Here is a 72,089-nt window from a genome sequence, read left to right as displayed (position 1 = left end):
TTTTGTTTTTATAAACTTTCGATAAAGTGGAAATAAGTGTGTTCAAACAATACTTAAACTTACCTTTCCAAATCAACATTCTCGAAATTTATCAACAAATCAGTTTGTTTATAAATATACAGTTACATGATGCAAGACTGATAAGTTGAATTAAATAGAATTACATAATTCTAAAGTCCATATTAAAACAAAATAACAACCAACAACATAAAAGAAACAAGCAAAACATTTAAGGATACTTTAATATACATATTTCATGCAAAATGTCGTCAATCTTGAAACAATTCGGCATAATATATGTGTACTCGTTCTGCGCATGCCTACCGGAATGCGAAACTCGGAACAATGTTATTGTCGTTACTTCGACTTTCGCGTTTCGGGGCGAAATCACGACAACACGAAAATCTGCCGAAATTTATGTTATTTCGACCTTCGCGTTTCAAGGCGAAGTCACGAAAAGGGCGCGGACACGAAAAATTTCGCTCAGCCGACACGAAAGCTTAAACAATGAAATTTTTGTCCCTTCGCGTGTTAAAGTTTGGTTATTTCGCCTAGAATGTTTCATGTTTTCCTGTCTTCGCCGTGAAAGTCGAAATAACGACAAATAGGTATGTTTTTGTGTTTTTTCGCCTTTTGCATTTCGGGGCGAAGACACGAAAACACGAAATGGCAGAAATCAGCCACCATATTTCACGGAAGGACTAGGTGCGTGTTTTGGGTGACATTCGCACATGCGTTTAACGTGACGTCGTTACGGTGTTTGGTCGATTTAACTGGAATTTTCTTAGAAACACATTTAATTTTGTTAAAAAGTTTTATCCGTTTTTTATTGAAGTTTTGTAAACACGTAAAACTCTATGTTTATTAATAAAATGCAAAGAGAACTTGAAATTCTTGAAAAATATGACAGCACTTTTCAGCGTATTAATTGAACACCCACAAATATCACACCAAGTCAAAAAACATAAATGCGAGAACTTCAATTTTTCTATGACAACGACCGTTCACACAAATCAGCCGTCGGTTATTTGAAAGCTAATGGACTTCATACTTTGCAGCATACACAATTCATTTATACATTTGGCACAATGTGAATGATAAATAGTTTAAGGTCATATGGTCAATTCCCAGAACGAGCGAAGGGCCCAACATAATTTCAGTACAACTTAAAGCCCTACCCATTCGTATGAACATCAACACTTTTGTTAGGATATAAGACGATGTTCATTTGTTTGTATTTACAAATCATGTATAATTGTAAGTCCTTTCATGGAAATAGCTAATGAAAATCATGAAAGACTAGATTTATTGTTAGAAAATGCTGTTTTCTTCAGATATTTTCATAACATTTTTGTGCATACTTTTATCAAATTTATCTTTTAATTCTTTTAAGATTTCTTCCATGCGTGTTGAAGTGTGGCGTACGACTGCAATGATAGGAAGAGAATATTGTTCTTCTTCTTTAGCAGCGTAAAAATCTTTGCATTCAAAGTCTTGAAGAGTCTGTATAAGGGCTGTGATAAAACTCTCCGTTGTTTTTCCTCCGCCTTCAGCATTATATATAAGAACCTACAGAAATACAAAAAAGAAACAGTTGGCAATTAATGATAACATTAAGTTATATAATATACATGTATAATTATATGTATTAAGTTACTAATAATACGTTCAATAGAGTTCTCTACGATTTTGTATTTTCTACGATTGCTAAATGTCGCCACACTGACGCTAGGTTAGTCAAAACGTTTTCCTTCTTACCTTTATTTAAACCATAATTGAAACCATCCGACTTTTCTATCAGTTGTTTATTGATGTTGATTTTGATGTTGTTATTTTTAATTAAGTATCGTTTGCACCTATTCTTTGGTAAACTAGATGTTTTTATTTAAAAATACATAATTTGATATTAAAAATTTTAATTCAATCGGATTAAAATCAATTCATTTCAGTTTAAATCAGTAAAATCAATATAAAACAAGACAAAACTATGGGCACAATATTTTGCTGTATTGACAGTGTATTCACTTCGGTCATTAGATTTATAGCTTAGTACTATCATTGACCTTATGCTTATGTGTGAGTGTATACTGTCATCAAGAGAGGATTGCCCAGGATCCAGGTAAAGGATATTTTCTGTTTATTTTGTATAAGATTTCTCCAGACATTTTGACTACGGTTAACCCATGGTTGGACTGAAAAATATATATTTCCATATATAAATAAAAATACTAACTAACTAAATATTTTGCTGCAATTCTCAGATTTCGGGAATGGTTAATCAAAACGTGAAAATACCGTAAACATGTTCACAAAATTTCGGTTCTAGATTGTTTGGTGTTTTGAGCCTGCTTTTTGCACACCCTAAACAATGGTGGCTGATTTGTGCCATTCGTATTTTCGCCCCGCTACCCGGTCAAACGAAAAGTGATAATTAACAAGTTAAAATGGCTGGGACGCGGAGCGAAAAGTCGCTTATTAGCAAGGGGCGAAGTTTTATTTATGAAACTTTGGCCCGCAGGGGCGCGGAGCGAGATTTAAAAAATAAAACGTCGGGGTCGCGGGACGAAAACACGCTTATTAGTGGGGACGCGGGGCGAAGTTTAATAAATAAACTTCGTCGCGCGCCCCCGCTAATTTTCCTGTTTTCGTTCCGCGACCCCGACAAGCAAAGAGTCGAGAATTAATAAGTTAAAACGGCGGGGGCGCGGAGCGAAAAGTCGCGCGGGGAAAGGTTTAAGAAATAAAACTTCGCCCCGCGGGGGGCGCAGAGCGAGATAAGATTTAAGAAATTAGAAGGCGGGGTCGCGAGACGAAATCACGCTAATAAGCGGTGCGAGGGGCGAAGTTTAAGAAATAAAACTTCGTCGCGCGCCCCCGCTAATAAGCGTGTTTTCGCTCCGCGCCCGCGCCATTTTAATTTGTTAATTCTCGACTTTTCGCTTGGCGGGATCGCAGGGCGAAATCACGAATGGCGTGGCATGACATGAGTGGAATATCAATGAAATATTGAAAAGCCAAATAGACTTTCTATTTTCAAGTTCTTTTGTTGGAAAATATAACTAGAAAACGAAACTTCCACTGTTCATTGCGCTCCATATATTAATAGTAAATTTCTATGAATGTACATGTTTAGTACACTGATTATATATTTAGATGCCAATTCGTCTGCATTTTTATTGTAAAATAATTGGTTTTAATACGAAAACACTAATAATCTGTTTATAGTTTCGTATGCTAATTTAATGCTCATATTTTTAAAATATTTTTTTTATATGATAGAAATTGAAGGTCTTGCCTTTATTGTACTTGAGATGCACTTTTAGTCTTTCTACAAACCAGTTTACATAAGCACACGAAACCATGAAAATCTATCAAAAATATATAGCTTTAATTGTTATCCTACAATCTATGTTTGAAATACATTGATGTGTGGCTTTAGGAAGATTTGTATGTATGGATTTTGTAATGGGTAAGCTTGTGTTAGATGATTTGCTAAGTTTTTGGGATCCTTTGAGTATTTCTCTCACAATGAATGAATGGGTTGGTCTGTATCCTGACAATTGTTGGAGCTAAATAAAAAATGAGATCATTTTGACCAAAATGTTTCACTTCGGGAATTACATCTTCAATAGATTCAAAGTGGACTAAGGAGTAACTAGCAGTTAAAAGTCTCCCCATGCATTTAATCTAAGATGTTAAAAAATGGATCCTTGAAGATCGTTGAGCTCGACATTATTGTTGTAAGTGTTTGTTTTTTGGTTCTTACCAATTAATCGGCGGGCACCAGTATTCCTTACTTGAATACTGTTGAATCACCTTTAAAGTAGATAAAATAATGATATCACCTAAATTCTAAACTTTAACCTAACAAACTTAATTATTGTAGTATGTTTACCATACATGATACTGTTATCTTAGAACAGACTATAGGTAGTCTATACATGTAACCTGACTGGAATTATCCGTCAGGCGATGACCAGCTACACTTGTTGTAAGATCGCTTGATCGCTTATATTACTAGTCTTGTTAATAAATTGTATATATATGTCTATCGGACTTTTAAATTCGCGCCAAACTTGGCAGAAGTTACATCCCCTCTCTGTAGCCTCATGAAAAAGGGTGTTGAGTTCACGTGGGAAAATTCCCATACTCAAGCATTTAAGAAGGTCAAAAATATCATTACGAATGCCCTAGTTGTTGGTTACTTCGTCCCAGACAAACAACTTGTCCTTAAATGCGATTCCTGTCAAAATGGGACTGTTTCTTGACTCATGCAAAAAGGTAGACCAATTACATAAGCATCAAGTAGTTTCACTAACACTGAAACAAGAGCCCGGTTTGAGCCGGGTGATGCTCCCTGAATAGGTTTTGGACGCAGGAAAGTACACCTCTTGTAGTTTTAGAGTTATGTCCCTGGAATATGTTAAAAGTGCAATAATTCCCAAATAAGGCAAGGCAGAGTAACAGTTCTTTACACTGCACTTCTAATCAATGCAATCTTTCAACCTACAAAGTTTCTTGTTGATAACTCTTATGGTTTCCGAGTGATGTCCCGGACAAAGTACGAAATGTAAAAATGAACAAAGCGCAAAAACGGAATAAGGGAAGATAATTCAAAAATTGGGCAATACAGAGTTAAGGTTTTTTTGTACTGCACTTTTACTCAATGAGATCTATCGACCAACAAAGTTTCATGTTGATATCTCTCATAATTTTAGAGTAATATCCCAGACAAAGTTCAATAAAGTTTCCTTTTAAAAGGATAGGCTTGCTCAGTTGTACCTTCATCACAACCCTTTAAATTGTTTTTTTTATTATCACAACGGTATTTGTATATATTATAATGGGTTTATTTAGTTTTTTTTTTTTTTTGTAAAATCGAATATTTTTTGTCAAAACGATTTGAAATCTATTTTCTATTGTATAAAACTAATGAAGAAAATAATCAATCGTAAAAATACTAACGTGGAGATCTATCTATCATACTGAAGGGAAACAAGTGTGCACATTTAATTTCCACTTTTTTCGCAGAGAAATCATTCGTTTTGGCAATTGCTAATTTCATTTATATAACAGCTTTATAGACAAGTAAATGCACTAAAATACCTCGTTACGTGGTACCAATTAATAAGCATGTATCAACTATGTTACACGATCACAGATACGATGCGCTATCTGTAGACCAGCACGTGGTAAGGTTAATGATATGCATGGGCTATTTTTAGATTACCTCTCCAAGACATTGAATTGCGTTCAGTAGATCTAAATATAATTCGATCATGCACTAATATTCTGTGTGATTTGGTAATCAGGACAACCCTTTGGAGACTATACTACTACAGTAACCATTCTCTATTGTATAAAACTAATACAGACAAAAACAATTATAAAAGAAACTAACTTTTGCGTCTTGGAAAAGAATTGAAACGGAACAATTTCGTTTATAATTTATTACGGTTTAAACCGATAAATCAAGTAAAAATAGAACTCCTATTTATATAAACAAACTGGGATTACTGAAGTAACTAAAATAGCTTAGATTTCCGTAATATTACTTCGTCTGATTCCGCAGAATTGTCACGATTGCAATCGGAACTACATCGGCTATTATCATTAATCCGAAGAGTGACGGAAAGGGCCGAAAAGTTGCGATTGGCACGATTGCAGCTGGTTTCCTGTTCAATCATGCACTAACAAATGTAAGCAGAAAACCATCTTACCGGAACAACTTTTCTAAAACAGCAAAAAAGTAAAAATTAACAAAGGGAAATAACTCCAAAATTAGGCAAGGCAGAGTTATGATTCTTGTGCACTGCACATCTACCCATAGAGATATATCTACCTACTATTCTTGTAAATAAACTGTATATATATGTATATCGGACTTTGTTATAATACTTGACATTAATATATAGATACAACGATACAACAATTATTTACACACTCTGAATTAAATTATTTATATTTTATTATATCTTATTTATATTTTATTGAATATATTAGGTCAGTGAACTTACCTTTCTTTTTTCAGTTTCTACAAATCTGTCAAACAAGAAAAATGCAAAACATCATTTAATGAAGAGTAAAAACAAACTTAAGCCTTCCAATCTTTTTTTTTTTTTTTTTGTAAACTACAGTAACGATTAAAGATCCTGTATGTTTTGTGATTGATATTGCTACTGTGTGTATACCACACTTGCAAAAATTTATATATGTATATAATTTTGCAAATAAAACAATTTTCAAACATCGAAGAATATGTATAATGTATACTGCAAATATTTGTGCACATTATATTTAATCAATAAATTATATGCATTCATTTCTTATTGGAAAATTTGACTTAGAATTTATAGAAAATAAATTTTTATTACCTCCCTTTATTTACATGAAATGTTAAATCCGGTTATATCTTTATAGATAATGCTTATTGGAACTTACAATATTGACAAATCTTTGTTTTAGCATCATATTTATAAAATAAACCATTAAAAAATGTGTAACAGGATCTTTAAATGAATTCCATGTTAAAGATTTGTGTATTATACTAGCGGTTGACCATTTATATATAATATTGGTTTTATTCTTGATGCGTTTAATTACTAAATTTTCTTAACCAATTAAATATGTTGTTTACATGTATAAAACCTCTTAGCATGTAAATATATATTATATTGTTATAAAATAGATAGTACGGAATGCTTTGTCTGAATTGAAATTCAGCAACACTGGTATAATTACAATTCTTGAATATAACCACTTGATTTTCGTCGAATTTGGAAATTAAATTAATCTTACTTTGTTTCTTTTTATTCAACCGCATATTAAAAGAAAAATGATGGCTCAGTATAGTATCACAAAAGCGACCTTACTACAATAAACTTTATTACACTTACCGTTTTCTTTTGTCAGCCTCGTCGTATTTGTCTTCTGTTATAAGTTCATTTGCATCACCTTCAGTACTCATTTTTACTATGGTGAATATGTTTTTCCCTTAGTCAATCCTATACAAATGTTGTATCGCTGTCTGTAACTAACAAGATGATTTACTAGTAAGAACATCGTTATTTATAACTACCATCAGTACAAATGTTATTTATAAATCATTGGCATTATTGTCCTTAGTAAAAAGGTGTTAACTTGTAATTTCAAGATGTATAGGAAACATTCTATCGCCATGCCTTTTACAATTTTTTTTCAACAAATCAAGATAACTTGTTTAATGATTGTTATTTTCATTGTAAGGTTTGACCCCCATAATTAACATTTACAGGTACTAAGCTATCCACAAGATTGGTCAGTTATATGCCTTAAAACACTTTAAATAGTTTTTGGAAAATTTTCTGAACTAAATATTGAATGTTAAAAGAGCTCTTTTTTAATAATGAGGAAAATCAAAAGAATCAAAACTATCATACATATGGAAAATGTTTTCCCATTGATAATGGTTAAGAGACAAATAATAGCATTCAGCTTATAACTTACACAAGCCCAAGTGTTCAAGATGTTTAAATATGTATAGAATTGAACCCTATCCTACTTCCAAGAACACGTGTTTGGCCATTTTCTTCTTAGACAGCCTTATTCACAATATCATTTAAATGTAACAAATAAGATGTTGCTTTCAACGTCTGTCTAAACTTTCTCAAAAGTAAATAAATCACGTAAAATATCAGATGCTTTTACCGTGCAATTTTGATTTTTTACCACATTTTTTATGAATGTGAGGACTCTTTAGCAAATACCGTACGAATGTTATTTTCTGCGGGCTCCAAATTTTGCGATTTTTCCAAATTTTGGCATGTTTTTATTTCTGCGGACTTTATTACCGCTGCGCATTCTATGACAAAACGTGATTTTAATTCTGCGACTCGTCTTATCAAAGTCTAAGTCATATTACTCTACCTATTTTACTTGCATGTACACTTTAGCATTTGTTTATCGTCGTCTACGCAAAACTGAATAGTGATAACAAACAATTATATTGTTTGCCTGCAAGCAAATATAACGCGCAACAATAGATAAATATGCGTATTTTGATCGTGTGAAAAGCATACCCCGGTAGTATCTTTAATATTCAATTCAAATTTAAGTTAATTGCATAAAGCATGTTTATACATTGCACAATACAATTTAACATTTTATGATATGAAGCACAGAGAGTACATACAAAGTTTGCAGAAGACTTATAGCACATGTGTACATAATAAATTTAAACACAAAATTTAGGAGAGACAATAATATGTGTATCAAAATATTGAATTAAAACACACGTTTTTTCAACAATATTGTCACGTCATATAAGAAAATAATAATTATACACTTAGTTATGCGTTTTTTTCTCATTACTGAGTAACTGAATGTAGATAAATCAGTCAAAATTTGCTGGATGTGGTGAAATAAAAAGTTTCAAATTTCTTAATGTTTGACCAATGACTATGATATGGTTTTAAAAAACTATTTCCTAATTCACGATAATGCGGACATACTAGTAAAAAATGATATTAAGTTTCAAGCTAATTCATGTTACAAAATTTACTACATTAGTCTATCTGTTCTTATTAGATTTGCATATCTTTCTACTTTAATGCCCAATCTACGGGACGAATTCAATTAACAAAAATAATAAAAGTTATATATACGATGAATGTAAAAAAGCCGCTCGTATACGTAAAGCTTCACTTAAAATATTTGAACATCGCCCTACAACAGAAAACCTTGAAAATTACAGAATACTTAGCGCCAAAGCTAGAAGATCAATTAGTCAATCTAAACGCCAATCATGGCAATCATATGTTTCAAATATTTATTCAAATACTCCTACAAAGAAAGTCTGGGATGCATTACGAAAATTAAGTGGTAAGTATGAAAAAAGTTCTACTGTTCACTTAAAACTGGTGATGGCCAATATGCCAAAACAAAAACGGATATTGCAAAAACTTTGGCTAAAACTTTTGAATTTAGAACTCTTCTTCAAAAAAATATTCAAATGAATTTCAACAACATAAATGTAAAGCTGAGAAAGAGCATATTAAACATTTCCCTTCAACAAACGATTAAGACTTTAATTTCCTTTTCTCTATTGATGACTTAATTTATTCGATCAAAACTGCAAAAGACAGTGCTGCAGGCCCGGACGAAATATACCACCAGTTTCTTAAATATTTACTACCTCAATCTTTTGACTTGCTTCTTGAAATTTTAACAAAATAAGGGTATCTGGTAAAGTTCCCAACACTTGAAAAAATGCATTGGTTATTTTTTATCACTAAACCTGGAAAAGATACGACCGACTCTACAAAGTAGTATCGTGGTGATTCGAAAATAAAAGAAATAATCGAGAAAACATTGCGGCCATTTTAATTTATTTTTATTTAGAAAATAGACCACGTGACCAGATTTTATACAGTTTGAAAGTACTGTTACCTATGTAACAGTATAAATGTCTTAGTTACATGGAACGCTTTCATTAACAGTAAGATTAACTCCCAGAGGCCTAAGGGAAATTAACATTACCAAAAAAGTGAGGAGTAATAATATTTACTGTTTGTCTCAAAAGTCAAATTGTTTGTGCATAATTAAAACAAACTATTATCGTATATCATTCCAGTATATGCTATTATATCAGACCCTTTTTTTCTCCATTTGAAGACTATATTGGAAATCTTGGGAGCATATCAAAAATGCATATTCTATGCATATATACACGTACGTATTCATTCCTTATAATGTTTTTTTATTGTATTATCATTTTTACAAAATGTACGACACAGTTACAATAATGTGTTTATTTGCCATAACCTAAGTTTGACGGATTAATCAACGTTACATTAAGAAATGCACTATACAATGAATTTTAATTCAACTATCAAATGCCAGTTTTGTTCAGCTATTATACAGGACAAAGAGCGTTTAATAAAGTATTTGACTACCTTTTTTTTCAATTTGAAGCAAATTACAGGCTCTGAAAGCTAAATATAATGTTAGTTATGTATCATTATCTATTTGACCTGGTGTATTATTTGTTTTTTCTTCTAGAACAACAATTATTTTCCCGATTTTCCATTAAGATTCAGGATGATTTCCTCCAATTTCACTAACAAGTTGCCTCTGCAACACATTCGAGAGAATGATAAATAATTGCTTAGTTTGGTATCTAGAATCTAATGGAATTATTACTTATTTTCAGTCAGGTTTTCGTAAACAACGAAATACAATAGATCATCTTGTACGACTGGAACTTTTATTAGAGAAGCCTTTGTAAACAAACAACACCCTGGTATCAATTTTTTTTACCTTGTAGAAGGCTTACGATACGACCTAGAAATAAGGTATTTCAAAGGATGCTGGACTTAAAGACAGACTTCCTCTTTTCATTTCTGGATTTTTTTAACGAAAGACACTTTAAATTTAAGACTTGTTTAACTTTTTTCTGAGGACCACCAACAAGAATATAATGTGTTCCTCAAGGAAGCTTACTTTTTGTTACACCTTTTGGCCTTAAAATAAACAATATTGCTAGCGCTCTTACACCAGGCATAGGTTGTTCTCTATGTGTAGATGATTTTCTTATCTGCTATCGGTCAAAAAGTATGAGAAAAATTGAAAGGAAACTTCAACAAAATTAAGATAAAATTCAAAAGTGGGCAATAGAAAATGGTTTTAATTTTTTTTTCAAAGTCAACAACTCAATGTGTTCATTTTTGTCGATTACGGAAACATCATAATGACCCTGAACTTTACATATTTGGTTCTAAAATTTCAGTAGTTGATGAAGCTAAGTTTTTAGGAATTTTATTTGATTAAAAACTTTCTTTTATACTACATATTAAACATTTGAAAACTAAATGTCTAAAAGCTTTAAATTTACTTGAGGTTTTATCAAGTACAAATTGGGGATCAAATTCTTCCACATTACTGATACTTTACAGAAGTCTTATCCGATCAAAATAGGATTTGGGTTCTATAGTATATGGGTCTGCAAGAAAATCATATCTTCAAATGAAAGATACCATACATAACCAGGGTTTACGATTAGCTTTGGCAGCCTTTCGTACCTCACCTGTAGAAAGTCTATATGCGGAAGCTGGGGAACCGTCACTTCATCTACGTCGAAAAAAGCTATCACTTCAATATGCAACTAGAATTTCATCTAATAGCAAAAATTAAGCTAATAATATTACTTTCAATCCAAGTTATACTGAAAAATTTGTTAACAAACCAAAGGAAATTGAACCATTAGGCCTTCGTTTTAAAGATGATTTAGATAAACTCAAAATTATTCCAGACAGTATCCTTCAAAACGACGAGTAGGATGTTCCATCTTGGATTAATATTAACCTTTCAAATTTAAAATAGTCATCAAATTCACCTGAACATTTCAAAGAGAAGTTTCTATAAATTAAGGAAGAACATGAAGATATTATACATATTTATACGAACGGTTCAAAAGAAGGTTGCAAAGTATGTGCAGCTGTGTTTGGAAATAATTTTACATCTAGTATGAGGTTACCAGATAATGCATCAATTTTTACCGCAGAAGATTTAGCATTGTCATACATAGCACATCCATGAACAATTTGTGATATTTTCTGACTCGCTTTCTGTTTTAATATGCATTAAAAATAAAACATCTGACAATATCATGATTCAGAAACTTCTTTTACGATTTCATGATGTACTTGAAACAAAATTTGTTAATTTATATTTGATTCCAAATCATGTAGGTATACGAGAAAATGAAAAAGTAGATGATTTAGCTAAAAAATCATTAAATTTTCAACAAACTGACTTATTGTTACTTGCTCCGTACTTCACTTCAGTGTTGTTATATTTTCTGGTCCATCGGGATCATTGATGCCAACACTATAAAGTGTTGAGAATTGAGTACCGCTCAAGTCGGTGCTAGGGGGCGTGAGGGATGTTGCACTTATTTATTATCCCTCATGTACAGACTCAATCAAACCGAGTCTGCAATTTTTATGTTATTTTGTTGTGATTAATGCTTCCGAGGCATCACTTTGTTTCCAGAATTTTCCTTGTGATTTTAGATCGGCTATAAACAAACTCATATTCATCTGAATGAAAAACAAATTGGGACAATACCGTTTTTAATAAACTTAACGATATAAACCCATATCTTGATGTGTCACCATCTCTATCTCTGTCAAACCTCCATTTACAACAGTTCTCCTTCGATGCCGAATTGGACACACTAAAATTACCCACACTTATCTTTTAACGAATGACAATGTCCCTTTCTGTGTAGCTTGTAATGAAAATTTTACTGTCAAACATTTTCTTCTTGAATGTCATGATATTTCACAGGCCTGTAATAGATTTTATCGTGTAGACTCACTCAAAGAACTCTTTAATACAATTCCATCAAAAAGCATCATTGATTATTTGAAAGAGATAAACTTGTACTCTAGGATCTGATTGATTTACTTTTATTGTCATTTACAAAACATTACATAACATTTTAAGCCTATTATAGCATTCGGCACGATATGGCCAGTTATGTGTTGACGTGCCGTAAAAATCCAAACAAACAAACAAACTATGGGACGAAGTTCTAAATCTGCAGAGTACGGAATTCCGTTAGGGCCATCGTGGTTTCGCGCTGTCCCTATAAGACCGAAATCGCGAAAACACGATGCATTGACGCGAAAACAGGATACACGATCGTGAAAACACGATGCGAAAATATCGCGTTTTCGCGCTATTAATATCGTTGTTTCGCGTTTTTGCCCTCGATCTCCCATCGTGTTTTCGTGTTTTCGCCTTCGCGGTTAGTAGGGCGAAAACGCGAAAGCACGATATTAATAGCGTGAAAATGCAATATTTTTCGCATTGTGTTTTGTTTCGTGTTTTCGCATTTTCACCCAACAGATCGGAAAGGCGAAAACATGATATTTTAATATCACACTTTCGCCTTCCGTTTGGACATGGGTAAACACGGAAGACGAATTAGACTCGTGTCTCAGGGCATTAATTTGCCTGTTTTTTGTGTCATTATGAGTTTATTTAACAAAAAAATCAATAAGTTTCCATTCTTATTTAAATTTTACAAAAATGATATATTTTGTCCTCTAAGTTTAGCCAAAACACAAAGAAACCGGCATCATACCAAGTTTTATGTAAATAAAAAAAACAGTTGAATTGAAATTAAGGCCATTTCAAAGTGAACTCCATAACACCCAAAGTACAGAAAAATGGTGTCCGACAAAATATATCGCGATAGATTTTACATCGTTTTTCTCTGAAAATCACTTAAACTATGGTCGTGACGCATTTGGTTTGCAGACTTGTGACTGTTGCAATTGAAAAGAGGCCCACTTAAGCTCAGATGGGCCAAATTTATGTCTTTAGGTCAGAAATGGTTGTTTAAATTGGGGAGATCTGCCAGAAAGTAATAAAATCAGTTACTGACAGACAAAAACATTACATTTACGCCCAGGAATCAGAATGCAAGCACAAATTTGCCTATTTTGTTTCTTAATATGTTTATTCAACCAAAATATTCAACTACATGTATCTCTATTCTTATTTCATTTTTGGGAAAATGTGATATTTTGTCTTATACTGAATTAAAATATTTTGTCTTATTTTTGCAATAGTTAAGTAACATTATCAACACCTATTGCAAAAAGACATCATACAAACTTGCATGCAAATCCAAACAGTGAAATGGAAATTAAGTCCATTTACAGTTGAAACCGCCAACACCAAAAGTACAGAAAAATGGTGTCTGAGAAGGCTTTTGCGATAGAATTTTCATCGTTTTTTCACAGAAAATCACTTTAACAATGGTAATGATGCATTTGATCTATAGAATAATGACAGTTTCACTTAAAAACAGGCTACAATAAGCTGAAATGGACACATTTCATGCCAAGTTGCAAGACATAAATGTTAAATTGGGTGAGAATTCTACTTGAAAGTGACAAAATCAGCTGCTGAGAAACAAAAATGATATTTTACCCCGGCCCAAGAATCAGAATACAAGCATAAATTTGCCTGTTTTGTGTCATTATGTGTTTTTTTAACAAAATATTCAACAAGTTTCTATTCTGATTTAAATTTTACTAAAAAGGGCTTTGTTAACTAATGGCCAAATTTGACCCTGTCTCATATATATGTATGAGAGCACTATGTCTAACATTGTATAACACCATTTATATTTGCAAAAAACATCAGCTAGGCGTTGCTATGGTAACAATTTTCTATCGCGAAATATTCTTCAATTTCAAAGAATTACGTTTAAAATCAGATATAAATATGTTATATTTTTATGTAAGTAATAGATATATATAGACAATTCACAAAATTAACATTTTCAAGTATTTCATAATATTTCTTCTTTGTTGTTTAGCATGAAGGACAAAAGCATCATTGTTCCTGTTGGCAGCACAATAAGATCCTAACATTTAATGTAGCCAGGTGTTAACACAGTAACCAAAGATTTCACAATATACTTTCCTTGTGCAAGCTAAATGATAGCTTTTGAAACGTGAAGTTAGCACTTTTTTTTAATTTAAGGAGGGACGGTCAGAAAATATCCGGATTTTTCATGCCCCATCTCTTTCCACGTGCAGCTATACTGAAACAAAAAAGAAACTTTCTCCAAGTTTGAATGTAGATATGTTAGTACAGTTTTTAATCCCTTTGAAACTCGATTTTACGTTGAATAAACATATCGGGCTTTTATACGGGGATTAGCTGACCGATTTTGCATACAAAACGAGTTTTACAAGCTACTACATGTATATAAGTGTGTACATCTAAGTGGTACCCTTGAACAACTGGCACATACTTTGCGAAAGTTTCTTTTTTGGTTCAGTATACATACACACATTATATATTGGTGAAAAATACATTCATTCGCCAATAATATGTTAAGTTTATTTTCAATGATAGTTGTGTATACACAGTATTTTGCCCTCTGATATATGATAAGTGTTTCGTCTATCATGGACTCTTTGTTAGAGGAACAACGCTCCGCAATAAAATTTCTGGCAAACAGAGTAACCAATGCAAAAGAGCATTTAAGACGTTTTAATCGTGAAAGAGGTAAGTTTTTGAACCGCATTATGACTGGAAATGAGATGTGGGTTCATTATTCCGAACCTGAGACAAAAGCTCAGTCAAAGCAGTGGAAAAAGCTGGTTCCCCACCTCCTTAAAAGTTTAAGCTGTCTCCTTCGGCTGGCAAAGTCATTCTTGTTGCCTTTTGGGATTCACGAGGAATGATACTTACTCATTTCATGCCAAAAGGTCACACTGTCACCGCCAAGAACTATTCTGAAGTAATTCTGAAAAATCTCAGAGAAAAACTGAAGCAAATGCGTCCCAGGTTAGCACAGAACAATGTCCTCCTTCTTCACGATAACGCCCCCTACCATACCGCCGCAGCTACATTGGATGTTATCAACTCTTACAAATGGCAATTGTTGTCTCATCCTCCTTATAGCCCAGACCTCGCCCGCTGTGACTTTTATTTGTTTCAAGAACTGAAAAAATTGCTCGCTGGAAAGAAATATAAGACCAGGGCGGCTTTGATATCTGCTGTTACACAGTACCTAGAACATAAGTCTACGTCATGCTTCACAGCGGGAACAAAAAAGCTCCCACGAAGATGGCAAAAGTGCGTAGACGTACGTGGAGAATATTTTGAAAAGGAGTAAAAATATTTTTTTTAAATGTTGAATGATTTTTGAGAACGAGTCAAAAGTCCGGATATTTTCTGACCGTCCCTCGAACATAAATGCACCTTCCAGAAATAGAATATCTTGATCACCAGACTCAAACATTGATCCGCGCACATGTATAAGTGCATCTTTTCCAGGAATATGGGATAAGCAAAACAAATAAATGAACAATGGCTTTTTTTGTTGCAAACTGCGGTTAATTAATGTTTGACCATACTGCAGTATCTGGAAGAAAAAAAACAATGACAACTACAAAACAAGAATCTTTGTTTGATAAACACATATGCCCCCGCGCTCACTGTTGTCAATAATTTTACTTTAGAGAGTGAAGTAGCTAATTTGTATGTGTCTTCTCACCTGAGCATGTTTTACTTTATCCTTCAGTTTCTTTTCCATCTTAGCCTTTTTATCTTGATTATTTCTCTCAAAAGCATTTAGCTATTAAAATCGGTAAGTAAATGCCTTTATTAATTGTTAACACTTTTTTTAAATGATAAGAAAGAACAATTTTTTACTAAGAGATGCAAGCAAATTATCGCAGTTCATGAAGAAAACCAATCACGTGTAGAAATCTGTAATTGGCACCCTTGACCTTGACCAACTGACCCCTACCTGTATCAAAAGGAAGTATATCATGCAAGTTATTTTCCTACCAAATATGAAATAAATCTGTCAATAAATAAAGGCTGTATGGGCAAAAGTGTAAAAAAAACTATTTTTAGCAGTGGTGACATTGACCCAACTGACCCCTAACTCCATCCAAAGGAAGAATATCATGCAACTTATTTTCCTACCATTAGTTCAGATAGCACATAAGATATTTTCAACTTGCCGGTTTAGGTTAACCATTATTCATTTTCTTAGTGCTGAAAAGGCCATAACTTGGTGCAAATGGAAGTCATAGTTATGTAACTTGCCCAGATCATATAATTTGTATGGATTAGTAAGTGTGTAAATTATGAAGCCATTTGTACAGGTAGAACTTAAGAAAAATCCAACTTGCCGTTCTAGGTTAACCTCGTACGGACAGACGGGCGGACGGACAGACGGACGGACGGACGGTTCAATTACTATATGCCCGGGGGCAAAACAAAATTATCAAAAAAAAATTAAATCCCCTTGGATTCGAACCAAGACCTCCCACCTGTCAGGCTAAAATGTTAACCACTGCTCCACGGCGACTATTATACATGGTGTGTTCTGTACACAGCATAAATGCGCGTGTAAGCTAAAATAGACGGATCAGTTTATTGTCTATGTGTACATTGATTTACAATTATGTTTTTTATATAGATTTTTCATATATATATATAACATTACTACAAATTAAACGCAGATCTATTTTCAATAATAAATTGACCTAAATGTTGGAAATTGGATGATTTAACACTTTAAATAGGTCTACCGACCAACTGGGAATGAAAAGAAAAACTCTTGGGTTGTCAATAATTATGTCACAAATATTAAAATACCTCATACAATAGATCCTTACTGAAAAGAAACAAGTGTATATTAAAATATAATAAGTAAAAATCAAGTTACCTCTAGATGCATGGCATTGTAGGCCTCTGTTTACATTATGTACCGAGGACGACAGCTGCATTCGTACTCAACAAATTTCGTAACATATCGGTTCCTCCGCGTTACACGTTTGTACAAAACGTTAAACAATAATATCATTGCAGTTATTACTTTTAAAACAAAATATGTTGTCGCGAATTGGTTATTGATGTATTTAAAACTGATTATTATGTATATGTACCAGAATTAATGTCTAAATTGTGTTATGTTAGATCGAGTGTATCTGGAAGTACCAAGTATGGATTTGCTTTAACTTAAAATTTAGGCATGAGCCACCACGTGTGCCAATTTCAAATATATATTTTCATGTTCGGTTTTATGTATTGAACACACATGCCAAGTGATAAATTGGCACATGCGATGGCTCATACTTTTTTTGGATAAAATGTGCAAAAAAATCACCAAAATCACAGATTTTCCCCAAACCAGGGTGTCTTAAAATTATTTGTTTGTTGTGGAATGTTCATCTAGAGTTATAATTGCCTACATATTTGCATAGGTTTAGGTTGGGTCTACATAAAAACAAACACATTTGATTTGGTTAAGCTATTTTATTATTTTCAAAATTTTAGGGCTCTTTTATAGGGTTAGTGAACCAAGCCCTTTGTATTTGTCTTTTAATTTGAGCCAAAACATATAGAAACAAGCATATTAAACATGCGATAAAAAACATCGTGTTTTCGCGCTTTCGACTTCGCAGTTGTTATTATTATTATATACCAATCTTCTTAAGCACTCTTTTCATGCACATTGACACGTTCAAAAGTACGGTACAATATAACCAATATTTAATATAACCAATATAAATGATACAATATTTAAAAAAAAAGCAAATTTAAACATTTATATTGCTCAAGTCACACATTCAAATCAAATGTAGTTTAAAAAGTAAGAAAGACCCACATAAATAATAAAATACAGGTATGAACCTAAAAAATAATCAGTCCAAATAAAACCTCTTAAATAAGGGAGTTTTAAGTGCTCTCTTAAACACTGTTAGAATTTTACAGCTTTCAAGTGTTCTAGGTAGGGCATTCCAGTCTAGAGACTGCCGTCATAAAAGCACGATCACCATAAGTCACAGTCCTACTACGCGGTACAACACTTGCTAAGCAATCATTCTGGGACCTAAGTTGTCTGGATGGGATATAAATGTCTAGCATGTTTCGTATATACGTAGGTGCCTGTCCATGAAGCGCCTTAAACACATCTGTAAGGAGTTTGTACTCGACTTTGATGTGCACAGGAAGCCAATGTAGTTCCTTTAAAACTGGGGTTATGTGGCAGTTTCGCGGTGTCCTAGTAATAACACGAGCAGCCGTATTTTGAACATTTTGGAGCTTGTTGAGAACGTACTTTGGAGATCCATATAGCAACAAATTACAGTAATCTAATTTTGATGTCACTAACGAGTTTATCAAGGTTCTGGATGAATCAACAGTCAAGTATTTACAAAACATTACATAACATTTTAAGCCTATTATAGCATTCGGCACGATATGGCCAGTTATGTGTTGACGTGCCGTAAAAATTCAAACAAACAAACAAACTATGGGACGAAGTTCTAACTCTGCAGAGTGCGGAATTCCGTTATGGCCATCGTGGTTTCGCGCTGTCCCTTAAAGGGCTAAATCGCGAAAACACGATGCATTGACGCGAAAACACGATACAAGATCGCGAAAACACGATGCGAAAAATATTGCGTTTTCGCGCTATTAATATCGTGGTTTCGCGTTTTTGTCCTCTGTTTTGTCTGCATTGAGTTATTAATCATCCGTAGTATGATGTCATTTAGGCATGCTTCAATCCGTCGCAAGGACTCATCGCGTGAAATGGCTTCCTTTGGTTTAAATGCCATGTGCAATTGCCAATCGTCAACGTAGAAATGATGTTGAAATTTATGATTCCGATAGATCGTGTCCACAGGTCTGGTGTACATGATGTAATTCTTCGGATCAAGAACTGACCCTTGTGGCACTGAAAATGTCATACGTACAGGTTTTGATAGTTCACCATTGACGCAGACACTTTGATGACGCTCACACAGATATGATTTCATCCATTGTAAAGGTTTGCTTACTATTCCGAAGTGTTGTTCAAGCCGGCAAAGGAGGATACCATGGTCGATCGTATCAAAAGCAGCATATAAGTCCAACATTACTAGAACAGTAGCTTCATTCTGATCAAGAGAAAGGAGAATATCATTTTGTACACATAATAGAGCAGATTCTGTTGAATGAAACCGCCTTTAAGCAGACTGACGCTCTTTATGAAGTTTATGTGCAGATAGGTGTCTTTCAAATTGGGAATCGACAATTTTCTCGAGAGTTTTGGAGACAAACGGTAAATTAGATACAGGCCGGTAGTTTTTCATAACCTCTTGATCAAACCCTTACTTTTTGACTAAAGGTCTGACTCGACAACTTTTAAAAGCGGGTGGTACATAGGTCCTCTCAATTGAAGTGTTTATGATTTTTGTGATCAATGGTGATAGTGCATTTAAACAATCTTTCATCAGCCATGTTGGAATTGATTCAAGTTCACAGGATTTGTTTGGAGAATGAATTGCGAATAATTTTTGAAATTTCCATATCAGAGACTATTGAAAAGTTTGAAAATTGCTTTTCATTGAAAGGTGCTTCATTGACAACATTGTCTGTTTGTTGGTGAGACTTGGTCCTGGCTATATCATTTCGTCTGCCTTCAACCTTAACCACAAAGAAGTCACTGAAGTCGTGTGCTAGAAAGTTTGTAGGTTTACCAGATGGCAGCACAACATCTGTGTTTTCACCCATCAAATGCCGGGTCACTTTGGTAAGGCTTTTCATATTACGACCACATGACTCTACTTTCACAGTGTAGTATTTGACTTTGGACATATCTAGAAGCTTATTTGTAACAGCGCATTGATTTCTATAAATTAAGGGATCAATTTTCAATCCAGTCAAGCGCCTCTTTCGCTGTAACTGACGTATTATATGTTTAGCATCATGAAGTTCTTGGAATACCACGGATTTATTGGTCTTAGAATAATGCTCTTGGACTTAAGGGGAGCGTGTTTCTCAAGAAGAAGAGAAAGGCCATTGTTGTAGGTATCAACTAGTTCATCAACATTGGAGCTTTTTTTAAACCATTTTAAATATCTGATGTCAAAATATCTGCTTTAAACTCATTAACATCTATTGATTTAAATTTTCTTTAAGTCACAGTTTTTCGTTCTAGTGGTGGTTTTGACACACTAGCATTAAATACAACAGCGAAGTGATCAAGTGACGTTGAGAGGGCGAAAACGCGAAAACACGATATGAGATTGCGAGAACACGACGCAAAAAAATATCGCGTTTTTGCGCCGTTGATGTCGCGTTTTATTGTTTTTGCCCTACTGACTGCGAGGGCGAAAACACGATGGGAGATCGAGGGCGAAAACACGAAATAAATAGCGCGATACTGCGATTGTTTTCGCATCGTGTTTTATCGCGATCTCTTATTGTGTTTTTGCTTGATCGCATCGTGTTTTCGCGTCAAGGTATCATGTTTTTGCGATATCGCCCCTAGGACGACAGCACGAAACCGCGCTGGCCCTAACGGAATACCGTAGCAGAGTGCATTTCTATATTTATTTTCTTGAATTACACTTATGTATTTTTTTAATTCAAAATTATGTTTCTTAAAAGTGCATATTTCTGCAGTCTACCATAATCATTTATGTCAGAGCACACACTTGCTTATAAGTATCATATATACGTTGTTTAATAATTGGAATAGAAATATCTCCGAAGCCTGGTTTAGCCATACTTGTCATGATTATCAAGGAGCTACATAATATAATCTGCCCAATTATTATCATTATACATTCTGTTTTACTCAGCATCTTCTTAAAGCATAAAGTACTCCGGTTTAATTCGGGAAGTGCTATCTTGTGCTAAACATTTACCCAAAATTTTAATATAATTATTTTTCTTTGTATTTCTAATGGAAATCTACCTGTTTCCCCGATAAGTGCAGACACATTTGTAGACTTTTTAACACTAAGAACACTCCTTATAAAATATTTGTGTTTTTATTCTATATCTTGAGATTATTATGTTATTAAAATGATACACTTTATTCTTTCAAAAAATGACCCCTATTGGCCCTTTTGAGGTTTAAACTTACGATCCTCAGTTTTAACGCGGTTGACAGTAATGAACACTTTTCAAAAGCGGAGGTAATGCATAATGATGACCATATCTTTTTTAACAATGGCCGGTTGGACTGGTTGATGCTACCCGAATAGGTTTTGGACACAGAAAAGTAAAGCTGTTGTAGTTTCAGAGATATGTCACGGTCAAGGTTCGAACTGCAGTTATTCAAAATTTAAGCAAGGAAGAGTTACTTCTGTTTGCACTGCACTTTTACTTAATAAGATTTATCGATCGACTTTGTTTCTTGTTGATACCACTTGTAGTTTCACAGTAATGTCTCGATCAAAGTAAACGGTGTAAAGTTGAAAATGGGTAATAACTCCAAAAAAAGGCAAGGCAGACTTTCGTTTCTTTTACGTTGCATATCTATCTACATACAAAGTTTCATGTTGATTTTTTTTATAGTTTTAGAATAATGTCCCAGACAAAAGTTCAAAGTGAAAAATGAACAAAAGGCAATAACTTCAAAATTAGGTAAGATAGAGTTATAGTTCGTGTTACGGAATGAGGTACGGATTGTATAGATGTTCACCAAGACGAGTGTTTTCCCTTGCTGGTCTTTGTACGCCATTTGCAAAAAAAAAGAACTTTCGTGAAAGTTAAGTTTTTCAGAGAAATTTGTATAGTTCTCAACGTTTATAAGAAGGTGGCAAGGAGGTTTTAGCACTATATATTGTCATTATTTTTTGCTCCCTTAACATATCGTTCAATTGCTTTTCAAATACTGTAATTTCGGTTAATGTCGTGTTAATCCGTATATTGTCGTCCTCATAATATTTCGTACTTATTTTGTATTTCAGTTTTTTACTCCAATTATTCCGAACGTAGGCAAGACAGTGTTGCGGTTCTTTTGTACAGCACTTATACCCAATGAGATGTATCTACCTGCAAAGTTTCTTGTTAATATATCATAGTTTCAGAGTTATGTCCCGTACAAAGTGTTAAAAATGAACAAAGGGCAATTACTCTAAAATTAGGCATTTGTGTGCACTGAACATCTACCTTGTGAGATTTATCTTCTTCAAAGTTTTCTGTTGATACCTATTAAGGTTTTAAGTTATGTCCCGGATATAGTTTAAAGTGTAAAAATGATCAAAGGGCAGTAACTCCAATATTATTCATGGCAGAGTTAATGTTCTTCTGAACTGCACTTTAATTAAATGAGATCTATCTACATACAAAGATCTCGTTCATAACTTTTATAGTTTCAGGTTATGTCCAAGACAAGTTCAAAGTGTAAAAGTGAACAAAGGGCAATTATTTAAAACGCAGGCAAGGCAGTGTTGTGATTCTTTTGTACAGCAATTCTACATAATGAGATCTTTATACCTACAAAGTTTCGTGTTAATATCTCATAGTTTCAGAGTTATGTCACGGACAAAGTTCAAAGTGTAAAAATGAACAAAGGGCAATTACTTTAAAATTAGGCAAGACGAGTTTTTATGCACTGCACATCTACGTAATGAGATCTAGCTACCTACATAGTTTTATGTTGATACCTCTAATGGTTTCAGGTTATGTCCCGGTAAAAGTGAACAAAGGGCAGTAACTTCAAAATTAGGCAAGACAGAGTTTAAATTCTTTTGTAATTTACTTTTAATGAATGCGGTCTATTTACCTACAAAGCTTCTCTTTCATACCTTTTATAGCTTAAAGTAATGTCCCGGACAAAGTTAAAAGTGTAAAAGTGAACAAACGGAAATTACCCCAAAAGTAGGCAAGGCAGAGTTACGATTCTTTTGCACAGCACTTCTACCTAATGATAACTCTACCCACAATATTCCTACTTGAATAATGTTGAATCACCCTTAGGATATGTTGCCTGCTTTTTAAATTTGTCTTTTGACGTCTTGTCTGTGATACGCAGGCTTCATGACCTCTGATCCCCTTTCAAAATTCCATTTTATTTAGTTCCGCCCATTGTTTTCTCGTTTAGGGCACACGCTTTTTATTACTTTGGGACCATACGCCGCTTTTCATTGAATGGCGTGGAAGTGTCACATTGAAGGTTCCATGATAACCGCCGTATGAACACATCTGCGGATGTTTCTAAATTCAAAATTTTACTATTTCACGTTTAAATGTTGAATTCTGCTTAAGCCGGTGCTAGGGGGCGTGGATGGTAACTTGCACTTTCCAGTACCGTCCATGAACAGGCTCAATCAAACCGAGCCTGCAACATTTTCAATTTTGCCGTGTTGGGCTTTCTTTAGGGACTCTGTATTTATCTATTTCATGTTAATATCTCATAGTTTCAGAGTAATGTCCCGGACAACTTTGAAAGTAAGAAAAAATAACAAAGGGCAATAACTCCAAAATTATGCAAGGCATAGTTGCGGTTTTGTGCGGTGCACATCTACCATTTGGGATCTATGTTCCTTCAAAGTGTTATGTTGATACCACATGGTTTCAGGTTATGTCCGGTATAAAGATTAAAGTGTAAAAGTGAATAAAGGGCAATAACTTCAAAATAAGGCAAGAAGAGTTTTTATGCACTGCACATCTACCTAATGAGATCTATCTACCTACAAAGTTTTATGTTGATACCTCTAATGGTGAACAAAGGGCGGTACTTAAAAATTAGGCAAGGCAGCGTTTAAATTCTTTTGTAATGCACTTTACAGATTAATATCTATCTACCTACAAAGTTTCTCGTTCATACCTTTTATAGTTTTAGATAATGTCCCGGACAAAGTTCAAAGTGAAAAAGTAAACACAAACGAAAATTACACCAAAAGTAGGCAAGGCAGAGTTATGATTCTTTTGCACAGCACTTCTACACAATGAGATCTATATACCCACAAAGTTCCATGTTAATATCTCATAGTTTCAGAGTAATGTCCCGGACACCTTTGAAAGGAAAAAAAATAACAAAGGGCAATAACAAAATTATACAAGGCAGAGTTACGGTTTTTTGTGCGCTGCACATCTACCAAATGGGATCTATCTTCCTACAAAGTGTTATGTTGATACCTCATGGTTTCAGGTTATGTCTCGGATAAATTTAAAAGTGTAAAAGTGAACAAAGGGCAATTACTTCAAAATAAGGCAAGGCAGAATGACGGTTTTTGTTCACTGCACATCTACCCAATGAGATGTATCTACCTGCACAGTTTTATGTTGATACCTCTTGTTGCTTTCAGAGTTATGTCCCAGACAATAAAAGGGGGAACGGGCGGAAGGACGGACGTTTTTTATGAGTTGACATAATGTTTTTTATTTGTTTTGTTTTTTTCTTTAATCTTTTTTTATCATAAGCAACGTATTTGCATCCCATAAGTAACATTTTTCACACAAGTACAAGGTTGTGCGGAATGAACATAGATATTCACCCCATAATGTCACCTAAGTTCGAACAGACAAAGCGGCGCCTTAATGCTCACCCTTCGGTGGGTATAAAATGTAAGTATACCTTATATATATAACTAGTGCTATACACATTTTTAGTTTGAAGGATAATCGTCAATAAATAATGTCTTTATTATAATTACTTCAGACGAAAAGAAACAGTAAACGGCTAATGTTTTAAGTAAGTCATAGATTACATAAAACTCAGAAAATGCTCAAGAATTTGCGTCAATTTTAGAACGTGTCATTTTATTTCATAAAATATCACTGATATGTCGAAATCAACAAATATTAGAACAATTGTACTAGACTTTTTCCTTTCTTATATAATATTGATAAAATTTATATAATGTTTACCTGAAAACTTAATAAGACTCCTAATAACTATAATTTCTTGTCTTTAAAATCCTTCAAATAAACGAGATGTCTATAAACACAATAATTCCAATAACCTATAAATTTACACTATACGGATTTTCGAAAGAAAATGTTATTTTTCACAGAATGTGGTAGGTTTGTATGATACAACTATTATCCAACGCTTCAAAATAACTATTGAATTGGAGTCTTTGATACCTGGTGTAAGCGTTAAATCGTTATTTGTCAATAAACTTGCTGTATTACTACATACGGATAAGTTCGTTTGAACATTCTTATACTTTTGAAAAGTAATTGAATTGTGTTTGTGTGAGAATGGCTTTTAGAGTTCATCTTGGAATTGGTAAAAATATAATTATTTACTATTGTTTTCATTCAATATCGTTTGACATAGTGAATTAACAAGGTAAAAAAAAATCTAAGGAATATTAACCGTAAAAAAGTGAATATATACTTCTTTGGTTCGGGCAAGCATGTGTTAAAATTGTTCAAATAATTGATATTGAGCTTGTTATATGCTTATGTTCGGAAGAAATTAGCGCTTACTATAAAATATGAATAATTTGTCATGAGTGGCAAAACTTAAACAAAGTGATATTTTGATGTCAATGCAAAATTCTTAATCCCTTTAAAATACTACTGGTTTAGCGTTTTGTCAATTTTGAATAAACAATCTGATATTTGATAATAGACATTGAAGCAAGATATATGACCCGGACTGTCCTGGATGGTCATTGCTTAGCGCCTCATGATATCAAATACTTTCAGATTGGACATTTGTGGCTTGTATTTACTACTTATTGTCATATTCTAACTAAGCCACGTCAGTATTTGGCACGTGCTTTATTTAAATAAATTCTGTTTTAAAAATTGTATCTACTTTTCAATAACGCTTTCGTACCAAAGTCAAAATGGAAAAACAGTCGGGTTTTAAGGCATAATTTAACACCTCTCGCAGATAAGAATGATGTGCATTTCATATTGTTTGTTAGCGTTGTAAATTATAATTCTATATTTAGGTCATTTTGTGTTTTATGCGTCCATTCTGGAGAACATTTATACTATGTTCTGACTTCTTGCTACGACTTATCGAGGAATATTTGTATATTTACATTCAAATGGATGATATCGAAAAATCTAATTCCCGTAGTCATTGCTTAATTTAATTTCCTGTTTTATTAACTTTTTTATATGCCCGAAAAATTTCGGGCATATTATGTTATACCCCCTGGCGTTCGTCCGTCCGTCCGTCTGTCCGAGCAAACATTTTGGGTTTAGGGGCTATATAACAGTAAAGAGAACAAAAGGGTTTATGGGCTAGTAGCCCTTAAGAAAACAAAGAAAATAACAAAGAAAATAGCCCCTAAACCCAAAATGTTGGAACGTCCGTCCGTCCATCTGTCCGTCCTTCCGTTAGCAATTTGGTTTCCGGAGAATAACTTAAGTTCCATGTGGCCCGAAATATTCAAACTTCATAGGATGATTGTCAATATTGAGCAGAGGACCCATATTGATTTTGGGGTCACAACGTCAAAGGTCAAGGTCATAATTACTTAAAAACCGAAAGCAGTTTCTGGAGCATAACTTAAGTTCCATTTGGCTCACAGTGTTCAAACTTCATATGATGATTGTCCATATTAGGTTAAAGACCCTTACTGATTTTGGGTTCATAAGGTCAAAGGTCAAGGTCATTATTACTTTAAAACTGAAAACAGTTTCCGGAGCAAAACTTAAGTTCCATTAGGGCCCAATATTCAAACTTCATAGGATGATTGTCAATATTGAGTAGAAGACCCCTATTGATTTTGGGGTCACAAAATCAAAGGTCAAGGTCACAATTACCTTTAAACTGAAAACAGTTTCCGGAACATAACTTAAGTTCCATTTGGCCCAAAGTGTTCAAACTTCATTGGGTGATTGTCAATATTGGGTAGAACACCCCTATTGATTTTGGGATCACAATGTCAAAGTTCAAGGTTAGTATTAGCTTTAAACTTAATAGAGTTTCTGGAGCATAACTTTTGTATCATTTGGCCTACAATATTCAAACTTCATAGGACGATTGCTATTTGAAGGAGGTACTACTTCATTTAATTCTCATGTCTTACAAATTCTTCATCCTTACTTTAAAAAAAACACTTTCTGGCATATAATGCTCCGTCTAGCGGTGCTCTTGTTAAATATTTAATATTTCACAAACATGTAATCGAACGGACAAAGGAATATATGCACCTGTTTTGCCTAAATGTATTTCGTTTGGCAATATATAGCGTCTTTGTTTCTGAACACAAAAGGTTTTTTACTGCTTGTATAATTATATCATTATTTGTAGAAAAAGGAGGGGTTCAACGTGACTAACTTCATACAATTATTTTGTATTCATATTGAGATTGAGAGTTACCTTTTGTAAAAATGTCTTTCAATTACAATAATTGTAGACTATCTTTTGTTAACGCGATCAGATACTTACCTTTTTCATAAAGCTAATAGCCTTTTTCAATATTGACATGAATAGCGTTTTGTTATTTACAGCATTGATGTATAGTTTTATTTCTCAAAGTTTGATTTTTTTGTAGATAAGGGGGTTTAAATTTCGCATCGGGTTGAAAAGGTTTGTCAAACACTATTTTACAACTGACTTGTGCATTATCAAACTAAAGATTGTTTACAGCTCATCAAATGTTAAAATAGCTTCTTGGCTTAAATTGTGATAAATATGCTTTTAAAACACAAGAGAATATTTTACGCCTTTTGAATATACACAAATATGGTAGAGTGGTATAATGAGCTTCTCGTACATTTTTGTACTAATGACAGCAATATTATATTGTCTGTGACATTAGTGTTGACATGATATACTTTTAAAGAATTAAGCTGCGAATGTATTCAAGAGTACTATATAATGGATCCACGTTAAAAGAAGATAAAATGATATATGCCTAAATTAAATAAGAAAAGAAAATAACATGGAAAGCTAAAAATGACATTTCTTTATACTCGTTGCAAGTAAAGGACTTTGAGACGATTGTGAAAGATAACATAAAGGAAAGCTATATAAGATGTCGAAATGTTCAAATGCTTATATTATACACTTAAACATTTTACAGTATGTTTACATTTATTTCAGAAATGTCGTTTTGATGCGAAAATAATTAACCACTCAGGCCTACGGCCTTCTTGGTCTATTCCTACGCATCAAAACTCCAAATAGCCGATATACACCTCTCAGGCCAATGTTATTTCGATTCTAACACGATTAAATAAGGAAGATCACTATTGTTATTTTTTCAAGCGGAAATAACTTCAAGTGCCGATTTTCGTATAACGCTGTTCGATTTTCGCAACCTTCTGTTGCGAAGATATAGAAATTATTAAACAAAAGAAAAAATAAGAAAAAACGTTATTTTATCAAGTTTTCAACAATAAAAACGTACGTCGTATTGTGTTTACATAAGTGCCCCATTTATCATTCTTGTATGTATGAAATAACGTCAGCTTGTTTATGAATAAGTTGTTTACTTAGGATGACGTCATTACGCTGCTTGCGGATTGGCGCCGTTTTGTCAAAATATTTATTAACTGATATGGATCAAATATTTCTCGTTAATGTATGTGAGATATTATCTAGGTATTGTTTGAAAAGAAAACATTATAAGAACTGAAAATATAAATAAAAATGTTTTTTATTGTTGCTTTAAAAGGCTTTGTTAACTATATAATCGAGGGTTAAAACATAACAGCCGCATAACAGCCGCATAAACAAGTAGTCCCTAACCAGTGTTTATTGGCAGTTTAACACCTTTTTGTTTTCCCTTCTTTGTCTATAGTGACAGTATCACGTGATGTCAGTAAAGATATCATCGCGAGGCAAATACTGTTACCTGAGATGTTATATTTTCTTTATTTTATCATCCCGAACAAATGTTAAATTTTCAACTAAATCTACAAACAAAGTTAAACCAAAAATAACAATAACACTCAATTAGCCTTACCTTTTAAGTAGCTCTGTTGAGGGCTACATGCCAACTGGAACTTCATTTATCATAGCTGCCATTCTGGATGCATTCTATATGACCCAAATAACTTTGTATCTGCAGGATATTCGGATTTAAGAACGCTGGAGTCATGGTCTTCGCAGTATTGAGATTATTTGTTTTGAGCGATACCTGGAGCAAACTATAGGCGAACAATAAGTCCAACCTAAATGTTACATTGACACGTTCTGTCGGCTTTACTTGCGGACTAAATGTTCAACTTGCTTTCTGTTGGGTGTTTTACTGATAATGCCATTCAAAGAGGCACAGAGCATGCCTGTGACCTTTAGAATCCTTTCAACAGGTGTTTGGCAACGTTGAGCCACTGGTTTGGCTACTCTATATAATTTTCCGGTGACGATACCTTGAAAACGTCTCCAACCAATATTTGAGCACATACTGGTCTCCTGTATAGCAGTGTAGATGGATAGGATTACATGATCTGACGTACTTCTTTAAAACATGTTAAAGAAATAAATATACTTCTGAACCACAGTCACCCTCTATACCTCATCAATGAATCACCAGCACATGACGATCTTCCATCTTTGGTATCATTTCCAACAATTCCACCTGATAAGCGCAGCACATCATCGGTTGCGTTCATTGAACACCGCCTTTCCTTGTTGATCTTGTTTATCATATTTTGTGTGATCACTTGTGCTTACTTGGTTTAAATCACATTTTCTTCCGTTCAATACTCTCTCATAAACAGGTTTGTGCCTTTAATAATCATGGAAGATACCAGGGATATGCAGCATCAGCGTGAACTTTCATGTACTAAGCTGGTTCCAAGCAGATTGGACCCAGCATTTAGCGCTTTCACGCGTTTTTGGTCTTTTCCCTGTATATATCTCTTATCTTCTGTTGATCTCCTGACTTTTAGTCAAGTATCCTCCCTCTTCTGTTATGTAGGAGTGAACGGAGCAGCCGGTCGTTTTTCGAGTAGGGCCTGTTTTATGTAACTGACTGTCATGCAATTTCCAGTATTAAAAAAAACGCTTTCCATCTTGTCCTAAGGTAGCAGATAACTTAAAAGGAGCTCTTGTCTTTCTGAAGAATAAAAATAAGGTAAACAAAATCAACAAGGAAAGGTGGCGATCAATGAAAGCAATTCCAACACGACCTAGCAACAATGACTAGTGGCCAGGAACCCATGAGACCCATGTCTTTTATTTTTGTCCTTGCGTAATCGGCATTTATATCGGTCAATGTAAAGGGCATCTATAGCGGTGATATTTATGCATGATCCATGGCACTAATCATTGCAATATTCACACTGTATCATGAATCTTCCGTTCCATGATTTCCTGCAGACGCAGTACATTTCAGTTTATTATACTGATCATTTGTCTCATATTATCTGATTCATGTGCTTTCCTGTATCTAATAAAACATGATGGTAATGTCATATATTTACATTGCATCATTCTGTCATGGTTTGTTACGAATACAGCATTTCGTAATTTCACCCGATACAAGTTTGCTGATACCTTCTTGGTTATTATGGCTGGACCTATCCACGGGGACATAACTTTTGAGATTTGCCTTTTACAGATGCTGTATCTAAAATATAGACAACATCTTCTGTTGAATAAGGTCTATACAATACCTTCGAGTCTTAAGCGTGCTTCATACATTTCATGGATGTCTTCAGTGTATTCCTCACAGTCTTGTGTGTTTTTTGTACGGTTTGCAAAAGATTTGCCACATATTCACATAACTCTTCTGGCGTTTCCGCCTCTGGATTGGGAAACATTAACTTCCTTCCCCAACATTAAAATGTCTGGTGTCATCAATGTTAGCCTTTGCGGTCATTTTGCTTTCTGTGTAGGTAAACTAATACATTCTTTCCATTCAGTAAATTAGTCAACCATCACCATGCAATATTGGTTACCCATGGATGTTATAGGCAAAGGTCGAATAAAGTCTGTAATTAAACGTTCTATGGGTTTCACCAGCTTGATATTTACTAAGTGGGACTTTACCATATCACATTTTCTTCTTATTATACCCCCGAAACGAATTTGGGGGTATATAGGAGTCACTCGGTGGTTGGTCGGTTGGTCGATCAGTCGGTCGGTCGGTCCAGCCGTCCGTTGTATTTTCCTTGTCCGGAGCATAACTTGAAGACTAATAGTTGGAATTCAAAAAACAACTCCATACAATGATCAAAGCACATTGAGAGGAAGTGCAGTGCGCAAGAACAATAACTCCCTCTTGTTAATTAAAGAGTTTTCCCCCTTGTTATTTTCCTTGTCTGGAGCATAATTAAAAAAATACTGGTTGGAATTCAAAACAACTTAAAAAAAAGGGTAAACAAAAAAATGCGTGTCAAGAACCAAAATCTATCTAAAGTAATTAAGAGAAATTGCCCTTTTGTTCTTTTTTTTGTTTTTTTTGTCTGGTCAGAATAATTTTTAAAATCATATTTTTGGAAAATTAATAAACCTATCACAACTTAAAGGAAGTTCAGTGAAAAGCCATAATAATTTTTTTTTAAGGGTTTATTTTTGTTATTTTTTTTCCTTGTTGAAAATAATTTTAAAACTGGTTGGAAATTAAAAACAATTCATCAATGGTAAAGCAAATAAGGGGAAAGTGCAGTAAAGAACCATAACCCCATGAAAAGTAATTATTTGTGTATTTATTGTTTTGTTTTTTTCCGTTGTTTTTTCCTTTGTGGAGAAAAACTTAAAAACCCATATGGAATTCAATAAAAATTATAAATGGGGAAAGAAAAATGCTAAGTTGTTCCATAGCTATATTAAAAAAAAAGATGGTTTAGCTGACGTTATTTAGATTTTCAGAAACTTTATTTTTTGATTTCTGGGAAAGTCTTTTTCCATATGTAAGAGATTACTGGTAAAGCTTTAGCATTCAATGCATTATGTGTTTAAATTTGGGGGAAATAAAAGTTCCCCGTTTTATAAAAAATTTTGGCAAAATTTTTAAAACGCTTTAGTTCTAAATCTTGGGGGAAAGTTTAAAATCATAAATGCAAAATGTTTTGTAATTTAGAATAGATTCTCTTTTAAAAATTAATTTTGTGGGTTTTTTTTTAAAAACTTAAAACAGTGAAAATTTTCATAGTTCCGGGGCCCAATTTATTTTTAGTTTTTCATAATTTGCCTGAAAGAATTATAGCGACCTGCTTTATTCGTTTGGTGAAGAGAAGAAATCTAGGGTTTTACTTTCAAGACTCCAAATTATATAATCCTTGCTCTCACTATCAGTACAGTACGAAACAGCATGATAACTCTTAAATTATTCTTTAAAAGATAACCAAATTGCATTCCCGTTGAATCGCAAATACTTTGGAAGTTTCTTCGCCATCAGTATTTTCATCAGAATTATTCAAACAACTACTTCTACCATGATATCTAGATGATTTACCATATTTATCCTGGGACTTGTAGTTAAGTTTTAATCCTGTACGTCTATAGCTTTTGAATCTAGACATTAAACTGTTACTGCCACTAGTAACTTATTGTTTATATTTGTAAGATAGATCTCGACCTTGTATGACTTGGACTTCTTGGTCTTGACCTTCAGTGTCTAAAGGACGACCTTCTGTCGTAATCAATCTTCCTATCTAATTGATATGCTTCTACAACTGCTACTTTCGCTTAACCTTTCTTATCTGTTATGGCAACTTTGAGTGTCTTGTTTCTTTGATATTTGGTGTCTAGATGGAAAATGTATAACTGAAGACCTTTCAGTTGACCTTGGCCTTTGTCGGTTTGACCTCATCTGATTTGTGTATCTCCATATACTGTAGAAGCAGACGAATGTTCTTTTGTTGGATATTCACTTTTAATGTTTCCGTATCTTGTGTTTAATTTGGTAGCGTATGACCTATATGCATTATCATAGAAACGATCTGGAAGTATCGCTTTGACAACTGGCTTGATATCATATATGGTACCTGAAACCTTGGTACTTGAAGAACTAAGTACATCTGTAATGCAAAGACTGACGTCATATTGCATATAACCTGTACTAAAAGTGCAAGATGTACATGTGGCAAATTGTTTTTGTCTGTATTTAGGAGAAGACATTATTTGTGTTGCACTGGCTGCATTGGCTATTGTAAACACACTACTAGATGAAACCGTCATCGCTGCTGATGTTGTTGTAACTGTAAAATCACATTTTTGATGGTGACTGGAGAGGGATACAACACTACTGCTTGTTGCACTAACACTCTTGGTTTTAGCTGTAACTTACTTACAGGCGTTCTTATTATAATTTCAGCAGCAAGTCTGAGTCCCGTTTTGATACTAGAGAAGTGATTGTACTACTTGCAGCAGCAACAGGTGTAGTAATTGTACTTTTTGTAGCTACAGGTGTAGTAATTGTACCACTGATGGCTGCAAAACTTAAAAATCTTTTTTGTGGAGTTGATGCTGGTGTTGAAAATTAATAAACTTCAGCATAGCTGGATTGAGATGACCAGCCATTATAGTGACGCAATTATCTTTTGTCAATTTGCCATGTAATTGCCTAAACAATTAGCTCCGCCCTTACTGGTCCAATTGAACTCCTCTTTGGTCATTGTGTTGATATTCAATGATGCCATATTTGTATCTAAGTCGGCAAATTATTTTGAGACACAATGTAATTAGAAAATTGTAAAAAATACAATGAAAATGTGTACAAATGGATTTATTTGTGAATAAAATACACAAAAGCTTCAAAAATGTCCTTTATTTGAGAAAGGTGCTTTAATAAAAAATCTTTATTTGAGACAGTTGCTTTAATCTTATTTATTGAGATTTACTCCAATTCTTTTAGCCGGTTCACTATAACAAATATTTTGATATACAAATTTACAAATTTATTATTTTAAGGAACATAATAAGATATATACCTTTACAATATCTTTATGAATATTTGCTATCTTTATCTGTAAATATAATATGTTAATCTCAATCTATGTTGTACCTGTAAATGGCTAAAGTGATTCTAAAAGACTTCACTGACCAGATTCATTTTTATCAGACTGTACAATAATTGATTTATGTAATGCATACCATTCTGTTATTTCGTTGACCAAGTATCTAATTGAATAAAGGTACAAGCTATACATTCAAACATATACCAGACATCAACCTTCTGAAATTTCCCAGACTTTATGTTTACCAAGTATTTAAACGAATAAGGCTACAAGCTGTACATTTAAAAACGTACCAGACATCAACCATTGAGGCTATTTTCGAGTGGTTATTTCACAAACTCAACCGTTTTTTAAATCAATTTTCTAATTCATGCAACAAAACCGAATGTCGCGAAAATTGACAACAATGCATAACGTTACTGACATGTGAAATTCCCTGCTGCTTCTCTCTTAGAGTAGTTTAAATATTTGTTGCCAATGTTGTATTTTACCAAAGCAGCTTAAATAAGGAAACATACCTGGATCTTATCTAAACAAGATTTACTTCGCCTGTGACCTTCGCAGAACCCACTGTTCGTAGCAAACTATCCGGGCACTTTCTGTCCCGCCAAACCATAACGCATGCGCATGACGACCAGCAGGTCTAAGAACACTTTTTTTATTCTGTTTATTCACAACATCAATATAAAGAGCATAAATATTACAGTTTCCTTACAATCCAACAAACGAGAACCCAATTAATGAAATTGATTTGAAGAGTAATTAAAGAAATGAGTCTTCAGACTACCACTGAAAAAACTGAAATAAAAAAAATCCTGTTCCTAGTATAACTTTACCTCAAGAATAAATGGAAAAGACTCGAGTCTTTTAGTCACAACATTTGAATGTCAGATAGAATCGTTGGTTCGTAAAATTGTTTCTTGTGTAACTGAAAAGCTGACGTCTAGAATTTTCAAGTTGCAAAAAGTGAATTGGCTAAGGATAAACAAAATTTGCGTGAACAAGAAAAATCTTTCCAACAGTCATTTGAGCTCCCTCTTGATGACCATGAACAACAGCACTCACGTCGCAACAATTTCAGAATCTCAGACGTGCAAGAAACAAAAGACGAAGATAGTGACGCAATTGTTGCTAAAGTTTGTTCAGTAGCAAGCATAAACATAACACTTAATGAGATCGACCGTTTGGGAAGCTTTATCTGGTAGACCCGACGACATCATTCTCAAATTTACATCTTATCGCTTCCGTCAACCACTTTATACACACCGCTCTATTTTAAAAGATTGCTGATACGCCGGCACATATCTGAATGAAGATCTCACTAAATAGCGCAATTATCTTCTATTTCGGGCAAGACACTGGGAGTGAACCTGGCAGGGCGTATTGCGCATGATATCACAGGATGACCTTGTTGGAGCTTTTATAGGCCGTGCTATGGTTGAGTTCGGGTCCACGAAAGAGTAGGCGGAGACAAACATTTCACTCCGCCCTGAAAACTTTTCTATGACATACACTATAAAATAAATGTATATTCAATTTGCTAACATAATACAACAGAGTTTATCTATGATACCTTACTTTAACTAAAGGGAAGTAAATGCAACTACAGTTGCCATTTAAAGCTATCTTTGTTACCTCCCTCAATTGGCCATGCGCACTTCATTGTTCCAGTATTCATGGACGTTTTATTCTATTCGTATCCTGTTGTTGTTTTTGTTGTTGTTGTTGTTGGGCATTAGACTTTCCATTTTTTACCTTGAAAATGATTCGCATGATTACTGAAATAGGACAGTGACTATTCATACTTTTGTGACTCCCCCCCCCCCCCTATTTTTTCAGAGGCAGGATGAAATTATACACAGAGAAAGAAGAAACAAGATTAACAAATGTAATAAATGCTCTTTTTCGGTAAAATTCCCCCCTTGTTTTTCGGATCCTTGAATAGATACTGTAGTATATTAATTCCACGCACTGTGATATTGCGTTATAAATGTGTTAAAAATGTTAATACTATTAATGCTACGCATATTTGTTTCCTTCTATTTTATTTCAATCGATTCTCATTGGTTAAAAAGCACTATTCATGCCAATAATAAAAAATGAAACTCAAGACCAGTTTTATTAGAATTATGCATTACTGTGTTTGCTTAAAGGTCAAGTGTTAAAAAGACTACATTTGGTGTCTGCTCCATAACATTTTAAACGCTGCAATGATTTAAAAATGACTTGGCATAATTCATCACAATTGTTACACGATGTACAAAATCTTACATCCAGGCTGCTACCCCCGAGGTTAAGATAACTTTAGGTCATGGTTTGGTTTAAACATATTTTATATTCGATATATTTACATTATGATGAACAATATTTACACAATACATTTGGGATTGGGGATTGGGCAGGCAGCTATGAAAGCTTATGAGTGTTCTGTCCCAGTTTAAACAGTTTACATATAAACAGTTCATGGCATTATCATGCACACAATTCTTTCAGTTGAACATATAACAAAGGCCTTTCTTTTTTTAAAACAAAAAGAGGTATTTTGCAATTAACAGATATGGTCATGAAAAAAAAAGAAAAAAGAAAAAAATGAAACAAAATGGAAGTAAAAAAATCAAGATCTCGGTTTGTTACAGGTCAAGAAGTACAAATTCATGTCCGCTGCGGAAGGGGATCTAGCTGTCTTTCAGACTGCCTTGTATATTTTGAAATCTTTGTATTCCAAATAAAGAGTATGTTCTATTCTTTTCAAACAAAATACATGTACATGTATTTAGCCATATTTATTGCAAAAATCTCATTTAGAGCCATTGATCTGCTATTGCAGAAAGTTTTTTTAAATTAAAGACACGGACACTTGTATATAACGGCCTAACCAAATATTGATGTAACTGCTCAATACTCGTTTTTCATGCATCAACGTTTTTATAAGGTTGTAATACCAAGACAGATACAAAGATTTTTATTTTAAAAACAAGTAACATATCTTATATAATCATTTAAAGTTATTTATTGCTATAATAAGCATATCACTTTTTTAAATTGTGTGTTCTTTCGGAATTAATGTGAATAATATTTTCTTTAAATTGTGTAAATGTATTTAAATTTTGATTGAGAATCAAATGGTGTCTGTTTGTTCAATGCTCATTTGCGCCAATTGACTACAATTTGGTTTTCAATTTTCAGGATATGTATGTGAAATAATACGAATGTAGACCAGTCTTTTTTAGTGTTTTAACTAGCGTATAATGTTTTTCGAGTGTTTATAAACCAAATTTGCAGGAAACATTAAATAAAATATTATCCAATTCGTAAGTTAACATATACAAGTATATCAGAAGTTTCTTGCTATATTACATGCATGAACTCTTATACATATACAACGATTAACAGTGTTAAGTATTAATATGCTAAGGATACGACTGTTCAATAGGTATTTTATTTTGATTAAGTCACCAAATGTTTTTCCATAAAAACCACTACGTGGTAGTATGTTGACATGCAACTTAAGAACAAATATTTAATATATTGTGTCACTTTATCTTTACTAAAGATATTGATCTTAATTATAACACAATAGTTCTTTCTTTTAAATGAGCATTTATTGAAAGTATTAATATTGTTCTTTAAACACATACTCTATTTCTTAACATATAGATATAATGAATCATTTTTCTTCCGTATTTGTTTAGTTATACTTTATCATGCAGTTTCCTTTTCAAGTTTGCTATTTTTATCTTTTTGTCTTGTCTATTACGAGCTGTCAAGTAATATATGTTTGTGCTGTCATTTGTAATCTATGGTCGCATGTTGAAAACTTATGTTAAGTTTTATTACCTAATGGGTTACGAATAAGCTTTATACAGAGCGACCATTGAACTTTTTAACTATGGAATTCAAAAGCTTCATATAAATGCATTAAATGTATTTCAATTTCTCAATTTTACCCTAATATTTAGAATGATGATTTCTTTACTTATTACTCTCAAGTTATACTTTGATTTGTTTATACGACTACTGCTAACTTGCGTCTCAAATCCAGTTTTTTATTTTTATTAATGGTAATATTGATAAATTCAGAATATATTAAAATGAATACGAGTCCTCCAGTTACAACTTCCGATGAATCAAGTATATCAATTGTACATCTCAACAGTAGATCTATTAGAAACAAACTTAATTTTATAAACGAAAACTTGTTAGACTACGATATTCTTTGTGTTATCAAAACGCACATTCGAACCAATGAGTTATAACTAGAGAGTTCACACACTTGTGTTTATCGTAGAGATGTTACTGCTCATTCTAGTGGAGTTTTCATTTATGTATCTTAAAACTTACTTTCATGTAGAAGAGAAAAGTAGATAATGCATTCTGTGACGAAATATGGTTAGAAATTAGGTTTTGTGCAATTTCCATTTTTCTTTGTTGTGTATATAGAGCTCCTTGTAACCCCGTATTTTTAAATGATTTTGGAATAATGATAGACAATGCTTTAGATAAATATGAAAACATAGCTATTGTAGGTTACATAAATGAGAACCAACTAACTAATTATACTTATCTGAAACATATCACGCTTTTATTTAACCTTACAAATGTTACTTCGTCACTAGAATAATAAATTTAACATTCACATTTATAGACCTTATACTCATATCTTATGGATTAATATGTTAACAAAGTGACGTGTTAGTAGTTATTTCTAAGATTAGCGACCAGAAACCAACAAATAAGTTTTTCAAATCTCCTTTAAGATGTCTTTAAAGAAATAAGAAGAAAGGTTTGATATACAACAAAGCTGATTTCAATAGTTGTCAATTCTTGATCTGATCATGAAGGGATTATTAATCATGATTTAGCTTTCTTTTGTAAATTATGGTCTAAAAATGACTTGTAGATTTAAATCCTAACAAAATTGAAAGGATTGTCTTAATCTTAACTCAACGACCTAACGTTAACAAACCAAATTTGTAGTTTGACCAGTCAAATTTGATAAAATACACAAACAAAACATTATCTGCTTCAAAATTATTAGGTATTATTAGACAACTTAACCCTTAACCAATTTTATATTTAATTTCCAAGACCTCTTTAAGAATATGTATCTCCGGTATGGGATTGGTGTACAAGTTATGAAAAAGATACGCCAGATATTTAAAAATGCAGCACGAGGCAGCCAGAATCGTAAGCGGTCTAACCTGTTCAGTTTCTCTTCAAAGTTTATTAAAAAATAAATTTGCTCTCACTGTCAGATAGAAGAAAATACATAATATTATAATCTTGTGGTTATGAGATGAAAGATGTTTACCATTTTTTGTTTACATATCCGAAATAATGTATATATATATTGATATTATATTGATATATATTGGATCACTAGTTTATCCTGTATGCCAAATATCATGAGGCTGTAATAAGTAGTTGCTGAGAAAATTGTTACGAAAATTTCCTACCATTGACCATTAATGTCAAAAATTAAACAAAATAGATAAATACAGAATCCCTAAAGAAAGCCCAACACGGCAAAATTGAAAATGTTGCAGGCTCGGTTTGATTGAGCCTATTCATGGATGGTACTGGAAGGTGCAAGTTACCGTCCACGCCCCCTAGCACCGGTTTAAGAAGAATTCAACATTTAAACATGAAAATAGTAAAATTTTGAATTTAGTAACATCCGCAGATGTGTTCATACGGCGGTTATCATGGAACCTTCAATGTGATACTTCCGTGCCATTCCATGAAAAGCGGCGTATGGTCCCCAAGTAATAAAAAGCATGTGCCCTAAACGAGACGAGAAAACAATGGGCGGAGATAAATAAAATGGAATTTTGAAAGGGGATCAGAGGTTATGAAGCCTGCGTATCACAGATAAGACGTCAAAAGACAACTTTAAAAAGCAGGGAACATATCCTAAGGGTGATTCAACATTATTCAAGTAGGAATATTGGAACCACCTAATTAGAAAATGCCGAAAAGTTGAAACTAAAAATACCACAAGCACAACAATAATGTCGTGCTGACCAATGTTCAAGGATCGAAAATATAATATCATTGATTAAATGTACGGGGAGACTTTTTACAGCCGCCACACGGCACAAATGACACGGATGTGATCATAAAACAGATAATACAGAATCCATAAAGAAAGCCCAACACGGCAAAATTGAAAATGTTGCAAGCTCGGTTTGATTGAGCCTGTTCATGGACGGTACTGGAAAGTGCAAGTTAGTGCAAAGTCGATAAATAGGATGTGGATGAGCGACAGATCTGAAATCGACTCTCAAAATATTGAACCACTAGGCCAAGCTGTATGCCAAATATCAAGAGGCTGTGATAAGTAGTTGCTGAGAAAAGTGGTACGAAAACGTTCTATCATGACCATTAATGTTGACAGACATGAAATCGAATCCCACAGTATGGCACCATGTGTCAATGTTGTATGCTAAATATCACGAGGCTGTGATAAGTAGTTACTGAGAAAACTGTAACGAAATGTTTTTCCCGAACGACCGCCCGCCGCCCGTCCATCGACCGCCCGCCGCCCATCATTCATCATACTATAACCCTGTGCAACCCGGCCAAAAGTACCACGCGACAACATTTTAATACGTTAGAACGTATTGTTACATTTGTAACAGTGCTAAGTCACGTTATACACCTGCTGCAGTGAGAATAACTCCGAATGGCCTATGGGAAATTAACATTATTAAAACCTAAATGGTAATTAATCGGGGAGATACCCCAGTTGTGTACCTAGAAGCACCATTGTACGCTTCGAACATAGGAAAACTTCTCGAAAACATTATTTTTTCAGTCCTTCATTCCAATCATCTACATATTAAACTGAATAATAATTTTATTGAACCGAATATAAAAAGGGAGACTTCTTTTGTCTTATTTCAAAACTAAATCAATTGTTTTCTGTCCATGATGCCAAACTGGAGCATGATTATTTAATATAACTTACATTGTTGTATGGGTCTTACGAAATATAAGATTAAAATTCGTTTTTACAGGCCTAACAGGGAAACCCTGGAGAGAACCTTGCGAAAACTTCAAATGGAAAAAAGAAGTAAGAAATACTATTTCCATTATTGATTTTTATAAGAATTGTTATGTCCTGGACTTTTTATGTAAATATGTATATTGCGTAGTATATAAATGCTTAACAACAACAAAGTATTGCAGTCAGGTTTATAAGCAGTCATCGCACTTTATATAATTTGAAAAATAAAATCATTCGTAATCATTCAGACTATATACTTCCTTATCAATAACCGAAATAATATTCTTTCAGATAGCAGAGAAACTTAAAACAGATATAAAAGGCATCAATATTACAGAAGATTCCAAATTGAAAAGGTTTAAAGCTCTTACAATTGGCCTTTATGGGCATGGTAAGTCTTCACTGATTAACACATTTGCTTCAGTATGTGAAGACGAGAAAACAACGGTTTGCAATGCTGCTTCGAGGGAAACAAATGTCACAACAAAAGTGAGTTTATAAGCTATATTTATGAAACATATACGAGGGATGTTCGAAACGTAATGGGAATGTAGCTCTTAGACTAATGTTTACACCTTCCAATTAACGCTCTGTGACAATTTCAAATGACAAAAGGTTCCCAACCCCGCGGGCGCTATATCACAATACATGACGTTCATGACGTTCAAAATGTAACAAGTGTCATTTTCTCTGTAGATCTCTTGGTGTCTTGATCTTATTTTTGATAACCAGACAATCTTTTTTATTTAAAGTGAGAAAAAAGATACTTTTTCTTCCAATTTTCGGAAGAATGGCCTTGTTACCGGCAATTCTTAGCTTTTTATCGTGATGTTTCAGTAATATTGGAATTCACTGAAAATAGACTTAAATTGTTAGTGAAAAGCGGTGTATAGTATTTATTCAGACATGCACTGGACATTCTGAAAACAATGTGATAATGTTTAGTTAAATACAAATAATTATCTGTTTAAAAGTATTATTTTCTACTGAGCAAAGGCTATCATTTAACAAACAAAATCGGTTTTATTAATACAATACCGTGAATCTTCATTTTATTAATTTATTGAATACACGTATATAGTTATGTAAAATAGGATAGTGTTTGAAACACATGACTCGTTTTCAATTATTTAGACAGAACTGAATAAGAAGACCCTACGCAGACATCAAATATACCGTACAAGTTGCAGACTGTTTTTACATCGATGCTTTTGTAGTCACTAACGTTACGTCATTATATTTTCCTCGACCTTTCCTGTCTGTGATCTGTTTTTTTCCCCACTTTTAAATTGTTGCGCCAGCTAAACGAGTTACCTGATAGCCGAATAAATATTTTGTGATAATTAAATCTTTTCATATGAATCTAAAGGAGTATCGCCGGTCTCTACAATATTTAACAATCGCACAAATTTTCGTTTTGTTTACGGACGTCATATTTCTACATCCTTGACCACAGATGTCCAAAACTTGAACATTTAGACTTTCGCTTAAATACAATAGCATGTGTTGAAGGGATCTATGAAAAAATCAAAAGCAAATTATGATTAAACTAGAAATACAACTTAGCTACAAAACCATTTTTGAAGTATTGTGCCGTGTGCGTATTATAATGGTTATTCAAATTTTAAACGATTGCGGTACATATGGAAATATTCTTAATTTAATCGAATATAAAGGCGCAAGACTCTTAGTCCTTTCTTCCTTTTGAACAACCCTCGAACTATGGTCAAAGAATTAGATAGTTATGTTCACATTTCGATAACTCTTTGATTTAGTACAGTGTTGTTATTATACATTCAGTTTGTAACGACGATTTGGTTGCTTTTTTTTTCTATCTAAGACATTTGTTACCAAGCAGGTCCCGCGAATGAATAGCTTCAACATAATTTGATAATGGGAGAATACACCCCCTGTATTGCCTTAATGGGGTAAAAGGGGTAAAATGGTCGCTATCATTTACAACTATGAATCAACTAGACATAACATACAGTTTAAAATGTTTGAATTTCAGTACAGAAATTATATGTTGTCCGGCCTATTGGAACAATTGGTTCTGGGTGACATTTCTGGACTCCCAGTGACAAAGAAAATCGATCCATTTGTAGAAGATATCAAACGTATTCTACAAGGACATGTTAAACATGGATATACGGTACGTTTTCTGATTTAAAAAGAGGTGTAATAAGTAACTGTTTGGTTGGTACTCGATGCATCGCCAGTACAGTCTCAAACTCTCAGTTTTCTCATTTTACTTTAAAATACATGGCTTTGAAAAAAACTAATACATCACATACTTTTATCAAGAACTATTAATTACATCTATGCATTTTTGTATTGGCTTGGCTCTGATATGGACGAAATAATAAATCAAAATTGTTCTGTCTTCCACAATATGCAGTTTAATCCAGAAATAAGCATATCTTCTGAAGACGAGAGTTATGAATCATCGCCTAATTTATGGGATAAGATTCATTGTGCATTGATTGTCATCGACAGTACAGTGGCATACGAACTTCCCGCAACTTTTGTATGTGGCGTCAAGACGATCATGGAAACCATAGATTCTAAAAGTATATATATTTTGGTAATTAAAGCGACTTTCAGCCTTTATTTTCTTCAGCAGAAACAATTCTGCGTGATTACAATCAAAGTAATTCTGCAATTTTATCTTTGAAAAGCGATTAATACCACTTTTAGTCTTCTTTAAAACAGCTTCAACATAACTATATATAACTAACGTATAGATGTTCGTTTCTGAAACTACAATATAAGTAATCGAATCGACCGACCTTTTTATTTAAATATACCGAGCGGACCGGAAGATTAGAAATATTGAGGGGTTTCCTTGGTGTTTATGTATTTTATGTATTGGTGGACATTTTCCTTTTTCATCTATATTCGTTTGATTTGGCATTTGTTTGAAACGATTTATCTAAAAGTAATATATCAATCCTTTAGAAAAGCTGAAGCCCGCTTAAAATAAATAAAGAAGCAGTTACAACCCTTTCACACCAAGCTGTCGATATATTGTGGATTATCTACATTATTAGAATTTTAAGCCTATGGTGTACAGTATGATCATTTTGCTTTTCATCGGCAACAGTAATTTAATTTGATTATTTATAGTATGATCATTTGACTATGGAGTTGACCAATTTACATAGATGCTGTTTTTTCATACTCAACAAAACAGCATGCAATATTTTTTCATAAGCATAATTAATGCAAAGAATGCAAAGAACGTATAATATTGTCTTTTACTTTTACTTTATTTCAGATATCCCTGTTATGGCCGTTCTTACGAAAACTGACAAACTATCAGAGCATGTTAAACACGACGTAGATACAATTTTCCGATGTAGGAAAATCCTTCAGGCTGTTGAAGCGACATCTAAGCAACTACAAATTCCAGTGACGAAGATATACCCTGTTGTCAATTTTGAAGAAATGGATCACTTTACCTGGAAAGAGTCGATTCCAATATTGATTGTCCTGAAATCCCTTCTTCTTATGGCAAAAATGCATGTTGTTCATACATTAGATGTAAAAACTACAAAATAATACATCAGCAATTGTTAAAGTAGATTTCACAGCCTCTGCACAAAGGACCCAAACATCTTTTAGTGTTGTTTGTTTTGGGATGTTTGTTTGTTTGTTTGTTTTTGTTTCTTTTGATGCTGTTTTCAAAATGGAATGGTAATCTTCTTAGTTTCGCAAAAATGTGATTTTTTCATTAAAAATGGTGTTTTCATTTCAAATGGTGTTCTTGTGGATTTTGAGGTGTCTGCTTGCAAATGCGATAATGAAGGGAGACTATGGTTGAAATTAAATATAAAAAATGAACTATTTACTCTTTCATCTTTTTTTTTTTTTTTGCTGTCTGCTATTTGCCACCTGAATTTTCAACAAGACAAATTTATTTAGGTCGTGTGGGGGTTGCGTTCACTGAACGCCGCCTTTCCTTGTTGATCTTGTTTATCATATTTTCTATAATTGTCTTCTGTCTATATGAATTTCAGAAGCAAGGTACATTATGTATTTGTGGTGATTTCAAAAGATGGGTTGAACGTTTTTATAGAGGGTGTTGATAGTCTACCTAAAGGAGAATTGTTGATCATATTGTAAGTGTGTATGGATCAGCTATGATAGATTGTTAAATGGATTGTAACGTTTGTATTGTCGATGGTGGTAATACAGTCAAAAATGATATCTCATGTGTTAGACGTCAGGGCTGCTCAGTTGTTGACTATTGTTTGACCAGCCACATTGATTTAGATTGTTTAACTGAATTGTTTGTCTTTATATCTGCTGACTTAATCAACAAATTTGGTCTTACTCCATTATTCATACCAGATCACTCAGTTTTAACATGGAAATTTGAAGTTAAAAACATCAGTTGTGGACTTAATCGGGACAACCACAATGCACTCGGTGATTCTACCATAAGCCTGACCACATCGATGTCAAGAATATACCCAAAACTTTTTGTAAGGATAAAGATGTGATAAATATATAACGTAACTGTACATTTACTTTAGAAGCCAGTTAAAAGACTCAATCTGATATAAATACAGTATAATTATGTTGAGTTAGTCTGCCTAGGATGAAACAAAAGACTCTTAATTCAAATAACAATAAAGGAAGAAAATGTTATAAACCATGGCGGTCTGATGACCTTACTGTTAAATAGAATAATGTTAAATGCTGAAGGAATGTATTGTAAAAGCACCAATGTCCAAAATAAGCAACATCTGAGACAGACCTACTGCCAGAAAGGGAAGAATTTTAGTAGGGCTGTACAGAATGCTTAAAGGTATTTGTGGTACAATTTACAAAACAGTCTTTTAAATTAGGTTGAAAATAACCCGCAGTCATTTTGGAAAAGTATTGGTAGAGTTGGTGTTGTTTCTCATAAATTCAAAACTATTCATATGCAAATTGTAAATGATAATGGAGATTGAGTATTTGATATGCCATCTGTACTTGATAAATGGAAAACATCTTTTGAAAATTTATACAATGTAAATATAAGAAACGATCTTGTAGACCGGGCTGAAGATACACCTCCTGGATAAAACACATGTTAAGAATTTGAAAGGGAGATTGATGTTTTAGAATTTAGGAATGCTTTTAAGCGGGCCAAAAATAACAAGGCTAGTGGGATAGATGCCTTGACGTATTAGGTATGTAAAAATGACGCCTCGGTCTCGTGTCTCCAAATTCTTTTTAATTTTTGTTATTCCAAAGTATTGTTCCTTCTGATTGGGGTAGGTGTATCATCAACCCGATTCCAAAGTTCAATACCCAGGATAGGAAGGATCCCATGTCATATTGCGAAATCGCATTAGCTTATGCAACGTACGAACTACATGTGTATATTGTAGTATTCTTAACCAACGTTTGCCAACATGGACAGAATCGAATGCCAAGCTTGAGGATGAACAAAATGTGTTTCGAAAACGTCGTAGTACAACTGACAAATTGACAACCTTGACCAATATTGAATACAAAACCAAGCGATCAACATTTGTAGCATACATAGATTTTAGCAAACCATACGACTCCGTCAATAGGGATATTCTGTGGAAGAAATTAGCCACTGTTGGTGCAAATGACTAAAATGTTCTTTGCTATAAATTCTATTTATTCCAATGTAACAGCTTGTGTACGGGTAAAAGAAATGCGTACAAACTGGTTTATTGTAAACAACGTCATCGTCAGGGCTATGTTTTGCCACTAATTCTTTTCAATTTCTATGTTAAAGATCTTACTGTGAGACTAAAGTATGCATTATGCTTATGTGTTGGCATTTGAAAGGAATAAAAGGTGTGTATACTTCTTTATGCTCAAGACATTGTTTTCATAGCTGAAACTTAGGAAGATTTGCAAAGTATGTTAGATATTCCGCATGAATCGTCATGCGTCTCTAATTAATCCGACAAAGAGCGATGTTATGTATTTTAGACCAAACAATGTAAATAGGGCCAATCTTATCTTAAAATGTGGACTAGATAATCTTGAATGTGTTCCAAAATATGTATACTTAGGTTTAATACACTAAGAGCATTTAGACTACTCTTTCACAGCATTTTTTTGCTCAGCTTTAGGTCTCTTAACAGCTAAATTAAAGTTTTTATGGGAATGCCTTACAATGTCTTTAATAAATTATTTGACTAGTTGGTTTAGTCTGTGTAAGTATATGGAGCAGCTATCAGGGGAAACAAAAAATTTACCTGTATTGACTCAATTCAACGCCGTGTTATGTGTCTTTTCTTAGGGACATCACGTTTCTCTCCATGTGCAGTCCTGATAGGCGATATGGACTGGCAACCAACTTTCAGTAAACATATGATTAGTGTTTCTAATGTTTGGCACATACTATGTATGATGCCTATGTTCAGAACAAACTACAAAGTGTTATGTATGCTAATTCAGTTGGTAGTACTAGGTATAAAAAACTTGTATTTCCTCTTAAACAAATTTTTAATAATCCTGAATGTACAGAATTTGAAACATTGATAATGTTGTATCAAAAAAACAGCTTAGATGTGGATGTGGAATGTGGATGTTCAGATGTGGAACTGAACCACTAAGAATAGAAACAGGCAGATATGAACGCATACCAGTTAATGAAAGTCTTTTTGGTAATAAGAAGGTAGAAAGTAAATTTTACTCTGTAATGAAGATATTCGTGTAGATTTATTTGAAAAAGTGAGTGTCAAAAACCCACAATTTCACACAATGACAACTATTGAGAAGTTTGTTTTTATATTCTCCAATGCAAGTTGCGTACAGTATTTTACCAAAACCTGTTTTGATATATATGTACTTAAGTGAAAGGTAACTTTCCTTTACAAATAAGAATACACAAATTGCTCCTTTTTATGTTTTTCTTTTATTTTAAATTTTATCTTACCCTTTAAAATATGTACATTGTATATGAAAGAATAACAGATTAATGGTTTTACTGGAATGTAGGTTTTAAGAAAAATGTCTTTTCTACACTAAGACTGTAATCTCTTGCACTTATCAAACATTGTTATTAATTTTAAAATAGTGAATATTATTTTATAGTTAATATATTCTTAGATACATTTAATTTGACAGTATAAAATTTTATAGTACAAACAGTCTTAGGTAATTTTATTTGACATGATATGGTTTTGTCAATGTTATTTATTGACATATCATTCTAAGTTTTACTGCCATATACATTATATATTGGACAAATATATGTTGCATATGTATAACACACCCAATGACTAAGCCAATTCATTGTATTGATAAAACATATCTTATGGTAAATTACGTTGAAAAAAAAATCGTTGATATACTAAAGTTGGTAACATTTTGAGATTGTAAAATATACAGTATAAAAATGACATACTGTACTTTCAAAGGTTAAATGATATATAATGGTCAATTTTCTTATTTCTTATTATTTGTTTTTAAACATTTCAGTCTTTGTTTATTCAATGTGTCCCATTTATTACCACAATGTTAACTTCTGTAAGAAAAACATGACATAGTGTGAATATATTGATGTTATGCCTTTAACATATAACATAGCCTTTCAATGTGTGATAATGATCATATGAAATTTGTGTGGCAAGGGGGGACAATTCCTCAGTACATAAAACTGCTGTAATATGTCCTGTGGAGTTGTCTCCCTTATAAGCAAAAGTAAATAAGCTCTTGTAGTTCTGCTAAGAATGACTCTTCATGTATTTTATGTTTGTGTTTTATGTTTTATACATAATTTTATGTAAACATGTAAACATGAGACTGAAGTAAATGAATAAAATTGTTAAATGTAACGCCAAACCTTTAAAGTTATTAAAACAACTGTAACATCTTATTAAATGGTGGTCTATGAAGTGATGATCACTAAGTGATCGAAGTTAAAGTACAATTCTTACTCCATATTCACATTATGAAGAAATAAATCTGATTTGTAATTTTGAAGAAAAAACAACAACTTGTCTTGTAAAACATGCTACATTTGTGTATTTGTTTTTATTTTCAGATTGATGTTGTGTAGTGTACTTTACTTTCATCAATTATGGTTTTTACTTATATTTTATAATAATATATGTATGTATGAAATAGGTAATAAGCCTGAAGAAGTAAAAGTAACAGAAGATGTCTGATAAAGAAAAACTTTACTTAAGAAAGGTAAAGCACAATTTTTATAGTGAGTACGTTCGTATAAGCTCATTTATTGTAATTATATTCCAATATAATGATATAACTGTGATAAGTTAAAATAAAAGAAAACACATTGAACAATTACCTAGAATAACATTCTGACCAAGTTTCTTGACAGGTAAATCAAAAATATGACCATTAGAGTGTTAACAAGGATTATCCATATTTGAGCAGTGTGACCTAGTTTTTTTACCCAGGTAAGCCATATTCAAACTTGACCTAGAAATGATCAAAACAATCTTTCAGACCAATTTCCATGATACTTGGATCAAAACAGTAGCCACTAGAGTGTTAACAAGATTTTTCTTTTTTTAGCTCCGGTGATCTAGTTTTTCAGGCAACATGACCAATGCTCGAACTCATTTAAGCAATTACCTAGAGTGTTAACACTTGGGTGTTAACAAGGTTTTTCCCATTTTGGCGGTGTCACATAGTTTTTCATCCGAGATGACCCATGTTCGAATTTGACCTGGAAATCATCAAAATAAACTTTCAGGCCAATTTACAGACTAATTGGATCAACACAGTAGCCACTAGAGTGTTCATAATATTTTTCTTTTTTTAGCTCCGGTGACCTAGTTTGTCATCCGAGATGACCCATGTTTAAACTCATTCAAGCAATTACTTAGACAAGCATCCTGACCAAGTTTGATGATAATTGAGTAAAAACTGTGACCACTAGAATGTAAACAAGTTTATTCCATATTTGGGCAGTGTGACCTAGTTTTTATCCCAGATGACCCATATTCGAACTTGACTTAGAAATCATCAAGACAAACTTTCAGACCAATTAACAGTAAATTTGATCAAAGCAGTAGACACAAGAGTGTTAAGAAGATTTTTCTATTTTTAGCTCCTCTGACTTAGTTTTTCATCCGAGATGAGTACCTATGTTCGAACTAATCCGAGCAATTACCTGGACAAGCATCCGGACCAAGATTGATGACATTTAAATAAAAAAATGTGACCACTAGAGTGTAAACAAGGTTTTTTTTTATTTTTAAGTCCTGTGACCTAGTTTTTCATTCGAGATAACCCCTGTTCAAACAAAACCGAGCTACACATAGACAAGCATCCTGACCAAGTTTGATGACATTTGAGTCAAAAATGTGACCACTAGAGTGTTAACAAGGTTTTTCTGTTTTTAGCTCCTGTGACCAAGTTTTTCATCCAAGATGAAACATGTTCAAACTCATCCGAGGTATCACCTAGACAAGCATCCTAACAAAGTTTGATGATGATTGATTCAAAAATGTAACCACTAGAGAATTTACAAGGTTTTATATTTTTAGCTCATGTAACCTTGTTTTTCATTCGAGATGACCCATGTTCGAACTCAAACGAGCTATCACCGAGACAAGCATCCTGACAAAGTTTGATGATGATTGAGGCAAATATTTGACCGCTAGAGTGTTAACAAGGTTTTCTCATTATTAGCTCCGGTGACCAAGTTTTACAAACGAGATGACCAATGTTCGAACTCATCCAAGCTATTACCTAGACAAGCATCCTGACAAAGTTTGATGATGATTGAGGCAAAAATGTGACCGCTAGAGTGTTAACGATGTTTTTTCTATTCTTAGCTCCGTTGACCTAGTTTTTCATCCGAGATATCCCATGTTCGAACTCATTTAATCTGTCACATAAACAAGCATCTTGACCACGTTTGATGATTGGGGCAAAATGTGACCACTAGAGTGTTAACATTTTTATTTATAGCTCCGGTGACCTTGTTTTTCATCCGAGATAATTCATGTTCAAACTAATTTGAGCTTTTTACTAGAAAAGCATCCTGGCCATGTGACCGCTAGAGTGTTAACAATGTTTTTTTTCTATTTTTAGCTTCGGTGACACAGTTTTTCATCCGAGATGACCCGCATTTAAACTCGTCTGCGCTTTTACCTAGACAAACATCCTGACCGAGTTAGATGATGATCGAGGCAGAAATGTGACCGCTAGAGTGTTAACAAGGCTTTTCTATTTTTAGCGCCGGCGACCTAGTTTCTAATCCGAGATGACCCATGTTCGAACCCATTCAAGCTATCAGTGAGCTAATCTATTAAATTGTCCACGGAATCAAAATAGATTTATATCAACTTTAACACTGCAATGAGTGCTACACTACCTAGGTCCGCCCTTTTCAATATCGGTAAATAGCACACTTTAAAATATTGTAAAAAAATCCTCGTAAAATCCGATATTTTGACATTTTGCCTGAAAAACATCCATGTTTTCTGTTATGATAACAATGCTTCTTGATGACAATCTCATTTTGATATATCGTAATTAATATTCGGCCAAAATAACCGAATAAGTAGAAAAATCTTTGCAAACGGTAAACGCTTTTTGGCAACCATTTAAGTATGGACTGAATTCCTTATAAACACTAATATTATGACCTTTTCCGACTTTACTATAGATGTGTTTTATCATGATTACCTTACGTTTTGATGAGGGATCTCATATGAATTCATTTTCATTGATTTTTCACACATAAACTTGGTCAGTAGAATTTTTTGGCAGATGTACGCCAGGCGCCTAAGCCCCATCCCGTTTTTCAAAACTAAGGCGTAGCAAGTAGATCTAGTTTCACTGATATTTATTGTGTCCAGGTGAGTGAGAAAAATAATCAATCATTGGGTTAGATAGAGGATAGGAAAATCCCAACCCTCGGGCAATCGGTTCCATTTGGAGATTTCGTAAAGGATCGTTCCCGATGGAACTGATCACCCTTGGGTTGGGATTTCACTATCCTCTATCTAACCCAATGATATATTCTATTAATCTTGCCTGCATCTTTTTTTGTATCTTATCTATTGAACTTAAATATGCAAAATATAATAATTATGAAAATCAGTGTAATCTATAAATTTCAAGAGCATTCACTTATGCTATAAAACATGTACTAATTCTCATCAGCTATATTATTAAAAGTATATAAATAACACATGGGTTTGTGGGTAAGAGTAAAAATATCATCCCGAGGAAAATATTGTTATTTTTACGAGGGATGATATTTTTACTGTTACACACAAACCAATGTGTTATTTATTTTATTACCCCGAACACAAATACTGTGATTATCTGAAATTGTCAACTAAATAGAACTGTAACAAAAAATTGAGCAATAAACCAAGAGTAACAATAACTAAACTGTCCTTACCTTTTAAGTTTCAAGTGTACTTTAGGCCCACTTGAGAAGTTTTCATTTTCCTTTATTCTTTAAGCAAGTGATCATATCTACAAATCATAAACATACAATAAGCTAGTTTTTAGTTAGAAACAAAACACTAACCCATTTACACGGTTATGATCTGTGAAATCTGATCCTTCTGTTTCCAGAATATTCTTAGCATGGTTTTTGACAAAAAAACGATGATATCCTATGTCTGTCATCCATATCTGTAACGTTTCACTGATTAAAATTGTAAAATAATCCTTTGTTGCATGCTTAAATCGTCTGCATGTTCCATTTTGACACATAATTATTTACATTGCTATTACTTCCGTTGAAAACGGATGTTCACTTTTTGACTATTCAACAAAAAGATATTTTATACACAAAGTTGCAAAGAACTAAATTTTATGAGTGTCATATTTACTTCAGAGAAGAAATTGATGTCTTAGCGGAGTTTAACGTTGAAAATAAGAATGAATCAAGAAAAAAATGGCCGCCATTTTATTTCATTTTATATAGAAAATAGACCATGTGGCCAGATTTTATACTGTTAAAAAATACTGTTACCTATGTAACAGTACAAAATTCTTGGTCACGTGGTACACTTGCATTTACATTAAAAATCACTCCCAGAGGCCTATGGGAAATTAGCATTACGAAAAAAGTTAATAATATAAAATGCATTTAATGTGGTTTGAAAAAAACAACATAATATGATGGTGATTTAAAGTTTTTTATCGCTTCTGCAGCTCATAATTTAATGAATTTACCTTTTCCTTGCTTATTTTGATTGGCGATTTAATATTTACGAAACTCAATGTTTTTATTAAATTAAAAACAAATTTTGTACATTTAATTTATTTGAAACAAAAAACACAAACTTCATAGCAGGTACATAAATTCAGCAATATACGGCTGTACATTTATTAAAAAATCATACGCTTGATATATTTATCAGACAGACAGACAAATTACAACAAGATATGTTTGTAAAACATGTATGCCCCCTATCAGCAGCCAATTAGTCATGTGATAAGGTTATTATGACTTCTGACCCAGTGATCAAACAATTAATAAGGGTTATCAAGTATCTACTGGTCATGACCTTAACCTTTGACCCCTTGACCCAAAACTCAATAGGGGTCATCTGCTGGTCACGACCAATCATCATACAAAGTTTGAAGTTCCTAGGCCTAAGCGTTTTTAGTTAATTGATCGGAAACCGTTTTAACATACAAGGTCAATGTGACCTTGACCTTTGACCCCTTGACCCCAAAATCAAAAGGTCATCTGCTGGTCATGACCAATCACCAAACCATGTTTGAAGTTCCTAGGCCAAAAGGTTCTTAAGTTATTGATTTGAAAGCATTTTTACCTACAAGGTCAAAGTGACCTTGCCCTTTGACCCCTTAACCCCAATATCAATAGGGGTCATCTACTGGTCATGACCAATTATCATACCAAGTTTGAAGTTCCTAGGCCTAAGGGTTCTTTAGTTATTGATCGGAAACCGTTTTTACCTAAGAGGTCAATGTGACCTTGACCTTTGACCCCTTGACCCCAAAGTCAATAGGGGTCATCTACTGATCATGACCAATCATCATATCAAGTTTGAAGTCCCTAGGCCTAAGGGTTCTTTCGTTATTGATCGTAAACCGTTTTTACCTACAAGGTCAATGTGACCTTGACCTTTGACCCCTTAACCCCAAAATCAATAGGGGTCATCTGCTGGTCATGACCAATCACCATACCAAGTTTGAAGTTCCTAGGCATAAGGGTTCTTTAGTTATTGATCGGAAACCGTTTTTACCTACAAAGTCAATGTGACCTTGACCTTTGACCCCTTAACCCCAAAATCAATAGGGGTCATCTGCTGGTCATGACCAATCGCCATACCAAGTTTGAAGTTCCTAGGCCTAAGGGTTCTTTCGTTATTGATCGGAAATCGTTTTTACCTACAAGGTCACTGTGACCTTGACCTTTGACCCATTAACCCCAAAATCAATAGGGGTTATCTGCTGGTCATTCCAAATACCATACCAAGTTTGAAGTTCCTAGGCCTAAGGGTTCTTTTGTTATTGATCAGAAACCGTTTTTACCCAAGAGGTCAATGTGACCTTGACCTTTGACCCCTTGACCCTAAAATCAATAGGGGTCATCTACTGATCATGACCAATCTCCATACCAAGTTTGAAGTTCCTAGGCCTTAAAGTTCTTTAGTTATTGATCGGAAACCATTATTGCTTAAAAGGTCAATGTGACCTTGACCTTTGACCCCTTGACACCAAAATCAATAGGAGTCATCTACTGATCATGACCAATCACCATACCAAGTTTGAAGTTCCTAAGCCTTAAAGTTCTTTAGTTATTGATCGGAAACTGTTTTTGCTTACAAGGTCAATGTGACCTTGACCTTTGACCCCTTGACCCCAAAATCAATAGGGATCATCTACTGATCATGACCAATCACCATACCAAGTTTGAAGTTCCTAGGCCTTAAGGTTCTTTAGTTATTGATCGGAAACCGTTTTTGCTTACAAGGTCAATGTGACCTTGACCTTTGACCCCTTGACCCCAAAATCAATAGGGGTCATCTACTGGTCATGACCAATCACCATACCAAGTTTGATATTCCTAGGCCTAAGGGTTCTTTAGTTATCACTCGGAAACCATTTGGTGTACGGACCGACGGACCGACGGACCAACGGACCGACGGACCGACGGACCGACAAGTGCAAAGCAATATACCCCCTTTTCTTCGAAATGGGGGCATAAAAATTTAAAGATACTCAGTACAATTATGTGACAGCAGATGAGTTTTTAATTTTTCGTCTAAATTCATTCGTTTGTTCAATGGTTGAAAGATCATTGCCTCTCGCAGAAACAACCTGATAAAATGTGTAATACTGAGTGTTAAAACACTGACTGTTTTCTTTCAAATCCTCATCAAACTGATTCAATTGTAGGATACTACGGCATCGCGGACCTGCTGAATGCTCCCACTTGGACCATTTTTTCGTCGACTCAAAGGTAAAATACAAGTTTATTATAAGAAAACGTAAGAGTATTAAAAAATCATGTAGCGCACCAAAGAATGGCTAAAGTACTTGAGATTATTGTAAAAAAAAGTTTATAGATTCATTGCCTGGTTTAGGCCTGAAAACAGGATACGTGTTTTTTTCTGAATGCTCCCACTCGGACTTTTCCTGAAAAATATAAAAATTAAGGTTGAAAACCTTCTTCAAAATTATTTTTAACGTACCAGAATATAAACCGAGTCATGTTTACACATTTTTCTAAATTAGTGTCAAATATTTCTATTCAAACGTCCGTTTTTTAAAGTTTTTATGCCCCCACAGAGTGGGAGCATATAGCGTTGCACTTGTCCGTCCGAGTGTCCGTCCGTCCGTCCGTACGTACGTCTGTCCGTCCGTCCGTCTGTCCGTACGTCCCGAAATCTTGTGAACGCAACTCCTATTAAACCGGATTGCAGATTTTGCTTAATAAACTTACAGGGATGAACAACCTTAAAAGGAAGGAATTTTTGCTGCGACCAAATTTAACAGAATTATGGCTCTTTGTTGATTGTTTCGCTATATACTATGTAGAAAGTTTGTGAACGCAACTCCTCTTAAACCGGATGGCAGATTTTGCTTCAACTTTCAGGGATGATAAACCTTAATGTGTAGATGGTAGTAAAGGGAGGAATTTTTGCTGCGACCAAATTTAGCAGAATTATGGCCCTTTGTTGATTTTTTCACTATATACTATGTAGAAATTGTGTAAACGCAACTCCTCTTAAACCGGATGGCAGATTTTGCTTTAACTTCCAGGGATGAACAACCTTAATGTGTTGATGGAAGTAAAGGGAGGAATTTTTGCTGCGACCAAATTTAACAGAATTATGGCCCTTTGTTGATTTTTTCACTATATACTAGTTTTTTTTAGTTTTCAACTTGTGTCACATGTAGTCCAAAAAAATATTTGACCTAGAGTCATAAGATTGACAGAACAGTGGCGTGTGGGGTCATCGGTGTCCTATGGACACATTTCTTGTTTTTATAAAAATGGAAAATGCTCCCACTCGGACTCGATTTCAGAGATGCTCCCACTCGGACCCAAATATATACATTTTGAAAGCACATTGCTGTGTTAAGTTTTTATGGATTATTCTCACAATTTTTACACCATTTTGTCAATAACTACTGTGTTTGGCAACATTAACTTTTCCTCCTTTTTACAGAGATCACTTCTTTTATTCTGAAGAATGACGTCGTTGGGCAGGAACAAGGTGCCATGACAAAGTTTCAACTGACAGGATCATTATACAAAAAGGTGCACTTGGCTTGTGTATGATATGAAGGGATGATTCAAAATTATTGCCAACAACAGTGCTAGGACTATAAGACTTTAAATGGACAGTTTAATCCCAAAAATAAATTAAATTTTGTTTAGATGTTAAAACAAATGGTGGTGTTTTATAAAGAAGTCATTATACATTGTTTAGTACCATACTGGATTAAGATTCTGTTGGACTCGTACACATATAAAAGGCCTGCATTTATTCAATAATTGCTGACTTAAATATCTTGTTAATAATTTAAAACCCAAAGATTTGCGTGTTTGTTTAACTTGTGATTTATATTTTAAAACAACATAATGGTAAGTTTATAAACATAAAGAAGTCAATATCTATCGGTTGATTTGAAAAGTTTATTAAAGAACAACATGTAAATCATTTTTGTCATGAACTTGTCAAAAAGTCAATGTACTGTCATACCATATGTCACATAAAGCATGCATCACAATTATTGACAACTTTGACAATTTTAAGTATGAAAGTTATCATGTGTACGTATTTTTGCCTAACATAATAAAATTAAATAAATAAGAAAACAAAGATCACAGTTATTTCTTTATCACAGTCTTTACCATATCTTGGTAATTAAAGATCCTGTAAGTTACATTTCAGGTTGTTACCAATTGCAATCTTATATATATGTATATAATTATGCTACTAAGACACTTTTCAAACATTAAAGAATATGTAAAATAAGTACTGCAAATGCTTGTCCATATTATATGTAATCATTAAAGTATACATGTATGCATTCATTTCTTATTGAAGAATTCAACTTACACTTAATAGAAACTATATTTCTAATTACCTCCCTGTATGAAATGTAAATTGTGTATTATCTTTACAAATAATGCTTTTTGGAATGAGCATTATATTTATGATATAAAACCATAGAAACATGATTTCAGGATATTTAAATGACGTTAAAATAATAACAATCATACAAGAAGGAATCACAGACAGTACAATCCTGAATCCCCCATCGAAAAGGAGGAAATACATTTCCTAGGGAAAAAAGTTTTATAGAGGAAGGGACCCTTACATACATGTAAACATTCCAAGTAATGACACTAGTGAAAATTAACGAAAAGTTATACCCTAGACATAATAAATCATGACGAAAATAACACTCCCATGAAAAAAAATGAAAAAAAAATACAACAAAGAAGCATTAAGTGAACACTTCTGGTCCTTATGCTCTGCTATTCATTTCTATTAAACATTTTCAATATAAAGTTTCAAGTTTATCTCTCAAATACCTTTAGAGGTATGGTCCTTGCAAACTAATCATAGTGAATACAAAGAGCAATAACTCCAAAACTGTAGAATTGTCATTCTTGTTTGCAGTATTTTACTTTATTGAAATCTATCCTCCAGCGAAGTTTCAGATGAATTGATCCTTTATTACACATGGTCCAAAAATTAACGCAAAAACTGAACAAAAGACAATTATTATTCGAAGAACTATTATTCTTGTGTTTTCAAGAGTATTCCTCCTCGCTGGGATATATCCACAGTTGATATCTAAAATATATGCTCCAGCTATGCCGTGTCAAAATGTCCTGCCATGTGCTTCCTTACGTCGCAATGTGGTTTATACCTTTTCCCATACTGGTCACAAACACAAATACTTTCTGCAAAACAAAACGTTATTATATTTTTAAAATGTATAATCAATTTGTTTCTAATTTCAGCGACTCTATTTAACGAGGAATTGTTTCAATACAACCTTTTTTTTCTTATTCTTAGGCCAATAACTGACCCTCTAGGAAGACATATGATAAAACATGTCACAACTTTAGTGATCTAAATATTAGTATCGTATTCTAAAAATGCTGTTTCATTGAATTCTAACTAATTATATGAATATATGAACGTGAATATAAAGATAATTTGGAAAAATAACAATATCTTAACACAGCACTGTGCTTTCAAAATTTGTATATATTTAGGAGCATCTCTGAAGTTGAGTCCGGGTGGGAGCATTTTCCATTTTTATAAAAAGAATTAAGAAAAACTGCCTTCTGAATAGACATATTTGAAACTAATATAGAATAATGGGTAAACATTACTCGGTTTATGTTCCGGTACGTTAAGATAATTTTCAAGAAGGTTCCCAATCTTATTTCATATATGTTTTGGGAAAAGTCAGAGTGGGAGCATTCAGAGAAAAACACTTATCCCGTTTTCAGGCTTTAACCAGGCAATGAATCTATAAACTTTTTTTACAATAATCTCAAGTACTATAGCCATTCTTTGGTGCGCTTCATAAGTTTTTAACACTCTTACGTTTTCTTATAATAAACTTGTACCGGTATTTTACCTTTGAGTCGACGAAAAAATGGTCCAAGTGGGAGCATTCAGCAGGTGCGCGATGACGTAGTATCCTACCATTAATTCATCATCTTCTTATTGTATTTTTGTTCAAGGACTGATGTTATTGAAACATCGGTTTAAATATATCCTATTCTTTCTTTTATATAAGATCTTCAACCAAGTCGAGGATGCTGCTTTCATCTGTAGATACTATCTCTACAGACTTGATTATAATACTGCTTTCCTACAAAAGCCCAAGGTCATTAAAAACACAATATTAAGAAAATAATTGGAAACTCTTTCACCCATATAAAAGATCGAGTAAATATAAATCGAAAGTCGTAAAAATGTGTTAGAATCCAATCATTGTTTGATTGACTTTTGATATACAGACTCTCGTTTATATCGGTACTTGCCGTTTAATACATTTGACACAATTTGAAAGGAAAGTACCAAAATTTTAAAAACCTAACAATAATTTAGTACTGAACGATTTTCAATGATCAGAAATATAGCACATCTAATTTAATGTACGGGGATACTTGTATCAGTCTTTACGTGGTAGAAACAAAACGTGTATGACAATCAAATAGAAACTTGTTTTATCTGCCTATAAACTATAGTAGTAAATACTGTACCGGAAATGCCTCCAAAGACCTGCGTATGCAAGAACAAGCTACTAAACATAAAAACTGGGATTTAAAGGAGGATCAAAAAACTTACAATCTGGCTCAATCTGACTAAGTTCAGATCTATTTCAGTTATATCTTGCATTTAGATCCGATTGCCACCGTATTGGTTTCGTCTTCATTGTGATTTGGATATCCCGAGACACCTATAGCATTTTTTTCATAGAAAATCTTTTAATTATGGATTTGCGTAAGATTTTCCCTATCTAAAATTTGGGTTGGTGACGTCATATGTATTTATCTGGGTTCACTGTTTTGGTTCATTGAATTTTTGTATTCCTACGCAATCTATAAATATTCAACAATGCGCGTAATCTGCACAGTTTTTGTCAGACACGTTTAGTTACCTGTCGTTTCTTAGTTCAATTTCTTAAAAAAAATGCCGGTTTTTTAACTGTATTCGTTAGAAATCGTTGAAAGTTATTTAATTTTCAAGAGAAAGGAGCTTTATAATGCAGTACTGTGGTATTGTGTGAACAGAAGGAACTCTCGGAATTGGGAATATCCCGCCGAATGAAATCGCAGAGAATTTCTAATAGAAACAAGGGAAAAGTTGATTATAAGATGTAAGATGAGGAAGAAGTGAAGGTGTTGATTGAAGATTATCCTACAATTTAAGTCACAGAACTGTGCGCGAAATCTAAAAAGTTGAAAATGAACAGTGGAAAAATCCTGTCAAACTCCAATGCGGATGAGTAAGACGAAGTGAAATCTACCAAGTCACCATCAGCTAGTAAACAAACAGGAAAACACGTAAATTTGGAGAAAAAGGTGATGTTATCTAATTTAAATGAGTATAACGAGCAGCAAAGACGTTTAGAGGAGTAGAGAGAGATAAACATTTTGAGAAAGCAGATTTTGGAAAAGAAGCATTTGTCTCCTCGTTAGAAAAATTAGTATCAACAGAGCCAGAGGTAGAAACACTCTCCCAACCCATTCTCAATTCACGAGTGAAATCCGAAGTTTAGGCGCAAGAAGTACATGTACGATAAATTCCCTGGGTTCAAAGCCCGAGGATAAAGTTAGTCAGAAGATCAGCACTGGTAAGAAAACTTGCATTGCAGCTGCCTTTGACAGTCCTTCGAATCAGAAAGGTATGAAAATTAATTCTTTACGCAAAATGACAGATTTGCAGAGAAAGGCTAAGAAAACATTAGCACAATTGGGATTAGTTGAAATGACAGAACCAGAGGCTAGTACGGAGTCCGAAGATGAATCTAGTTATTCCTTTCCGTCCTCTGAGGCAGAAGAATTTTGTTAAGATTCAAAAAGAAAAAATCTAAAAACGTTAAAAAACAGGTCACTAAATCAGGGTCAACTTTCAAGTCTTCAGATATGGTCAAAACCGGCAAAGATTTTCGAATTCAAACTTGAGATTTGATTTTGCTTCCAAAAATGTTTGTTTTGAAAATATTGAATTTAATCTATTTATAGCAGGAGAGTTGGAAATTGTCATGTCATCTAGAACTGGTAAAACTGAAAAAGAAGGTCGTTTAGATTTACTGAAGAAATAAATGTATTTGGAACAGTTCTTATGACTTCTCAGCCATTAAAGCAGTATATGCTGCTCTTCTCAGATAAATTGAGTTAGTGCATGTAACTTGAAGTGATGATTTTCAATATGTTGAGTAAGCAGTTTTAGCTAGGCATAATAGAAAAATTAAATCGAAACTTTTTGCTTCAGGAACAAAGAGCTCAAATTATCAATTTTGTTTTTTTTTTGTTTTTTTTTTGTTTTGGGTTTTACGTCACATCGACACAGTATAGGTCATATCGCGACGTTCCAGCTTTACTGGTGGATGAAGACCAAGGTGCCCTTCCGTGCATTATTTCAGGCACGAACGGGCACCTGAGTAGAACCACCGACGTTCCGTAAGCTAGCTGGATAGCTTCCTCACATGAAAGAATCCAAAGTCCCTGTCGGGATTCGATACCACAGCGGTGAGGGGCAAGTGGTTTGAAGTAAACGACCTTAACCACTCGGCCACGGACGCCCCAAATTATCATTTTAAACCTAGACCTGAATATACTATGCCAAATAATAAAACCTTTGTTATTTCTGGTGATGCATCTAGAGTTTTTTATAACAAATATCAAACTGATAGGAAAGAATTAGCTCACCGGAATGATTAAGTTCTTGTCCGCATTCTCACGATTGACTTACTAATGGGTTATGTACTGTAAATATTTCTGAGTCTAAAGATGAATTAGATTCAGAGATAGTTGATATATTCTTGCCTGAATTTTGTAAGCATTCTGTTTTATTTAGCAAGGATAAGGTTTCCAATGTAAGCCATAGTTGTGATGTTTTTAGCAATCATAAGAAAAGTTGCAAGATTTGTGCTTCACTTGGCAGGTTTTAAGTGATAGCACTGTTAATAAAGTTCATGTTTATGAACAGGTTTAAACCTCTGGAAAATTTAATTTTGAATTATGTAAAATTCCGGTCAATGAGAAAATTGATGTTGAGTTCATGAAACGGATGTTGGTTGGTTATTCCGATATGCAAGTTTGTGACTTGCTTAGATTTGGATTTTCTATGGAGTTAGAGTTGGAAAATAAATCATTGTTATTTTCTAAAGCTGTTAGTTTTAAAAATCATTCTGGTGCTAATACTTTTCCAGAACACATGATTAAATATCTTGAAAAAGAAGCGTCTCATGGTGCAATTATTTGACCATTTTCGTCTTGTCATTTTGCCGATGGTATGGTAGTACATGTATCTCCGTTAAATACAGTTCCAAAGTCAAATCCTAATGAAAGGAGGGTAATTTTGGATTTAAGTTATCAAAAAGATGGAACAGGGGTGAATGATTATGTGTCGAAAGATTGGTATTTTGGAGAAAAGGTTGATCTTGTTTTTCCTAAGATTGATGATTTTGGATTTTTGATTAAGGCAAAAGGTCGTGGTTGTTTAATGTATAAGTTAGATTTAAGGAGAGCGTATAGGCAAATTAGTATTTGTCCCTCGGCATACATTTTAGTAGGTTTTGCTTGGAAGAAACACATCTTTTTTATACTGTTCTAGCCATGGGACGTAGGTCATCAGCTCATATTTGCAGAGAGTGACAAATGCCTTTGCCTTTATGATGTGTAAATGCGGTTTGACATGTTTGAATTATATGGATGATTTTGGCAGTGTTGAAAATCAATCATCTGCCAACTTCGCCTTTTCTTTGTTAAGAGAGTTGTTTATGAGGAGTGGTATAGAGAAAGCTGTGTATTAAGCATGTCCCCCTTTTAAATAATGATTCTAGGGGTCTTATTCAATAGTGAATATGAAAGGGGAAATTTTTAAGGGAAAAGGCCCAAAGGAAAATTTGAGTTTTGGGCAAATCTTGGTTTGATCGGATTAAACTTTTAAAGAAAAATTAAAAAAGCTTGGTAAACTGAAAATTTTTTGGGGGTTGCGTCTTTTAAAATAAATTTTTGTTTTAAACCCAATACTGAATTGGGTTCGTGAAAGTTATGTAGTGTAATCAGGTTTTCTTAATTCCTGTAGAAGTAAAAAATGATTTATGTTGGTGGACTGAATTTCTGCCTATGTATAATGGAATTTCCTTGATAGATTGCGGAGAATGGTCACAGATAGATAGTGTTTAGCTCCGATTCTTGTTTAACAGGTTGTGGGAGCATCTTTGGGAATAAGTTTTTTTATACTGTTTTCTCACAGTTCATTTTGGCTCAAGATTTAAGTAATACTTTTTTAGAAATGTTGACAGTTTTGGTATCATTTAAGTTATGGGGACCTGAATTACAAAATAAAAAAGGTTTATATTTTTTGTAATAATTTGGCTGTTTGCATTGTAATAAACACAGCTCTCTCAGTAAAAGGGTTACTATTATTATACTTCCTTGTTTTTAGCCATTTCTTTTCTTAACTTAAGTCTGGGTTTAACAGAATGACATAATTTATAGCATTTTCTTCACAGAAATTCTTTTAATTATGAATTGACGTAGGATTTTCCCTATCTATAATTAGGGTTGGTGACGCCATTTGTATTTACCTGGGTTAACTGTTTTGGTTCATTGAATTTTTGTATTCCTACGCCGTCTATAAATATTCAACATTACGCGTAATCTGCACAGTTTTTGTCAGACACGTTTAGTTACCAGTTGTTTCTTTTGTTGTTCTACAATTTTCAAACTCCATCCCACACATTTGTTATTGCTTGTTATGTTAAATGCTGAAATGTGAATATATTATTTGTGTTTTGTTAAATGTTGGAATGAGGATGTATTATTTGTGTTTTGATATGTCTTATGTTTTGTATAATAATTTTATGTTTAAAGTGTTTTTTTCAATTATGATGCTTAATTATTGATTTGCAGAATTGTTGCATTCACTTATGCTTTGCTCATTATTATGACTTACTTTCTATTGTATACTTTGTTTGCATTCTTAGTCATATTATCATTTCTGATTGTTGTATTTCTGACGTGTCTGATCCCTCAGTAAAAGTGTTAATATTATTATACTTCCCTGACTTTGTTATTTCTTTTCTTGACTTAAGTCTGGGTATAACAGAATGACATGGTTCATAATTTATATCCACAATTCCACATCAACAATAGAAGGATCAACTCCCTTCTCGACAATATTATATGTTATTTTGGTTTTGGAGTGATATATGTGGATATTTTACCTGTCAAGATTTTATATGTAACGGCTCGGGTGATCTTGGCAGGTAATATAAAATAATAATTTTATTACCCTTCCCCTGCCGAGTTAAGGCGATTTTAAAATTAATAATTGCTACTTCAAATGAAACGTCGAAATAAAATTCCCTTTAAGGTACCCATTCACCCCAACATGACGTCACATAAATACAAGACGTAGTTTCTTTCGAACCTAATGTAAACAAGAGAAAAGGAGTAGTATGTTGAAGGCACTTTTTTGGAATTAATATCAAGCTTTCACAAGGTCATATTTGTTTTCAATAATGATGAGAATATGTATCATTACTCTATTTTGGTAAATACTTATCATTTGACAGTTAAATAGTGCTTGTAAATCGGAATTTACATCGCGTAAAATCAAACCGTACGCGCATCACCACAGCGCATGTTGTTTACAACGTGGGGTACCCAACGGGCAAATTTAGTTTCTGGCTTGGTAATATCAATTTCTTTGGGGTGATCAATATCCAATCAAAAAGGCGGAAAAAATCTGGAAGGGTAATAAAAACTTATGATATCTTATGATGGTCACTTATCACTTTCTCTATCTGTTGATTTTTTGCAATGCATTATTGGTACCTTATCAAGTGTAATTGAAACCTTAATATAAATTAATAATATGAATTTTACATACCGCATACCATGGACTTGTATATCAAAATTTGCGTGCCAATGGTGGTGTTGTTCAGACACATGTTTACTGGCTTTACTTCTAAAGAAATGTCTCTCGAATAAGGCAATATCTAAGTACTTATAATCATTATCAAAAGACTATTAGATTCCAATTATGTTTATTAAAGTTATTATAAAAAAGGAATGATGTACAGATGTATAGGGTAAAACAATTACAAACTATATAAAGAAAACACAGTTACAATATCCATCAGCTTAGGTTAAAGTTTAAGATATAGAATTTGAGTTTACATATTTTGTACCCCGGTTACTCGTAATGGTTTTCAGTGAAACGAATGATTCTTTATGAAATAAATTCGGCTATACCGTAGACGACTGTATAATAATCTCCCCTTCCATATCTCACGCTTGTTAAGTATTTTATATCAACTATAATAATTGCAACGAAATTATCAAGAAATAGTCACATTTTGCTCAAAGCAAGCGATCTTCAGTATTGAATAATTGGTAATGTTCAACGTAAAATTTGGGTTTGTTGTCTGACCGGAGCTTACTAAAAGGCACAATCACAACCAAAACCTTAAGTAAGCGCACGGGTTATATTTACTGTACACAGCTGTTTACATACGGTCATAAAACATGTGAAAATTCTTGATATCTAATAATATACAACATATCAGGCATGTACAATCCTTAAATGCCAAATTCATTTTTAGACGAAGGTTTAATTTCACCAGGTCATGTGCAAACAAAGGTTTCAAATTGCTTTGCTAAAGCGTAATTAATTACAATTTTTCCATTGTAATCAAGTATCTCATGTATTTCACAAGGCGTATTTTTGGTATTTTGTAAGTTATTTTTTCCAGCACCAACAGGTAGCGTATTTTGTTCCTCGTGGATAACCTTTGTATTTTCCATGTCGTCAGGGCTGTCATGCATAACACGGATCTCGGATCTCTTTACAACATCAACTATGTGGACAAAGAAAACTCTCTTCAAGTCTGTAAATATACACGCTTTGAATTCAGTTTTTATGTGTTTCTATCACATTTTGTTTCATCATAAACAAAATTAAGTCCAGGTTCCGTTGGGAACAGATGCCAAGAAGATCGGCCCAATAATACACTATAGTCTGTCCCATCAAGTTTGAACATTCCATTTTTTATTTAATATAATAGTAAAATCGTTTAAATTAATGTCATGTTTACCCTGACGTCAATATCTCTAGGCATGTTTTTCATTTTTTTCATTAAGTCTGTAAGATTGTCAAAATGTTAAAATTATATTTTTTCCCTTTGACTTACGTTGTAACCTGACTTTCAAAATGGCGGCGCCCATATAGACGTCACTTAGGGTTCGTCTGACAATTAGCGTGAAATGTACTCGGTAATTATAAAAAAAAATATTATTCTTATTTACTTACTGATCAATAGCTAAATGTTATCATTAAAATGAAAATTGACTACAAAGTTGGTGTCAAAAAGGCAATTTTACTAGCAAACCATTATTTAAAATAATCAAAATCATTTTAAGTGAAAATATCCGTAAGCTTTATAAATTATAACACACAAAGATTTAATTAATTACCATGATATACTGTCGTATTTTATATTTTTTCAGAGAAAAAGAACAATGAAGTGGTTTGATTTGATAGCTTTTCAATCAAGCGCTTATCTTGAATACCTCAACGCGTCGTAGGCTAGGGGAGCGGGAACACTAGGTAGAAGTCTATAAAAAATGGTTCTTCGCTAATAATGTTTAATTTACCTAATTCTGTAGTTGTCTGAATTCTGTCCATAAGTGTGTATCACGTCTATTCAAAAATAAATAAATTGACCAGGTTCGATGGGATACAAAAATATGTTACCCTTCTTATTTCGGGTGCGATTTTCATGCGCTAAAACTTTCCGTAGGTTTCAACTTTAACAAGAAATCGCCAACAAATACTATATTATCATGCAAATCTGACAAAAAATATAAAGAAAGGAAAACTGATTCACTATACGTTCAGCATTGGTTTGCGTCTACTTTTACTAACTCAAGACAAATTTATCTCAACGCTTTAAATTATCTGTTTGAGGTTACATATGTCTAACCGCCCATTGTCAATGCCGCAACTGGAAACATCCATCAAAAGCGCGAGACATTTTTGTTACGTCATATAATTCGTAAATTGTTGTTGACGTAATAAAGTTTGTTTTTTTGTCAGGAATCCATAAGCATTGGCCATGGTGATGTTGACAACTAAAATTGATGGGCCGTTCTTGAATTATGGATTTGGAACATGCTGAATTATGATGTGTTTCATTTACATATTCCATTTGCTAACCCAGATAACTCCACAAATTGAACAATGTTTTAATAATGAGACGGATTATCAGTTTAAAAAATCTGGATCATCAAATGTGCAGGAGTCATGTCATTCAGGATTTTTGAAGTAAAAAAGTGGGATCTACAGAACTGGATAGAAACTGGCAATGAAGGAATCTTCAAAATGCAAATTTGTCGTGACGTTTATAAAGTTCATATGGATTCTATTCAGCTTAAAATGTAGTGCAATTTCTAGATCTAGACTCCATGTGACTCGGTGTTCTTGTTGCTTATTTTCATTTTTCAAAGTTTTCCATCATGCATTGTAACTAAACTGTTACATCTTGTAGATCCAGCTCTGTAAAACAATCATGAAAAGACCACGAAAACCTCATGTATATTTTAGAAACATGACACGTGCTTTCTCCTGTTCATCTTCAAATGAAGAGTACTTCGGCAATGGCTACGAAAAATAAACAACAGAGATTTACCTTAGAGAAATCAAAATTTGCTTTCACAAGAAAAGTAGACACTTTAGAGTAAAATCCTGAAAAATCTCGAGGGTGACTTTTTTTAGTTTACAAAAAAATTTTATTTTTTGTTCACTGTCGTTTTGTTAATTCATAGCAGGCAAAAGTTCATTTCCATTTTTAATCGGACAGACTATAGTAAAGAATCACAAGCAAATACTTCTAATATTCTCAGGATGCCATTTAAAGCAGCACGCCTCCAGATTCATGTTAATTGTCATAAAATATTTTGGAAACGTATTTAAAACTAAAATAATGTAAGGTAAACAAATAAAGTTATGTGCATATTGCAATCGGCATTACAATCAACGAAAATTACCAAAAGGTGTTCAGCATATGCAAAAACAGCCCTTACTGCATTACTAACGCAGTAGAAATGTAGAAATATGGTGATAAAATACTGCAAAATCAGACTTAAATCTACATAAAAATGTAAAATATAGCTTGGATCTTGAATGTTATAACCTTTCTTAAAAGTTTTGTGCACTGTTCTCAATATTGGTTTTCTTGAAATATTTTGGCTCATCTGGAGGCGTGCAGCTTTAACAATAAAATATGTGACTGAAATACTAAAGTACAATGTACAAAGATATAACCAGACACAACCATCAATCTCTTATTTTGGCATCATAGGTTAATAATGTGTTATTCGTATTTCTATGCACAATGTTTATTCCGAGTTATTTAGTACCAAATACTTACGTTTACTAACTGTTTTATCTATCAATAAATGAAAAATATACGGACTGAATACAACTGATCAAGCACGGTTTGTGATGTCCAAGTCTGACCGCTGAATCAACAACACCTGTACATCTTATATCGAACATTTATGCAAAGTTATTTTCAGATGATTCTTGAATGACATTTGCTCAACTTCGAGTCATTTGAAATTAATCCAGGAAGTTTTTACCAGGTAAGACCATCGATGACTTTCTATGAAAAAACGCATATCATTGTTTTTTTGTTTTTTTTTTCCTTTTGTTCTAGAGCGTACGGCATACGGGGATTGATCAAAAAGTTCTCGGCCCGATGTACTTTCGGTAGTCAGAGAACCAAAATAATGGATAATGGCCGTAACTTTCAATATAATCTACATCAATGCACTTTGACCACCTGTGCTCCAACTTGTTTAACCCTTCAAAATAGAATTCCCATTGACCGCCTCCATGACCAATTTATTGCTTCTACCACGTCTACCACGAAGCTTGGTGTTCAGTTTCGGAAACAAGTAGAAGTCAGAGGGGTCCAAGTCTGGAAAATATGGAGGATTGGAAAGAATTTCAAAACCGCAGTCATTTGCAGCAGCCAGCGCAACTTGGGATGTGTGAGCTGGCACATTGCCGTGAAGGAGCAGAACGCCTCGAATCAGTTTGACCCTCCTTTTACGCGCGATGTCTTGACGCAGACGTCTCAATTTGTCTGCATAGTACGTACCGGTTATGGTACGACCTTGCTCAAGATAGTCAATCATGATTATCCCCTGACTATACACCCCCCCCAAAAAAGTAAAACCTGCTAATGGCACCCTCTTGAAATTCTTCGGGGGGATGAGCCAGGGTGCTTCCACTGCATGCACTGTTTTTGCATTCTGGATCAAAGTGATGGACTCATGTTTCATCATGTTTTACGATTCGGTAGATAAAATCAGGTTCATTTTCGTAGTGAAACAAAGGATATCTTGAAACGTCAAGCCTTGTCCGTTTCTGGTCGCCAGTCAACTGTCTGGAGACACATATATTGCAGAAACTTTTGACATGCCATAGACATCAGTCAAAATTGCCTGAACTGAACCAAAGCTTATTCATGTACCCACATCCCTAGCAATGCTTCGCAGGTTTCGCCTTCTGTCGCACATGACCAGATCGTGCACAATTTCGGCAGTTTTATCGTTGGTGGCCTCTTTTGGCCATCATCTCCAATGCTCTCCCTGTCCCTCTTAAATTCAGCAGCCGCTTTTTTTACAGTGCCATAGGAAGGGGACTCGTTCCAAAGTGTGAAGTCTTAATGGATTGTCTTGGGGGCGTCCCTTTCTTACAGAGGTACTTAATGACGGCTCTGATTTCAACTCTAAATGACACACCCCTCTACTGATCAAAGTGTGCTTTATGTTACCTAATCTGTGTAAAATCGCGTGTAACTCGGTCAGTAATCTTCAATAAGATATCAGTATCGAAGTATTGTGTGAAAATGTCAGTGTAGTGGCTAAAAATATAATGGGCTGGGAACTTTTTGATCATACCTCGTATTACCATCATATCTTACGCATTTACACATATAAACTCGAAAATACTTTTAGAAAAAACCAGGATCGTTTACCGGACACAATTAATGTATTTATAAGATACTTTTCTTTTCAAGTCTAAGTCGGGGGATGCGTCATGTGAACGTTGCCTTTGCCTTGTTGATCTTTATTCTCGTCTTTTAGTGTGATCTCTGACCTTAAACCTTTGGTCTTGCATGTGAAACATTGCTCAATGTACCACACATCTATGCAAAATTAATTGATAATATATTCATAAGTGACAAAGTTATGGACCGAACAAAAGCAGGCAGACCGACAAACACTTGGACGGAAAAAATATTGTATGCCGTCATACGGGGGCATAAAGATTTAATTCAAACATAATGATGAAGATAAACGGTAACATAAAGTAAATATCACCTAGTTACTAATCTTTAATATGTATCTATTATAAAATGCAAAAGTATCTACCTTTCTCTTTGAGTTTTTCTTGACATTCCTCTACATCTCCTGTTGTACAAATCAATGTCGGTGATGTTATATTGGTCACTTCTTCCAAGGGCTTCACGGCTTGTAATTCAATCTTGCTTGAAATGCAATTATGTAATTCCGCAATAAAAGCTTTGACCCGTAGCAAATCCACGGCACCGTAGACGTTGACACACAATTTCTTGAAATATATTTTACAATCATGTATAAATGCAGATGCCTATGAAAATGAATTAAGCTAGTTTAATTTCGTATTCAAAAAATTGCTGATATCTAAAAGCGTATAAATCTATATCTTATGAAAAAATTCTAAAACATTTATCAACAGTACAATTATATTGGTTCCATTATTATATGGTTGTTTCCCGACAAAGTTACACCTAAGAATGTTTCTGTAATTTAACACACATGAATTGTGTTCGTTTACAGAATAGAATGTTCCAGAACAAAATATTATTTGTTATTTTAAGTAGGGTTTTATCCTTCTAGCAGTATTTTGGAAGTATTCTTTTTAAAAATCAAAACAATAATTTTGAAGCAGATATATAGCTCTATACACTTTAAGTTATATACACATGAAAGTTAACATCCATGTATGTGTGATTTCCACTTACCTTTCTCGAAAGTATACACTCCTTTAGTTTTTGTAGCGATTCTTCAGTATCTGTTTTAAGTTTCGGTGCACTACAGAAATATGACGTTAACAGAGAAGCGCCGATGAAATTAATCGGTACTATTGATGCAAAGTCGAACTGTCCCGACTCAGATATCTGTGTAATCTTATGCACACAACCTTCATCTGATTTATTGACGTAAAAGTAAATGACGAACACTCTTTTAAGATCTTTGATATTTTCTGTAAATAAAAAAGTCATCCCTTTTCAAATAAGAATTCAGTTATTTGTATTATAAGTTGTCATCTTAAAATAGATTTGAAAAAAAGTATTCTGTAAATTATTGAAATTCAAAATAAAACTTTATTTGTGTACGTAGATATGTGAATACATGTAGTGTTATTTATCTTTTCTTTATAGGATGAAACAAAATCATTTAATTATAATAAAGATGTCAATGCTTTTGATGAATTCGTCTTCGATGGTACTTTATTAGCTTAACAAAATAGTTACATTTTATAGAATATTTGTCCATGCATGAATGTAATTATTCTAATAAATGTACTTGCTATATTTGCCTAACATTTTTGTGCATACCTTTATCAAGTTGTTCTTTGACTTCACTCAAGGCTTCTGTAAAGCGTATTGAAGTGTGTCGTACAACTGCAATGATAGAAAGAGTAGGCAATTCTCC

General features: G+C 33.6%; 2 protein-coding genes across 2 annotated transcripts in view; one reads left to right on the top strand and one right to left on the bottom strand.

Moving 5' to 3' along the window:
- Nucleotides 1–25,470: 25,470 nt before the first annotated feature.
- Nucleotides 25,471–47,674, top strand: LOC132756219 (interferon-induced protein 44-like). Its single transcript, XM_060747227.1, has 6 exons — nt 25,471–25,543; nt 41,154–41,209; nt 41,435–41,632; nt 43,155–43,295; nt 43,542–43,713; nt 44,421–47,674. Exons 1-6 carry the CDS (start codon nt 25,516–25,518, stop codon nt 44,702–44,704), a joined length of 879 nt encoding a protein of 292 aa, XP_060603210.1. The 5' UTR covers nt 25,471–25,515; the 3' UTR covers nt 44,705–47,674.
- Nucleotides 47,675–65,401: 17,727 nt separating this feature from the next.
- The window catches only part of LOC132756221 (uncharacterized), an 11,040-nt gene continuing 4,352 nt past the window's right edge, over nt 65,402–72,089 (bottom strand). The window contains exons 3-6 of the mRNA XM_060747230.1: nt 71,993–72,089; nt 71,396–71,637; nt 70,764–70,962; nt 65,402–66,208 (exon numbers count right to left, since the gene is read on the bottom strand). The exon at nt 71,993–72,089 is cut by the window's right edge and continues 108 nt beyond it. Coding sequence (XP_060603213.1) covers nt 65,946–66,208; nt 70,764–70,962; nt 71,396–71,637; nt 71,993–72,089 — 801 coding nt within the window. The 3' untranslated portion in view covers nt 65,402–65,945. The remainder of the gene's footprint in view (nt 66,209–70,763; nt 70,963–71,395; nt 71,638–71,992) is intronic.

This window comes from Ruditapes philippinarum, unplaced genomic scaffold (genome assembly GCF_026571515.1).
Source record: "Ruditapes philippinarum isolate M1 unplaced genomic scaffold, ASM2657151v2 ctg174_1_1_1_1, whole genome shotgun sequence".
NCBI lineage: Eukaryota > Metazoa > Mollusca > Bivalvia > Venerida > Veneridae > Ruditapes > Ruditapes philippinarum.
The sequence above is the reverse complement of the archived record's forward strand: the minus strand, read 5'-3'. Positions and strand labels throughout refer to the sequence as shown.

Excerpts from the sequence above, each read along its gene's own strand:
- LOC132756219 (XM_060747227.1), top strand. The coding sequence starts at position 25,516 with ATGGCTTTTAGAGTTCATCTTGGAATTG. Across the intron at positions 41,210-41,434 it reads ACTTCAAATGGAAAAAAGAA|ATAGCAGAGAAACTTAAAAC; the intron begins GTAAGAAATACT and ends ATATTCTTTCAG. Across the intron at positions 43,296-43,541 it reads ATGTTAAACATGGATATACG|TTTAATCCAGAAATAAGCAT; the intron begins GTACGTTTTCTG and ends CACAATATGCAG.